The sequence below is a fragment of the Cucurbita pepo genome, chromosome 18, assembly GCF_057944985.1.
Source record: "Cucurbita pepo subsp. pepo isolate OVF chromosome 18, ASM5794498v1, whole genome shotgun sequence".
Taxonomy (NCBI): Eukaryota; Viridiplantae; Streptophyta; class Magnoliopsida; order Cucurbitales; family Cucurbitaceae; genus Cucurbita; species Cucurbita pepo.
In genome coordinates, this window is record NC_141815.1 from 2,025,639 (window position 1) to 2,097,727 (window position 72,089).

The 72,089-nt window shown below is 40.4% G+C and overlaps 2 protein-coding genes, 2 long non-coding RNA genes, 1 other non-coding gene and 1 pseudogene across 6 annotated transcripts in view; 3 read left to right on the plus strand and 3 right to left on the minus strand.

Moving 5' to 3' along the window:
• The window catches only part of LOC111804727 (putative serine/threonine-protein kinase At1g54610), a 5,630-nt gene extending 3,400 nt beyond the window's left edge, over nt 1-2,230 (minus strand). The window contains exons 1-4 of one of the 2 annotated variants that reach the window (XM_023689494.2): nt 1,912-2,230; nt 1,408-1,752; nt 1,054-1,338; nt 630-947 (exon numbers count right to left, since the gene is read on the minus strand). In XM_023689494.2, coding sequence (XP_023545262.2) covers nt 630-947; nt 1,054-1,338; nt 1,408-1,743 — 939 coding nt within the window. In that variant the 5' untranslated portion in view covers nt 1,744-1,752; nt 1,912-2,230. Of the gene's footprint in view, nt 1-629; nt 948-1,053; nt 1,339-1,407; nt 1,764-1,911 lie in introns of both variants that reach the window. The other variant, XM_023689495.2, reaches the window with a different exon arrangement.
• A 5,457-nt stretch (nt 2,231-7,687) lies between these two features.
• LOC111805584 (pentatricopeptide repeat-containing protein At5g39350-like) lies at nt 7,688-10,103 on the minus strand. Its single transcript, XM_087119565.1, has one exon. It carries the CDS (start codon nt 9,824-9,826, stop codon nt 7,781-7,783), a length of 2,046 nt encoding a protein of 681 aa, XP_086975691.1. The 5' UTR covers nt 9,827-10,103; the 3' UTR covers nt 7,688-7,780.
• A 14,059-nt stretch (nt 10,104-24,162) lies between these two features.
• LOC147786909 (uncharacterized) lies at nt 24,163-25,838 on the plus strand. The gene is made up of 3 exons (XR_015413831.1): nt 24,163-24,392; nt 24,502-24,557; nt 25,621-25,838. It is a non-coding gene; the product is annotated as an uncharacterized LOC147786909 (long non-coding RNA).
• Nucleotides 25,839-31,341: 5,503 nt separating this feature from the next.
• Nucleotides 31,342-32,941, plus strand: LOC147786910 (uncharacterized). Its single transcript, XR_015413832.1, has 3 exons — nt 31,342-31,490; nt 31,600-31,655; nt 32,719-32,941. It is a non-coding gene; the product is annotated as an uncharacterized LOC147786910 (long non-coding RNA).
• A 26,103-nt stretch (nt 32,942-59,044) lies between these two features.
• Nucleotides 59,045-59,180, minus strand: LOC111794173 (small nucleolar RNA Z247). Its single transcript, XR_002815064.1, has one exon. It is a non-coding gene; the product is annotated as a small nucleolar RNA Z247 (small nucleolar RNA).
• Nucleotides 59,181-62,691: 3,511 nt separating this feature from the next.
• LOC111805586 (nuclear transcription factor Y subunit B-4 pseudogene) lies at nt 62,692-63,220 on the plus strand (annotated as a pseudogene).
• The last annotated feature ends 8,869 nt before the right edge of the window (nt 63,221-72,089 follow it).

Genomic DNA, 72,089 nt, shown 5'->3' on the forward strand with positions numbered 1-72,089 from the left:
CTTAAGGTTTCTAACACACGTCGGCTAGGAAGAGGTTTCCACACCCTTATAAAGAATGTTTCGTTCCTCTCTCCAACTGACGTGGGATCTCACAATCCACCCCCCTTCAGGCCCAGCGTCCTCGCTGGCACTATTTCCTCTCTCCAATCGATGTAGGATCTCACAATCCACCCCACCCCCCTTTGAGCTCCAGTGTCCTTGCTGGCATTAGTTCCTCTCTCCAATCGATGTGGGATCTCACAATCCACCCTCCTTCAGGGCCCAACGTTCTCACTGGCACTCGTCCCCTCTCCAATTGATGTGGAATTTCACAATCTACCCCCCCTTCGGGACCCAACCATTTACTATAAACTTCCTATAAGTGAGAGCAATTAAATGCACTAGAGAGAGAAAATTTACTACTCATTTCACATGTTTAAAATGGAAGTCCGAACTATGAAGCTAAACCTGTAACAGCCAAACTCCACAGCTAGCAGATATTGTCCTCTTTAAGGTTTCCCCTTCGGGCTTTCCCTCAAGGTTTTTAAAACGTGTCTACTAGGGAGAGATTTCCACACCCTTATAAAGAATGTTTCGTTCTCCTCCCCAACCGATATGGGATCTCACAAAACTAGAAAGAAAGCAATTACCTCTGTACGACCAGGCATAATAGGCCTCCCAGCTAATAACTCAGCCAGTATACACCCAGCACTCCAGAGGTCTACACCAACTCCATAATCAGTTGCTCCAAGAAGAAGTTCAGGAGGTCGATACCATAACGTAACCACCCGACTAGTCATAGGGTGCTTGTGATTCGGATCAAAGATAGAAGCCAATCCAAAGTCAGCTATCTTAAGCACTCCCCCACTATCAATGAGAAGGTTAGATCCTTTAATGTCACGATGAAGCACCCGACGATTATGACAGTGTTCCAGTCCAGATAGCAGTTGTTGCACGAAACATTTAACCTATAAATAAGCATGTTTTCACAAAAAGAATTATTGATTTCCAGGAACAAACTGCACAATGTTCAGTTTAGATATGAAAACTGAAAGAAACAATACGCCAGCCAACCTGAGACTCCGTAAATTTGATCGATGGATTCGCAGCAAGACCAGCTAAATCATGCTCCATATACTCAAACACCAAGTATAAACTACAAGACATCCGTGATGTAACCAACCCCTCCAATTTCACAACATTGTTATGATTTAATCTCCTAAGAATGAGAATCTCTCTAGCCATAAATTGCACACTTTCGGGTTCGAGATTGTCGAATCGAACCTTCTTCAGTGCGACAATTTTACCTGTAATTATATCTTTAGCTTTATACACATTGCTATACGTTCCTTGTCCAATCTAACACCAAAACAATTATGTTAGAAGCATGTAAAGTCAGTGTAAGAAGTTACTTAGTTGATTGCCCACCTTATCAATCTTTTCAAATGTATCAGCCTTCCGAGGAATCCAACCATTGAGAGCCTCTCCACAAACTGCTGTGAGCCAAGAAGGCCATCCAGCAGCAACTTGCTCTCCCTGGGAATGGTTTGGCAAGTTCGTCGGCCTTGGAACCTTCCTCGACTTTCTCCGTTTAGCTCGTGGACGATCCGAACATCCATCAGCTTTCTGCTCCTCCTTGTTTACATTTACATGCTCCTCTACATTAGCACTCACATGTTCTACAGTAATTGGATTTCTCCTTTCCTTATCTACAGGGGATTCTGCATTTCCAGAAGACACCTCTCGGCTAACCAAACACCCCATTTCTTGATTCTAAGCGTCATCTCCCAACATAGATACCAACACAATAGACATAAATTGGCAAGTAAATCAGTAATTGAAAAACCCCCAAAACCCACAAATCTATAATGCGATTATCAAAACCCAATACTCAGAACAAGAAATCAGTATCAGAAAACAAATAGAAAATACCTTGAACTAAGAAGCATGAGAATCCCATCAAAGAAAGCGATCGGCGGAAAGAAGAACAGGGAAATCAGAGATCAAACAAAAGGGGAATTGGGGGAACAAATTGGGAAGGGAACTGATCTGGATTGGAGTGATGCATAAATGTGGATTGTTTGCGGTTGAGTGTCCTGATTGCTGTGGACTGTGTTGGGCTGTCTGCGAGTGAGGGGAAAGAGACAATTGGAAGAGCGGAGATCTGCTTCGGCGTTTCTAAAAGTCGGCCTCAAATCCAAATCTGAATTCTCTCTCCGCCGTCAGACCTCAATCCCGAAAACGTGGGTTTTTTTTTTTTTTTTTTTTTTTTTTTTTTTTTCAACTATATATTTAATTTTTTAAATAAAAATACGTTTTTTTTTCTTTCTTTCTTTCTTGCTCTCTCACAATTTATTATTATTTTTAGGATGTACAACCTGAACCAACTCAATCCGAACTATAAGGATTGGATTGGATTAGCCTTTTGAATTGGGTTGGCTTCATGTTCGGTTTCGGGTTCATGAAATAAAACTCTCAAAATGGTCGAACCAAATAAAAATATATAAAATATATTAAAAAGTTAACGGGTAGGTTGGTCAGAGTAGTTCTTCCGTCCTAATAATATCAAATACATTAATTTTTGTTAATTCCTTTTTTATTATTTTATTATATTATTTTATTATTTTTAGCAAAATATGAGAGAATTCTTAATTATTTTAGAAATTCTTTAACTCGAATAATAAACCCAAAATAGAAAAATTGGGATAAAAAATTAGTTTCAATTTTATAAAATTGAGACCAGTAATTCTAAACTATTTATTGCATAAAAAATATATATATATAATCTATTTATTATCTATTGCAAATATTATTATATCACAATATCTATATATGTATAAATGAATTATTTTTATTATTTTTTTTAATTTGACGATCTATCTTGTATTTTGTCCAACCTTACCTAATTCTCAACTAATGTAGTTATTTTAGTTATTTTTAGTTTTATGACAATGTTGAGCTATGTTAATACGTTAGTATTTTCGCTCTTGTTCTTGATTGATTTTTTTTTTTCCTCAATAATTATAGATTGTGTGAACTTTTAATTATCTCTTATTTACGATGGTATCTAAATAATTATAAATTGTGGATAAATAATTTTTTTTCTTTTTTTTTTAACAATCTGACAACCCAACCCGAAAATAGAGGGTTGGGATAAATTGGGGATAAATAATTTTTTTTTGTAACCATCAGACAACCTAACCCGAAAATAGAGGGTTGAGTTGGATTGGGTTGTGAAATTTTTGTTGGGGTTGGGTTGGGTTACCAATCCAACCATAATTTTATATTGGGTAAAAAAAGATCTCTCAACTCAACTAAGTCAGATCATATACACCCTCAATTATTTTAATTATATTATCTTAAAATTTAAATTTAAAATTTTAAAATATAACTTATATAATTAATTATTGAATTTAATTACCGTTCTAATTATTTATAATTATTATTTTTATATAATTATTAAAAAAAATATTTTATTTTTAAATAAATTTAAAAACCTAAAATCGAAGATATATTATTAACAAATGAAAATTAAATTAAATTAAATTAAATTAAATTAAATTAATTAAAATTATTTTAATAATTTAAGTTAATGAAAGTAAACTAACTAACAAGAATTAGTTAGATAACTAAAACACTAAAATCCTTTGGAATAAGAACCAAATGAAAAGTCTATTTATTTACATGAATTGTAACGACCCGAAATTTTCTACTTAATTTAAGGTCGCTACTGTATACATACCATAAACATTGAATGCGGAAGACTTCATTTAAATTCCATAAAACATAACCTTTAACTTAAAAACACAGCCATGGACTTATGTGTTTCGAAAACATCTTTAAAACGACACAACAAAAGACCCGAAATAAAATAAATAAGCGTTTAAGTTTAAAACATCCTATTCTATCAAGTCTAAGAAAATGAATACCACTATCCTATGCATGTGCCATGATCTCGAGTTGCGATGCCGTCGTCAGCCGTACAGGAATGCCTTGCCTTAACCTGAAAAATGTAGTAGCACATGGCTTGAGTATTTAAAGAAATACTCAGTAAGTGACCCCACTATTGGGGTTAAATGCAACAATCACATGCAATAAAATGATGGGACCTATCTTTCGTTTCGTTTCATTTCGTTCCGTTTCGTTTCGTTTCTTTTTCGTTTCGTTTCGTTTCGTTTCGTTTCATTTTCCCTACGGTGTAATCCTAACAGGTAATCATGGACGTGTACCATATACTCTACACGCAGCCCATACGTGCGAGTATGAGCTCACCAGCTAGTTCGCACACCGCTGGGCCACTGTCCCTAGCCGGTGGGCATGCTCTGGGGGCCCACCGGGACTTGTTAAAACTAAAACCGTCACGGCAGCGCTATGCAGGGCATAACGATCGTTGTCCTGCCATTTGGATGTACGCGTCCGTACCCTCGTGATGGGATAGGGGTATCCCCCAAATGCATGATCACACAATATGCATGAGGTCCCACTAGTCCTACAGTCATCATTTAATGAACATAACCCCGTGTCACGTTTTCATGCTTACATGTCATTCTCATTCTCATTTCGTTACATATCATACATATTCCTAGCGGGGTTATGTACCATGCAATTTACCGTATTTCATGTCATACAATTCATTCAATCACATTTCAATACTCATACAACAAGCCATAATCGTATAAGGGCCACACATCGTCACATGCATTCATATCACATCAACTAAGCAGCATAAATAACATACATTCACGTTCACATGATTTCGTACTTAAGCACAATAATCTAGCATACAATGTATCATATCATAACCGAGTCAATAACGCAAACACTTCATAGTCATATCATTTTCTAACTTACCACAGTCTTAACATTCTTATACCTATCACCGACATATCATTACGTGACGTACCTTAGTCATATCGTCACAAGAATGTACCCTAATGCTATCGTTCTATCAATCTATCACAAACCTATCCCTTTCTACCCATAAGCTAACCGTATTCCTTCATCAATCTCTCCTATCCATAGCACTCCGGTATGTAACCTAACTCTAACGTTTCATGAACGTATCTCACTCCTATCGTTACATTTCGTTTTGTGCATCCTTCTCGTACCTTATCTCAAACCTATCCTTGAGCACATCGTACCATAATTATTATCATACAAACCACATATTATAACATAACATAACATATAGGAAGCATATCAATCCACAGACAATTCACACATATCAATATATATGACACGTGCAGAACCACAGGGCACGTGTCAACATCAAATATAACCACGCCGATAGTAAGGTCACTTACCTGGCTAGCTTAAGTCGTTGTCACAAATATATCTTTAATGAACGTTCGATTCCGTCCTTTGAAATCCGAGTCAACCTATATGAGTTCAGGACATCAGTTTCAAGTTTGAACTCTATACAATTATTTCTCTAATTTACCTTGTTAAAATTCTGATATTTACTGTTACACAGAATTTAATTTCATGCTCTCTGATATCTCCGGTTATATTTTTAAATTCTGTTTAACAAATCTTCCCTCAATCTTCCCTCCTCCCTCGTGTAATTATTTTCATTCCCATTCTGTAAATAGATTCTCAGTTTTGTAAACATCTGTAAATAAGATATTACTCTAATATACAAATCTTCCCTCAATCTTCCCTCCTCCCTCGTGTAATTATTTTCATTCTCATTCTGTAAATAGATTCTCAGTTTTGTAAACATCTGTAAATAAGATATTACTCTAATTCTATATTTATTTTCATTCTCTAAACCGATATTATTGGCCAATTTTAATTTGGCTACTATCCTACAGATTTATGGATCTGCCAGCTAAAATTATATTGATTCTAACCTTATTTCCTATAACTTCGGATGCTAAAAAAAAAATCTAATTAATTGAACATGGGATCTGATTATTACCTACGGTAAGATAGGAAAGAAGATTTGATCCTAAATTAATTTCTTATAAGCATAACTATAAAGGAAAAGAGTTCTGAGATAGAATTTTACCGTAATAACTGACAAAAATCTCTAAATCTGCAATCTGTTCAAATACTTCTTCTCAAATCTGACATGGTTGTTTTCTGTTTCTTTCTCTTTTTTTTTTGTTAGGTTTAGATGGGCAGAGGAGAGATAATTGTGGGAAGGGATGAGAGGTTAGTGGAGAGAGACCGGGAAAGGTTTATTTTTTTATTTTATTTTATTTTTTAATTAATTAATTATTTTATTTTATTTTTTTATTATTATAATTTTAACTATTTTTTATAATTATTTTTATTCTTTATTTCTTTATTTAGGTTTGGGCTATTACATGAATAGATTCCTTAACACCAAATTACCTTATTCTCGAGTATTTTATAAATAACAATCTATGCTTAGAATTCAGATCATGATGCTGCTGTTAGGTTATAAGTCTGTTGGTTATTTATAGCTTAGTAAACGTGTAAAGCTGTATATGGTAAATGATGGAGTAAATTAAAGTAGTGTAAAGATATATACGGTAATCATGATGTTGTTAAGTTATAAGTCTGTTGGTTATTTATAGCTCAGTAAACGTGGAAAACTATATATGGTAAATGATGAGGAAGTAAATTAGAGTGAATGGTAAAAAGTTATATATACACCGTAGATAGTTATATATAATAGATAGTTAAGTAAATTAAAGTAAATGGTAAAAAGTTATATATTCAGTTATATATAAATTATATATAGTAAAGCTATATATAGTAAGCTAAACCATATATATACCCGTCATCAATACATTTTCTCTGGTTCATTGTGTGCATTTTCATTTTCTCTATTTCTCTATCCTCCGTCATCAATACATTTTCTCTGGTTCATTGTGTGCATTTTCATTTTCTCTATTTCTCTATCCTGTTCATTTTTCTCTATCCTGTTCATTGCGTTCATTTAGATCGAATGCTCTCTATCCTGTTCATTGCGTTCATTTAGATCGAATGCGTGCGTTGTTATGCGATCCTAACATATTCGACACATGATGGTCCTAACATTCCCTTGCATCCCCTGCAACAAGGTCAGATCGAATGCATGCGTTGTTGTGCGATCCTAACATATATGACACATGATGGTCCCGACATTCCCTTGCATCCCCGGCAACAAGGTCATCCAACACTGAATTGCTCTAAGCAAGATACGTGTAACTATAGAGTTCTTATAATTGAGTACATTTTGTTTCTAGGGATGCAAGGAAATGTGTGTGTCATCCGATGTCAAACCCGGATTTCAAATCGTGATCTGAATCGGCCTAGATCGTTACAAAACATATAATTAATCGTTCCCCATATGTACACGTTTGATTAGCAGTTTTCTCAAATAATTTATACTTATCCAACCATTTCAATCTAAAGGCGAAGACTTTGAAGTAGGCAAACACTCGATCCAGCGGGCGAACATGGTAGGTTTCGGCTCCACGCACCTGCTGACACCTTCTTAAGCACTTTCGATTGTATGTTTTAGTTTTTGAATCAGTCATTCAGCTTCATAAGTCTACACGTCTTTATCTCTTAAACTTATTTTGATGTGAATCAAAATTCTTTGCTCTTTTAGGGTTTGTGATGCGCACACTCGATCTTACTTGTGGAGTAATTTGAATCTCAAACAAGTAATTTTTTCTTGAGGTATTCGACTAACAAGGTAATTCGAATCTTACTTTCCCTTATAATGATTCCTTATCACGAAAACCTTCGAGACACATTTGAAAAAGAACATAGATTACCTCGAAACTGTTGTTTGTAAGTCTCCTTTGTTAGGTTCCAATCCTGTATCAAACATGGCTGCAAACTAAATATTTACTTCAATTGAGCTATAACCTGGAATCTTTTTAAGCTCCTGCTCGATCATGAGACCTCGGAGATAGCTTACCGTATCCCATCGACCTGCTTCGGCATATATATTCGACAAGCTAACGTAGACGCTCGGATTTCTAGACTCGAACGAGAGTAATCTGTCAGCAATTTTTACACCCAACTCAATGTCCTTATGCAAAAGGCACCCATTCAGCAGAGTTTCAAGTATGCCACTGGTTGGTCTGTAAGGCATTTGATTGATCACTTCCTCAGCTTGCCGAAGGCGACCTGCTCGACTTAAAAGATCGACAAAGCAGGCATAAAGTTTATCGGTCGGTGTTACGTTATGAGCTTTCTCCATATCTCTAAACAAAGATATCCCCTCCTCCACTAGGCCTGAATGGCTACAAGCAGATAGCAGAGAAACAAAGGTGCTCTCATTTGGCTGAAGTTCTTGATTCATTTGATGGTAGACAGACAGTGCTTTATGCCCGAGACCGTGCATTCCATAGCCCGAAATCATCGAGTTATATAATATCACATCCTTTGGCGTAAAACCATGGTTGAATACTTTCTCACCCGAGTCGATTTCGCTGCATTTTGCATACATATCAATGAGGGCTGTCTTAGCGACAACGTCCGATGCAAAACGAAATCGAATTAAGACAGCATGAACACTTCTCCCTTCACGCAACGAGCCGAGGAGCGTGCAACAATGAACTAAACTAACTAAGGTGAGAGCATTGAAAGTAACCCTCTCATTTTGCATTTGAGAAAATAGCTTTAAAGCATCTCTAGCTTGCCCATTCTGAGCCAGTCCCACAAGCATGGCAGTCCATGATACCACATTCTTAGTTTTCATTCTTTCAAAAACAGAATATGCATAGGCCAAACATGCACATTTAGCATATAGATCAACAATTGCAGTAGACAAAATCAAATTCAAATCGAGTTCTCTTCGATAGACACAACCATGAACAATCTTCCCGCCATCCAAATCAGCCGTGCGAGAACAAAGCTGGAGGAGGCTAACAACGGTATTCGAGTCGAAACCTCCTTCATTTGTAACCAACATACGGAAGAGATGTAAAGTTTCGACACGAAAACCATTTTGAACATATCCTGAAATCATAACATTCCAAGACACCAAATTCCTAGAGGGCATTGTATCGAAAATCCATCGAGCACTTACGACGTCACCCGTTTTACAATACATATCAATCAGTGAGGTAAGCACCCTTGTATCACTACTCATTCCAAATCCAAGAACATAGCTATGAGTACATTTTCCAAACTCTAAATTCCTCATCTCCCCACAGGATTGAATCAAGCTTGTCATGGTCACAGCACTAGGCTCAATTCTATTATAAAGCATATCAAGAAACAATTTATAGCCTTCACTAAACAAGCCTTCCTGCATGAACCCACCAATCATAACATTCCAACAAACAACATCTTTCTCAACCATTTCATGAAAAAAAATTTGTGCGTTCATAATATCCCCAGCTTTCACCAAAAAATTCAAAATCGAACTTCCCAAAAACCGACCACCAGCTAACCCCTTACACAGAGCTAATCTAATCACTTCCATGCCCATTTCATAATCCAATAAGAACATGCACGCCTTAAGAGCAAAATTACAAGTATAGCTATCAAATTCGAAATGACATCGACCCATCAATTTAAACAGCTCGATGGTCTCATTATAATGCTGATTTTGAAGATACCCATTAACCATGGCATTGCAGAGAACAGTTTTTGGTTGAGGAATTTTATCAAACACCTTACGTGCATTCTCCAAAGAACCCAAGCTTGAGTACGCCGCAACAAGCTTTGCCACCAAACGCTGGTCTCCGGATATGGCGTTTGTGATAATGATCTGAGCGTGTATGGATTTGACTGAGAGAAGATCACGGGGAAATTCTTGGAGAAATGAGAAAAATGGTTGAGTATTGAATAGGGCATTTTTTGTGGAGGATGTTGAGGTGTTTGAAATGAAGGTTTTGAGAGGCAAACAAGGGAAGCGAAGGAATGGCAGCATCAAAAGAAAGGCATAGCCAAAATCATAGCCAAAATCAGAGAAAGTTCAGATTGGAGGAAGAAAAAAAATACAGAACTCCGATTTCATTTTCTTCTCAACTCCAACACCCACACTACTGGCGGCGCACCACCGGTTGTCGCACGGCTCCGCCCAGCAGTGGCGAACCCCAACGCGTGCAGCAGAATCAACGGCTGCAAGCGACGGCTCCACAATCGATTGGCACGATGACTGCGAACTAACCTGTGAAACTTTCACAATGTTATACTTCATCTCAAATATTTTGAGAAATTAAAAAAAAAAATATATATATATATATATATATATATGAATTTAGGTTGAAAGTAAATAATATTATGGGGATGATAATTATTTCTATACCGCTTCTACGAATAGCTCTTAACGCTGCATCTCTTCCGAGACCAGGACCCTTTATCATGACTTCTGCTCGTTGCATACCTTGATCTTCTGTTGCTCGAATAGCATTTCCTGTTGCGGTTTGAGCGGCAAATGGTGTCCCTCTTCGTGGACGTTTGAATCCACAAGTATTAACGGAGGACCAAGAAATTACCCGACCCCGTACATCTGTAACCGTCACAATTGTATCAGTCGGTGAGATTCGAAAGTATAGTCGTAATCAAAATTATAACTAAAATTAATAAACTTTAAAACTTTAATTTTCGGTGTCTTCTTTTCATTTTAGACTAAATTAATAAAAATATTTATAAACCGAGTACTTTATTAAAAAAAAAAATATTTTAAAATTTTCAAAAATTTCAATAATACTCATAAAAATAAAGTTCAAAAATACACTTATGGTTAGTAGTATGTTTAAAATATATCTATGAAATTATAAAAGTAGTATTAACACCATTTTACCTTTATAAAAATAATTAAAACAAGTTCTTATCGTTATTATGGACGAAAACTGTAACGATAGATATTTTGAGGCGCCATTCGTGTATTCAAACTGCCTCACGTCCTTCTTAAATGCCATTCCCACACCCTCATTCACAAAAACGCATCCCCACTCCCATTCTGCATCTCACAGACACATCCAAGGGAGAGAAACGGTGAGATCTCACATCTGTTAGAGGGTAGAATGAAACATTCTTTATAAGGGTGTGGAAACCTCTCGTTAGCAAACCGTTTAAAAATCTTAAGGGGAAGTCCAGGAGGGAAAGCCCAAAGAGGACAATATTTGCTAGCGGTGGCTTGAGCTGTTATAAATGGTACCAGAGTTAGACACCAGACGATGTACTAGTGAGGAGACTGAGCCTTGAACGGGTGGACATTGTTAGATAAAAAGCTAGTTGATTTTTGGTTTTAGGCTATTTGAATTAACCGTATGATGGAAGAGCTTATTTTTAGTTGGTCATTTGGGCCATGCTCAAGATTTGTTGGCCACTTCGGCCAATTTTAGAATGTAAATTGTTTTAAATAGCCAAATTAAATGAGAAATGCACCGATTTTTTTTTCAGCAACAAATACCAAAGCTATACTCTTCCTCTTTCTGTTATTTTGTTAGCTTTTCTGTTTTTCTTCTCCCCAATTTCTTTGGGTTAGCAATTTTTATTCGTCAATAATTCCTCATACAAATTGTTTAGTCAAGGTTTATCTACCGGTGGTATATCAGTGTGGAGAAGCCAAGTTTATCAAAGCCGAGTTGATTAGCTCAATTGGTTTGAATGTTGACCTGAAAATGCACAAGTCTCTCAGGTTCAAGCAGAAGAAAATGCACCAAAACTTAAACTTGAAAATACACACATTGTGGGGTCCCAGGGTGAAAATGCACAAAACTTAAACTTGAAAATACACACATTGTGGGGTCCCAGGGGTGAAAATGCACAGGTCTCAGGTTCGAGGAGAAGAAAATGCACCAAAACTTAAACTTGAAAATACACAAATTGTGGGGTCCCAGGGGTCCCTCCTGGGGAGGCTTGCTTACTCTCCTCCAGTGTTTGTGGGGTCCCAGGGGTCCCTCCTGGGGAGGTTTGCTTACTCTCCTCCAGTGTCGGCATCTTCATCGGCATCTTCAGGGTTCAAGGAAGATCCCACCAAAGCAAACTCTACACAATGTCTCGACGCCATCCTTGCTATGTTTTCCTTTTTCGCCGTGATGGAGACGGATTTGTGGTGCCGGACACGCGTCGATCGTTGGCTAGAGCAACGCAGCCCAGTGAGACGACGAGTCGCCTACAAACCCGAACCGAATCGCAGATACTGTTTTTATGTGAATAGGGACCTAATTGAAGGAAATCAGTATAATTTTTATACTCATCCTTGCTATGTTTTCCTTTTTCAGGAGAGCGAGGCGTCGGTCAAGGGCGGGCGTGATGGAGACAGAATAGCAAGGATGAGTATAAAAATTTGTGGTGCCGGACATGCGTCGATCGTTGGCTAGAGCAACGCAGCCTAGTGAGACGACGAGTCGCCTACAAACCCGAACCGAATCGCGGATACTGTTTTTATGTGAATAGGGACCTAATTGAAGGAAATCAGTATTTTTGGACACCTCATGGGCATAGCAACGCTAGAGAAAGGGCACGCGAATACTGTTTTTATGTGAATAGGGACCTAATGGAAGGAAATCAGTATTTTTGGACACCTCATGGGCATAGCAACGCTAGAGAAAGGGCACGCGGATACTGTTTTTATGTGAATATGGACCTAATTGAAGGAAATCAGTATTTTTTGACACCTCATGGGCATAGCAACGCTGGAGAAAGGGCACGCGTCAACCAGGTATGTCACCACCACTTAGGATGCGAAGAGAGCCTATAAGTAGGTGGCTTACTGAGTATAATTTTTATACTCATCCTTGCTATGTTTTCCTTTTTCAGGAGCGCGAGGCGTCGGTCAAGGGCGGGCGTGATGGAGACGGGAATTGTCACAGAGGAATGGGTTGTCCTGGGGCGTCAATCCAGTCTTTATTTTGTATTTGCTTTCTTTCGTAATTTGTTTCTAAACTACTAAGAGTTTTGTTTCAAAATTTTATTCGAATAAAATGATTTTCTCTATTGCATATTTAAATTGTTTTGTGCATTCGTGTGTTGTCATTAGTCACGGCTCATAGTAAATATTGGGTCGTGACAAATTTGGTATCAGAGCAATCAGGTTATAGGTCTTGTAGACATTTAGGATAGAGAGTCGTATACTCTGTGACCACGCTCGTCAAACACATGCCGCTCACGACCAGATGTTCTCACGTGATGGAAACATAGAAACAACAGTCAAACTAGTATTTATAGAGTATACCATGACCTATTATGACATTATAATCGCGCATTACCTAGGGGATGTGCTACAAATGAATTGTGACCATAGTCATTTTTTTCTGTTGTGGTAGATAATGACACCAAAGAGACGCGCACCTTATGTTGGGCCCGGACCCAGAAGGGGAAGAAGAGAGGAAGTTCAGGACACCCCGATTCCAACACCTGAAGTAGAACAACCTGAATTTCAAGAAGAGGTTGGGGATATGCCACAAACTAGCGAGGGGACCATACCACAACCATCAAGAACAAAAAGACGCCGAAGGAAGGCCAAGGCCTGAAGGCTGCTCGATACACCCCCTATTGCTCTTTTCTTTGAGGTGGTCCCATCGGTTTCAACCACCGGTACAGGAGTCCCACTAAACCAGCCGTTAGTCATGCCCACAGTAGAGATGTTTTAGACGTTCATGATGACCTCGATGGAAAATCAAGTTCTGACGAACCAAATGATATAGACCATGATGGCTAATCAGTCAGCAAGGCAAGGGACTAAGATTCGAGGACTATGACTGTGGAGTCCCGCTACCTAAGAGATTTCTAGAGGCATAAATCGCCTTCCTTTGACGGAGGTAAGGTGGATCCCATTGCTGTAGAGAATTGTCTAGAGGCCATAGAAACGACCTTCCATTTTATGAACTGCCCGCTAAAGTATCAAGTCCATTGTGGGATGTATATGCTGAAAGGAGAGGCGCACTTCTAGTGGAAAGGTGCTCAAAAGAACATTATACCACAAGGAGAGTTTATTACCTGGTGCCAGTTTAAAGATCCTTATCTCCGCAAATATTACCCAATCACTGTCAGAGTGAAAATGCAAGCATCATTCCTCGAACTGAACAGGGAGATAGGTAGTGGAGGAATATGACTTAGAGTTCAATAAGCTGGCAAGGTTTTCTCCAGCCTATGTTAGTTCTGATGAGTTGAAGGTCGAACGATTTATTACTGGCCTAAGGGATGTCCTGAAGGGGAATGTGTCAGCCTAGTCATCCTTCGAATATGCGTAGGCCCTTCAGGTGGCGACCCTCCTTGATGCTCCCCACATCGACAAGCTACGGTTGGGAACAGCACAGTCATCCCACACTGCAGCCCAGGGAAAAGGGGACAGACCGTAGCCAACCCAGAACTGGTAAACCGCCCCGTGGCTGCCCTCAGAGGAACGATCAGCGTATCAACCGGCCTGTAGTACAGCATCAGAGGAGCCAGGGTGCTCAACATAAGCTGTAGGCCATGCAACGACAGCCAGACAAGCTGACCAGCCTGACGTAGTAGTCACAGGTACGCTACCCGTATTTGGCCATCTTGCTTTAGTATTGTTTGATTCGGGTTCAACGCATTCGTTCGTATCTGAGGAGTTTGTAGAGCTAGAACACCTAGTGAAAGAACATTTAGAGTTTACCCTATGTCACGACCCAATATTTTACTACGGATCGTGACTAGCGACAAGACACAAATACATGAAGTGTTTTAAATATGAAATAAAGAAAATCCTTAAATTCCAATAAAGTTTTTGGACGACAAACAAACAAAACAAAATAAATTTCGAAAGTATGTAAACACAAATAAAGACTAGACTGACGCCCTGGGACAACCCATTCCTCTGTGACAAACCTCGCCTCCATCACGCCCGCCCTTGACTGACGCCTCGCGCTCTTGAAATAAAGGAAAACATAGCAAGGATGAGTATAAAAATTATACTCAGTAAGCCACCTACTTGTAGGCTCTCTTCGCATCTTAATTTACAAATTCCCACGGTTTCCTAACTCGGTTCTAAGACATCTGGTTCTAGTCTTAGTCCCTTGGGGCTTGCCCCTTAGGTTTCAGCCCGTTCATCATCCTTTCTTTAAACGCCTAGAGGGTCCTTAAGCCAAGCTAATGTGGTCGGTATCTCTCTATAAGGTGCTACATCTACATGGCTATCTGGGACTACATGGTATCTAGCCTAAGGGTGTGCTGAATACCCCTACGCCCATATAGTCCCCCTATGGGGGGCGCGACCCAACCCGTTCCCATGTAGCTAATGGGCTTTACGACGTGGGGACACATTTCCCATGCGAAATGGCTAAGAGTAGTAAGGACTGATCAGGACCCTTGGTCCTCCCACGAAGCTATAGATACCGTTCTCACGCTAGCAATCTATGAACACTCCGAGGTACCTTCTTGCCGTGGTAAACCGCTAAGTTCCTAGGGGAAAATTAAATCTGGCTGGAGCGACATATCGCTCCTAACAATAATTCCCTAAGCTTATCATAGAAATGGGCCCTAGCAATTAACAGAGTGTGCATGCAATCGTCTTCTAACATCATACTATATAATTCATGCAAACTAGGCATACCGGCTCAACGGGGCGATGACCTCCATCAAGCACCCAGCGCACGAAGTTCGCGCTCAATGGGGCGAATTCATCCATCAAGCACCCGGAACACGGAATACACAATTCCAACATAAATTAAATGCATGCATACATACAGCGGAAGCATAAAGCATACAACAACACTCATGTAATTCACCCAATACAATCATATCAAATACTCTGACTAATAATTTACATGGAGAGCTAATCTGAAGTAAAAACTACTAGCATGCATGCAATCCAAGCGAATCCTACAAGTATTTCTTCCTAAATACTGGGTGGTGACTTACTTGGTTGGCGCGTGCCCTTTTTGCTAGCGTTTCTTTGCCGTGAGGTGTCCAAAATATTGATTTCTTTAAATTAGGTCCCTATTCACGTAGAAACAGTATTAGAACTGGAACTAGGACAAAATCGGGCAAACAGAGAGCAACCGGGCCAAATTGGTCGTTCCACGCGCGCTCACGCGCCAGCAGCGCGCTGGGAGAGCATGGTCACGCGCGCGGGAAGGCGCCAGTCGCAGGCTGCACACGAGCCCGCTTCTGCGTAGTCGAGGGTCGGCCGGTCCGGTCCAGTCCAGTCGGCTCGGCTCGCGTTTGCAGTTCGGCCTAGCTTGCAGGCGACACGTGTCGACGCCTCGCTGGAGCTGCGTTGCTCCAGCCGATGGTCGACGCGTGTCTGGCACCTGTCGCCGCCCTCCGCCGCTCGCCTGCCGCCCCTTTTTTTTTCTTTCTTTTTTCTTCTCTGCCCTCTGAAAATTGAAACACAGACCCCTTTTCCGATTTTCATATCTTTCGATTCCTTGATCGGATCGATATGATTCCTTCGGCAAAGTTCTAGATCGTGTTACGGGCTACGTCCTAGTATTTTTTTTTTGTAATTTTTTGCTTGACTACTGGACGAGTTAAGAACGTCGGAAGTTCTCTCACCGTTCTCGGACAACTCTCGGATCTCCGCCTTCGGGTTGAGGTCTTGGCCAAACTTCTTCACAGACCGTGCGTGAGTTGTTCCTAGGTGAATATTACAGCATTTTAGGATCGATTCACATAGGGAAAACTCAGATTTGAGAAATGTCATTCAGAACCTTACCACGCGAAGTGTTCTTGGGTCTTGACGGAGCGTCGGCCTCGCTAGCCACTCGATCCTTGTACGAGTCTCGTCTGAGGATGGATTTTGACGGTGGTCCGTTAATCTTCCCGGCTGACTTCTCTCCAGTTTCTCTATATCTCCTTCTTTCTTTTGCAGGGGATTTGACGGGGTTCTCCTTGGACCCCTATTAGGGCTGGAGAGGCAAAATGACATTTTTTTTTTTTTTTTTTTTCTTTTCTTCTCCTTGCGTTACACCCTATCAGTGTCCACCCCTCCTCACGAGCTGTTGTTAGCTACCCATAGGGTTAAGGGAGGTTGTGTAACAATATCAGGACGCGGCATCGAAGCTACACTGATAGTGTTAAGCATGCAAGACTTCGAGGTATGGATTGGCTAGGTGAGAATCGCACTTTAATAGATTGCGAAACTCGAATAGTGACTCTCAAGCTCCCATCAAGGGACAACTTTAGCTACAAAGAAGCCACTTCCAAAGGAACCCCATGCGTCGTAACAACATTGAGGGCTAAGAAGTTGATTCGTAGTAGAGCAAGTACATTTCTAGCCAACGTGACCTTAGGCAATAGTAACAAACAGATAGCCTCATCGGTACACATCATCAGGGAGTTCGTAGACGTATTTCTGGAGTATTTGCCAGGTTTGCCCCCAACTAGGAAAGTCGATTTTGGGATAGATTTAGAACCAAGAACTGCACCGATCTCCAAGGCACCTTACAGAATGGCACCTGCAAAACTCAAGGAATTAAAGGAACAGTTATAGAAGTTGTTGGATAAGGGTTTCATCCGACCTAGTGTATCACCCTAGGGAGCCCCTGTTCTGTTTGTCAAGAAGGATGGGTCCATGCGGTTGTGTATTGATTACAGGGAGCTCAACAAGGTCACCATAAAGAATAAGTACCCCTCCCGAGAATTGACGACCTATTTGATCAGCAACAGGGAGCAACATTTTCTCCAAAATTGACTTAAGGTCGGGGTATCATCACTTGAGGATCAGAGAAGTGGATGTACCCAAGACAACCTTCAGAAGTCGTTATGGACATTACGAGTTTCTCGTTATGTCCTTTGGCCTTACCAATGCACCAACGGTTTTCATGAAACTAATGAACAGGGTGTTTAAGGAATTCTTAGACACTTTTGTCATAGTGTTCGTTGACGACATTCTGGTATACTCTAAGTCAGAGGCAGATCACCAGGAACACCTAAGGAAAGTCTTGACAATACTGAGAGCTGAGCAGCTGTATGCCATGTTCTCCAAGTGCGAGTTTTGGTTGTATGAAGTAGCATTCTTGGGTTACGTGGTGTCAAGCAAGGGGATCACAGTGGACCCAGTAAAGATAGAAGCAGTGATGAGGTGGCCAAAGCCGACCACAGTCACGGAGGTGAGGAGTTTTCTGGGGCTAGTTGGATATTATAGAAGGTTTGTCCAGGATTTCTTCTAAATTTCCAACGTAACTCAGCTAACCAAGAAGGGCAAGACCTTTGCTTGGACCCCAACTTGCAAACAGAGTTTCTAGGAACTCAAGGAGAGGTTAGTGACCGCACCAGTTCTTACAGTTCCAGATGAGTCAGGTAATCTTGTGCGTGGTGTACAGTGATGCATCAGGGAAAGATTTAGGGTGTGTGCTCATGCAGAAGGGTAAGGTGATAGCATATGCTTCTAGACAACTGAAGGAATATGAACAAAACTACCCCACGCATGACCTCGAGTTAGCAACGGTAATGTTTGCTCTGAAACGTGGCGACATTACCTGTATGGGGAAAAAATACAAGTTTTCATTGATCATAAGAGCCTCAAGTACTTGTTAACACAAAAGGAGCTTAATATGAGACAAAGACGATGGTTGGAACTGGTAAAGGATTATGACATAGAGATCCTGTACCATCCAGGCAAAGCCAACGTTGTAGCTGATGCATTGAGCAGGAAGGCTGTGCATACTTCTGCGATGATCACCACGCAAGAAATACTACAGGATGAGATGAAGAGGGCTGGAATAGATGTGGTGGTTAAAGGTGGAACTATTCAGATGACATAGTTGACTATACAGCCCACCCTACGAAAGAAAATTACCGACGCTCAGAGGTCTGATGAACACCTTAGTAAATTATGGAGTCAGACTAAGACAGAGAGACCAGTAAGGTATTTTATCTCCTCAAACGGGGGTCTGCTGTGGCAAAATCACCTGTGCGTTCCCCAAGACGAGAGAATCTTAAAAGATATTATGACTAAAGCCCATGATACATCTTATACTGTAACGGCCCAGATATTGTCCTCTTTGGGCTTTCCTTTTCGGGCTTCCCCTCAAGGCTTTAAAACACGTCTGCTAGGGGAAGGTATCCACACCCTTTTAAATGGTGGTTTGTTCTCCTCCCCAGTCAATGTGGGACATCACAATCCACCCCCCTTCGGGGCCCAGCGTCCTCACTGGCGCTCTTTTTTTCCTCCAATCGATGTGGGACCGCCCCCAAATCCACCCTCTTTTGGGGCCCAACGTCATTACTGGCACACCGTCTCGTGTCTACCCCCTTCGGGGAACAGCGAGAAGGTTGACACATCGTCCGGTGTCTGGCTCTTATATCATTTGTAACTGCCCAGATCTACCGCTAGCAGATATTGTCCTCTTTGGGTTTTCCCTTTCGGGCTTTCCCTTAAGGCTTTAAAACGTGTCTACTAGGGGAAGGTTTCCACACCCTTATAAATGGTGGTTTGTTCTCCTCCCCTACCAATGGTGGAAGTACAAAGATATATCAGGATTTGAAAAGATACTATTGGTGGCTCGAAATAAAGAGGGACATAGCGGATTTCGTAAGCCATTGCTTGACCTGCCAACAGGTGAAGGTTCCGAGGCAGCGCCCAGCAGGATTGCTACAACCCCTAAACGTTCCTCAGTGGAAGTGGGAAGAAGTCTGTATATATTTCGTCTCGGGTTTGCTAAAGATAAAGCGGAGTTTCATTGTCATCTGGGTAGTTGTGGGTAGACTGACCAAGACGACCCACTTCATCCCAGGCAAGTCCACATATAGAGTGGATTGGTGGGCTCAATTATATATCAAAGAGATAGTACGCTTGCACGGGGTACCGTGTCCATAGTATCAGACCGGGACACTAGGTTCACCTCTCAATTTTGGAAAAGTCTCCAGAAAACACTAGGAACTCAGTTGAGGTTCAGTACAACGTTCCATCCTCAAACGGACGGACAGACTGAAAGACTAAATTATATCTTAGAGGATATGTTGCGAGCCTGTTCCTTAGATTTCTCTGGGTGCTGGGACGAACATCTGCCTTTGATGGAGTTTTTCTACAATAATAGTTACCAAGCGACCATCCAGATGGCCCTCTTTGAGGCACTATATGGGCGTAGGTGTCGAACACCAATGTTTTGGGAAGAGGTAGGCACACAACAACTATTGGAACCAGAGTTAGTTCAGGTCACTAATGCAGCGGTGCAAAAAATCAAGTAGAGCATACTCACCGCACAAAGCCGATAGTAAAACTATGCAGATTTGCGTAGAAGGGACCTCGAATTTGAGGTTGGTGACCACGTGTTCCTGAAGGTAGCCCCTATGAGGGGAGTGTTGAGGTTCGGAAAGAAGGAAAAATTAAGCCCAAGGTTCATAAGCCCCTTCGAGATTCTAGAAAGAGTTGGGGCTGTGGCTAACAGAATTGCCCTATCACCGAACCTTACCGCCGTACACAATGTGTTCCACGTATCCATGCTGCGAAAGTACACTCCAAACCCTACCCAGGTAATTGAGCACAAGACGCTTCCTCTTCGGGAAGATCTGTCTTACGAGGAGAAACCTAACAGAATTTTAGCTCGAGACACTAGGCGATAACGCAACAAAGTTATTCCCTTGGTAAAGGTCTCATATAGTAACCACCGTAAAGAAGAGGCAACCTGGGAACGAGAAGAGGACGTGGGGTGAGCTTATCCCAAGCAACCATGGTTGGGGCCTATCCTTTTAAAAATATCATAGCATGGCCTTGGGCTTTGCTCTCCAGTCTGGGCAAGGTTTGATGTGTGGTATTTTTCCACACACGACGCATGCACACACACATGCATTGACCAGACAGGATAGTATATGTACCCCTTGGACCTAGCTCATCGCACTAGCGCGCTCTCTTGGCACTGGACACCGCGGTGGTTAAAGGTTTGCATGATATCATGGCGAACATAAATATCGTAAGGTACATATTTGTACTAATCATAACGGAGAGGTATCCCGATGCACATGGGACACAAATGCATGGGTCTCCATAGCTTTAGATCATACCTCTTTGATTTATGACATAACATGCATATGAATTATGCATACATTATTATTATCACATCTTCCATAATTAGCTTACATGGCTTCGAGGGTTATATCATGTATCATCGATAACATAATATAATTCCATAATATGATATAATCATACCATAACATAACATAGGATGACATGACATACAATTATAAAATACGACACGTGCAGGGCCACAACACATGTTGTGCATACAACAATCAAGTTATCCAACACAACTAGTAGCAAGGTCACTTACTTGGTTGGTCTAGGCTGAAGTTACTAATATATCCTCGGTGCTAGTATGCTCCTTGTAATTCAACTCCATTGCATTAGTTTGGTTATCCCTTCAGTTACACTTTATTGCTCTTTGCTTTTTTCTAGTAATTATTTGTAGATGTTAGTGAAATAGAGATTGATTGAATGATTGATGAGAAGATTTAATTATGAAGAGCAAGAATGCTCTATATATACACAGAGAATACAAAAAGATACTTAGAAAATCTACCTAAAAATCTGCAGAAAATCTGGTAACAAACTAGTAAACAAATCTAATCAAATCAAATCAAAAGTAAATCTAACCCCTAGAGATTTAATTAGATACTAACTGACAGCAATCTAAACAAATATGTGATCTTTAACAGTAGCATCCATATCGCTAGAAATAGTTATCAGTAGCGCCAATAACAAAAAAAAAACTCTTCCTCATCCAAAAGTATTGCAAAGTTAATTTCAATGAAAGCTCTTACTATTTCCATCCATCTAAGGAATTCGGTTTCACCCTTATTCCTTATATTTATGCAAGAAAATGGCTAGCCCCTGCTTAAAGATATTCATAAAGCGAGTTTTGGGTGTAGTCATCTGATACCTTGAATCTTCCTCAAAAGAAGTGTTAGACACTTAATTCTACATGCATGCATTGTTGGAAATGGACTACGATCGAAATATGTCGAAATAAATAACTGAAGTGGAAGAACAACTTGAGGGGAGATTTCTTTATGGAACAAAGAAACCTTAAGCATTTATGCTTATTAATTCTCTTTGTTGTTGTGAAAGTAGCATACACCTCATGAGTATTTATAGTGAAGAAAGAATACCTAGTTTTCTAAACTTTCTCCCTAAAACTTTTCCTAAACCTATTCAAGCCAATAACCCTTTTTTCTTTTTTTACCAAGACAAGCTTATTGATTCAAATTCTCCTCCGTAAGCTTGACTTCGCTTGAAATTCTTCAATTCGATCAACTCCTACATGTCTGCAAAGCTTAACCCTTGCTAGGGCCTTGGTGAGAATATTTGCATTTGCTCTATAGTGTTGCTGGGTCCGTGATCAACTCCGTGTTCTTCACAAGAAATTTTAATTCCACAACATGCAATTACTTCCGTTTCTCTCTTCTGTGCAGGGGCTTCTTCATCTTGTAGGGTACTCCTTTGCCTTTCAACCTTCTTTTTAGACACGGCTCTAGCCTTCTTTGGTTGAGATGACAAGTATGATTTCCCATTTTTCTTAAGCCTGGTGGTCTTCCTCTAGACCTATGTGGTTGAGATGACAAGTATGATGTAACACGCCATCTTGTAGGTTGCTCTTCACTAATTGTAGTAGCCTCTTGTTTCTTCTTGATTATGTTCATCGGTTTCTTTTTTCTCCTGACCCATTGGTTTCTTCTTCACTCTCTTTTTTCAACACCAATGGATACTTTAGGAAGATGTTGATGGTCTTTCAATGGTATCTTATTTCGGCGGTTTCACATCCATTTTACCTTCATCAACAGGGCTCCATTTCTGTCGTATACCTTAAGGAACGAGCCGACTATCTTCACTCTACTACGTTCTTCTGTCATTTGACCAAGGCTAATAATATTGCTCTTCAAACTCAGGATATAATACATCTTGGTCATAGACGTTGATTGCTGTTCTTACACTAGAACAAGATAGATCATTTGACTTGAATCGGTACAATTCCACTTCCTAAAAATTAGTTCCACTCTTCCTGTCATGATATCCCCAACCTTTTTGTATGGAGAAATAAACAACAAAATAAAATAAATACTAACAGCTATTTTTAACCAAAAACTTAGGAAGCAAAAGAAATAAATAAAAACAAGTTTATAACCATCTTTTTCGTTCGTGCGAGCCACTCCTCATGTGTGAGTAAGAGGTATTTCTCCTCCTCTTTGTCTTCGTAGCCACGAAGTCTCTCCTCATGGACCTTAAGATGACTAGTCGCTCTGCGAGACGTCCAGTAGTCTCTGACTTTGACCAGTCGCTCCTCAACCGACATGTTCTTGAGGTCGCCGAACTACTCAATGGAGGTAACATTCTACATGAATCTTGGGGGAACAACTCGAAGGAACTTTTTGATGACGGAGATCTCCTCCACCACGTAGTCTAATGAATAGGTGCCGCTGACAATCATTGTCAACTTCATGAAAAATTCATCCATTGACTCACCGTTCTTCATGCGGATAGCCTTGAACTCGCTCTTCAAGATTTGCACCTTTGCTTCCTTGACACGTTCCACACCCACATGCATTGTTTGCAGGACTGTTTGGTAGATGATGTTGAGCTAAACCATATTAACCCTATTGGGCTAGTGATGATATTTTAACCGACGGCGGCAAGAGCCATCCTGTCCTACGCTCCTCAACCTCCTCACCATGCTCAATAACATCCCACATGCCTTGTGTCTGTAAGTTAACACACATCCTTATCGACCATGTTGTGTAGTTACTCTTCATGTGTAACGGGTACTGGAGCATTACACTCCCCTCCCTTCCACTCCTTATTGTTGTCACATCTCCTCCGACAACTTTTTATGGTGACGTCATTTGTTTCAGTATCCTAGCTCTGATACCAAATGTTGAAAATGATGCACGATTGACATATGTCAAAACAAATAACTGAAGAGGAAGAAAAACTTGAGGGGAGAGAGTTTTATGAAACAAAGAAACTTCACTTATGCTTATTAATTATCCTTGTTGTTGTGAAAGTAGCTGTAACGGTACACCTTCTGAGGAGAGAGGAGAGAGAAAAAAAAAAAAAAAAAAAAAAAAAGGGGGCCCCCGCCGAAAATCACGAGATTTCGGCGGGATCCACTCAGGCTCCCGTAAACCCTAGGAGTGGCCGCCTCCTTTAGGGAGAAGGGAGCGCTAGTGTGGTTTGAAGCAAGAGGAAGCCGACGTGCCACCGGAGAACGGACGAGCGACGACGCATCCACCGGCGACAATAGCCAAGCCCTGCGAGTTGGACCGTCGGGACTTTTGGACGAGGAAGACGCAGCGCAGGCGCGGGTCGACCCCCGGCATTCGGCGAGACCTCTCAGCCAGCGTGCAGCCCGCGTTCGGACACCACCCCAGGGCCTCGTCCCCTTGTGGCCCAAACCGGAGGCGTTCCAGAAACCCTGCGCCGGCGGTGTTCGTCGCAGCCATCGGTTTCTACTCCACCGGCGGCTTCGCGAACCTCCGGCTCGGCTAAGTGCGGCTTGGCGGCTCGACATCCGAATAGTATACCGATTCCTAGGTTTTCGACCCTTCCGAAGCCATTTCCGCCCTCGTTTCAACCATTTGAGGTCAGTATAACTCCATGTGTGACAAATAGCTTGCGATAGGGACGTACTTGGTAGCTAGACACGAGGGATAGTTGTAAAGGCGCTCTTAGTGTATCATGTTGTCTTATAGGAGGTAGTTAGGCGCTGGAGTTAGCGTTGTGGGCGACTTCGGTCAAGGCCAAGGAGGTAAGTAACCTTACTGTTGGCGTTAGTTATGTATGTATATTGGTGCGTGCCCTGTGGCCCTTGCATGCACCATATGTTGTTGCTGTATGCTAGGTTAGATGTTTCTTGCCATGAAATGCTTTGCATGCTTTGTTTATGTATGTGATTCTTGCAGTGAATTGCTATGTATGCCATGTTTATGAATATGATGTTGTGACGCGTTTTGTCGTGATGAGCTTGATTGACATGTCATGATTGTAATGAGAACCCCACATGCCATGAATAAGATGACTAGTATGCTAGGATATGCTTGCTCAATGTGGACCCGATTATGCTATGTTATGCTTGCCTAATGTGGACCCGGTTATGCTATGTTATGCTTGCCTAAGGTGGACCCGGTTATGCTATGTTATGCTTGCCTAATGTGAACCCGGTTATGCTATGTTATGCTTGCCTAATGTGAACCCAGTTATGCTATGTAATGCGGCGAGGGGATGGAGCGTCGTATGTGTAATGCCATGGAGGTAAACCTTAAGAACCTCATGCACGCTATGGTTATGTACTTGGGGCACTCCCCCGTTATGCTACGGATGGTATGGATGCGTATATTCGATATTGTGTTCGCCACGATATCATGCAGGCCCTCCTTTGTCCGTGGCGTCCGGTATTGTATGTCATACATACCCGACCAAGCCAGGCCCAGGGAGTTCGCTTGCGAGCTCGCCTGGTGGGCCCACAGTCACACACATGGGCCATGTGTGGGAAATTACCATGCATCCACCCCCGCCCGGACAAGGCAAGGGCCTAAGGCCATGGGAAGGAATGGAAGACAAACTTCTCTCTCAGTTCCGTTCTTCTAGCAGTGTGCGACATGTATGGTAACGATGTGCGACATGTATGGGTATTCTGTGTGACATGTATGTGTGTTGCGTGCGTCATGTATGTGTATCGTGTGCGACATGTAGATGTACTGTGTGCGACTGCTTGTATCCGAATGTATGAATATATGCTTAACCCCAACAGTGGGGCGACTTACTGGGTATTTTATATAATACTCAAGCCACGTGCTACCAATATTTTTCAGGAAAGGGCAAGGCTCCCATGTACGGGTGACGGTGGATGAGGCGAAGGGCCATGGAAATCTTGAGGAGGGTTTGTTGTGTCGTAGCGCCTGTTGGATTCTCTTGGGTTCTTAGTTTTGCGAATTGTTTTCTCTAGTCTCTGTTGATTACTTCTAGGCTAGGTTGTCGCAATTGTTTTCCTAGGTATGAACTGCTTAAATTGATGAATGCATTTTCGTTATCGAGACTGTTTCCGTGTGAACTCTTGTCATGTTGATTTGATGAGTATAAAGTAACGTCGCTAATTAGGGTGGAGAAAATTAGGAGCGTTACAGTTGGTATCAGAGCCCTAGGTCACAGATCTTGTAGACTGGTCTACGATGTAGGCCTAAGGCATTTCCATGGTCCTCCAGCAACCACACCGTCACCGTCAGGTATGTGTACAGGTTGTAAGAGAGAATTACGGATGTAATTGTTCTGATGTGATATGTTCCATGATGTGCCCGATTTATGCTTGTGTGTGTGTCCGGCTAATGCCATTGTGTGTGTACGCGACTTACGCCTTTGTGATTGTTCATGGAAGTGGGGAGAATAGTATGTAACCTCACCGCTCTTGCTAGGGGTAGATATGCCACCCAGGATGCGAGGAGGGAGTACCAGGAGGCGAACCCCAGTTGGGGGTAGGAGCGTGAGGAGGCGGGGTCCCGGCCGCGAGGACACCGGGGAGGGGCCCGACGTAACGGTGACGTGCCCGTGGCCGGCGACACCCCAGCCCGCCCGAGACTCAGCGGCGGAATTGGTCGATGTATTGCGGGCCGTAGTACGAAACCTGTCCGGAGGCCAGCCTGCGAATGACTCCGCCTCCACCAGGGAAGCCAGGTGCCTACGAGATTTTAAGCGAGGTGACCCACAGACCTTCAAGGGGACCTCTGACGACCCGACCGAGGCACAGTTGTGGCTGAGTTCGATAGAGACCGTATTCAGGCTGACAAACTGCCCCGAAGATCAAAAGGTGGAATGCGCAGCATTCATGCTGCGTGCCGATGCTCAGGTATGGTGGCGCTCCACCCGGGAGCTTATTAGACCCGGGGGGGCGAAATTTCATGGACAGAATTCAGGGAGGCCTTTGCGGAGGCGTACTACCCAGAGGACGTCCAGACCCGCAAGCATCAGGAATTCACTCACCTGAAACAGAGAGGGCGTTCAGTTACTGCCTATGCCAGAGAGTTCGCCAAGTTGAAATGCTTCGCCCCGGACTTGGTGGACACCGACTACAGGACGGCCCGCCGGTTTGTGCTGGGGCTGGACCGGAAGATACGTAACGTGGTTGAAGCGATAGCACCTACGACTTACGCTGACGCGATGAGAGTAGCACGGGCCATGGAGGGGACTGATGGACCAAGTGAATCCCGCTCATCGACCCAGAGACGAAGACGACGCAGTGACCGAGATGACCGCCGCGGGTCCCGCTCACCAACCGAGAGACGGAGGCGACGCCATGACTGGGGTGACCGCCGCGATTCATCCTCGTCGCCACCACCGCGGCGACCAGCCAGACGGCGCCGCGATTCATCCCCATCGCCGCCATCGAGACAACCAGACAGACGGCGCCGCGATCCCAGGCGGGGCCAACAGGGAAGAGAGGGCAGGGCCGACGATCGACCCAAGTGCAGCGAGTGTGGGAAGACCCATTGGGGGCGGTGCCTAGCTCGCTCCGGGGCCTGCTTCCGATGCGGGAAGGAGGGTCACTTAGCCAGAGACTGCCCGGGAGGTCGAGTCAATGACACCGGGGCCCAGCAAAGGCCACTACGCATAGCAGATGCCCCCACCCAGAACCGCCCCCCAGCGAGAGCCTATGCCTCCACTAGCAGGGACGTGGGAAACCCGGATGCGGCAGTGACAGGTACACTATCCATCCTTGGTCATTTCGCTTTGACGTTGTTTGACTCTGGATCTACGCACTCCTTTATTTCCACTAATTTTGTTAGTCAAGCGGGGATAGTGTTAGAACCCCTGTTACACGATTTTCTAGTGGGCACCCCGGCAGGGGTGGATATGGTCGCCGCCTATAGGGTAAAGGATGGTCATGTAGTAATATTAGGGGTTAGCTTGGGTGTAGACTTGATGGTGGTCGATATGACCGTGTACGATGTAATCCTAGGCATGGACTCGTTAACGGAACACCATGCTAGCATAGACTGCCACAAGAAGGAGGTCATTTTCACGCCACCGTCGAGGACCAGGTTCAGGTTCAAGGGCACTAGTCTGGGTACGATGCCCAAGGTGATATCGATGATGAAGGCGAAGAAGCTGGTCCGGCACGGGGCTTGGGCGATGCTAGCCAGCGTGGCAAGGATCAAGGAAGAAGGCGTTCCCCTAACCGAGTTGCCTATAGTGAGTGAGTTCCGAGATGTGTTCCCAGAGGACCTGCCGGGGACTACCCCATCTCGAGATGTCGACTTCGCTATAAAATTGGAACCGGGGACCGGCCCCATATCCAAGGCACCGTACCGCATGGCACCAGCAGAGCTTAAGGAACTTAAGGTGCAACTACAAGAACTGCTAGACAAGGGATTTATCAGACCAAGCGTGTCGCCTTGGGGCGCACCGGTTTTATTCGTCAAGAAAAAGGACGGTTCCATGCGCTTGTGCGTCGATTACAGGGAACTGAATAAGAGGACAGTGAAGAACAGGAAACCCCCTCCCACGCATCGAAGACTTATTTGATCAGCTCAGAGAGGCCACGGTGTTCTCAAAGATCGACCTTCGTTCAGGTTACCATCAGATCAAGATAAAAAACGAGGACGTGCCAAAAACAGCTTTCAGAACAAGGTACGGCCACTATGAGTTTGTAGTAATGTCGTTTGGACTCACCAATGCTCCTGCAGTGTTTATGGAACTGATGAATCGGGTGTTCAAGGAGTACTTGGATACCTTTGTCATTGTATTCATAGATGACATCCTGGTATACTCAAGGACGGATCAGGAGCACCAAACACACTTGAGGAAGGCCTTGACAGTCTTGAGGGGAAACAGGTTGTATGCCAAGTTCTCGAAATGTGAGTTTTGGTTACGCGAAGTCTCATTCTTGGGGCATGTGATATCGGCAGAAGGAGTGTCAGTGGACCCCGCCAAGGTGGAGGCGGTCACCGACTGGGCCCGCCCAACTACTGTGACTGAGGTACGGAGTTTCCTAGGTCTGGCAGGTTACTACCGCCGCTTCGTGCAAGACTTCTCCAAGATAGCGGCACCTCTCTCACAACTAACTCGAAAGGCTACGCCATTCGTATGGACCGAGGAGTGCGAGGCAAGCTTCCTGGACCTGAAGGAGAGACTGGCGACCGCGCCCGTGCTCACAATGCCCGATGGTACAGGGAACTACGTCATATTCAGTGATGCTTCCAAAAAGGGCCTAGGGTGCGTGTTGATGCAACGTGGGAGGGTTATTGCCTACGCATCCAGACAACTGAAGGACTATGAAAAGAACTACCCTGTGCATGACTTGGAACTGGCAGCAGTAGTCTTCGCGTTAAAAATATGGCGACACTACCTGTATGGGGAGAGGACTCAAATTTATACCGACCATAAGAGCCTGAAGTACTTCTTCACCCAGAAGGAATTAAATATGAGGCAACGACGGTGGTTAGAGCTAGTCAAGGATTATGATATAGACATCCAGTATCACCCCGGGAAGGCCAACGTGGTCGCAGATGCCCTGAGTAGGAAGGCAGCACATTCGTCGGCACTAATCACGAAAGAACCCCGAGTGCAGGTAGACTTCGAGCGAGCGGGGATAGTAGTAGCCCTGGAGGGTATTAAGGCGCAACTGGCTCGACTAACGGTGCAACCCACCCTTCGGCAGAGAGTCATTGAGGCGCAGGCAAGGGACTCCGGTTTAGCTAGGGCACTTAACAAAATTGAAACCGAACCAGCGGGTGGGTACTCCAAGGCAGCAGATGGTGGGTTACTGTACCACGGTCGCTTGTGTGTACCGGCGATAGAGGAATTGAGGGGTGAAATCCTGAGTGAAGCGCATAACTCCCCATTTGTCATGCACCCTGGCGGCACGAAGATGTATCAGGACCTCAGACCCCACTTCTGGTGGTGTGGTATGAAGAAGGATATCGCGGAATTCGTCAGCAGATGCTTGGTTTGCCAACAGGTTAAAGCACCCAGACAGAGACCAGCAGGATTACTACAGCCCCTCAACATACCGGAGTGGAAGTGGGAGAACATCGCCATGGATTTTATAGTGGGCCTACCCAAGACGCTAAAGGGTTACACGGTCATATGGGTGGTCGTGGACAGATTAACGAAGTCAGCACATTTCCTCCCCGGCAAGGCCACCTATACCGTGGACATGTGGGCACAACTGTACATGAAGGAAATCGTCAGGTTGCATGGGGTCCCTGTGTCGATCGTATCTGACCGAGACCCACGGTTTACTTCGACATTTTAGCGCGGACTCCAGAAGGTGTTGGGCACTCGACTGGACTTCAGCACAGCGTATCACCCACAGACTGATGGCCAAACGGAACGCTTGAACCAAGTTCTAGAGGACATGTTGCGGGCCTGTGTACTGGATTTCTCTGGGAGTTGGGACTCGAAATTTCACCTTATGGAATTCGCTTATAATAACAGCTACCAGGCGACAATCGGTATGGCTCCGTACGAGGCATTGTATGGGAGGCGGTGTAGGACACCATTATGCTGGGCGAGGTAGGGGAACGGGAATTGATGGGTCCGGAGCTGGTCCAAGTCACCAACGAGGCGATGCAGCAGATCAGGGGGAGGATGCGCACTGCTCAGAGTAGACAGAAGAGTTACGCGGACTCGAGACGAAGAAACCTGGAGTTCGAAGTGGGGGACATGGTATTCCTGAAGGTGGCCCCCATGAAGGGCGTTTTAAGGTTCGGACGAAAGGGCAAATTGAGTCCGCGCTTCATAGGACCCTTCGAGATTTTGGAGCGAATTGGACCCGTTGCGTATAGATTGGCCCTACCCCCGTCTCTCTCATTCATACACAACGTGTTCCATGTATCGACCCTTCGCAAGTACTTAGCGAACCCCACGCACGTGATAGATTATTCGACTCTGGACGTGACCGAAGGCTTAAGCTACGAGGAGAAACCAGTGGGGGTCCTAGCTCGCGAGGTAAGGACCTTGCGCACCAAGGAAATTGCATTTGTCAAGGTGTGGTGGGGGAACCAGTCAGCAGAGGAGGCCACCTGGGAACGAGAGGATGAGATGGGGGAGAAGTACCCAGAGTTGTTTGTGGATGCCAACCCTTTCGAGGACGAAAGTCCCTTGTAGGGGGGAGTGATGTAACGGTAGACCTTCTGAGGAGAGAGGAGAGAGAGAGAGAAAAAAAAAAAAAAGGGGGGCCCCCGCCGAAAATCACGAGATTTCGGCGGGATCCACTCAGGCTCCCGTAAACCCTAGGAGTGGCCGCCTCCTTTAGGGAGAAGGGAGCGCTAGTGTGGTTTGAAGCAGGAGGAAGCCGACGCGCCACCGGAGAACGAACGAGCGACGACGCATCCACCAGCGACAATAGCCAAGCCCTGCGAGTTGGACCGTCGGGACTTTTGGACGAGGAAGACGCAGCGCAGGCGCGGGTCGACCCCCGGCATTCGGCGAGACCTCTCAGCCAGCGTGCAGCCCGCGTTCGGACACCACCCCAGGGCCTCGTCCCCTTGTGGCCCAAACCGGAGGCATTCCCGAAACCCTACATCGGCGATGTTCGTCGCAGCCATCGGTTTCTGCTCCACCGGCGGCTTCGCGAACCTCCGGCTCGGCTAAGTGCGGCTTGGCGGCTCGACATCCGAATAGTATACCGATTCCTAGGTTTTCGACCCTTCCGAAGCCATTTCCGCCCTCGTTTCAACCATTTGAGGTTAGTATAACTCCATGTGTGACAAATAGCTTGCGATAGGGACGTACTTGGTAGCTAGACACGAGGGATAGTTGTGAAGGCGCTCTAAGTGTATCATGTTGTCTTATAGGAGGTAGTTAGGCGCTGGAGTTAGCGTTGTGGGCGATTTCGGTCAAGGCCAAGGAGGTAAGTAACCTTACTGTTGGCGTTAGTTATGTATGTATATTGGTGCGTGCCCTGTGGCCCTTGCATGCACCATATGTTGTTGCTGTATGCTAGGTTAGATGTTTCTTGCCATGAAATGCTATGCATGCTTTGTTTATGTATGTGATTCTTGCAGTGAATTGCTATGTATGCCATGTTTATGAATATGATGTTGTGACGCGTTTTGTCGTGATGAGCTTGATTGACATGTCATGATTGTAATGAGAACCCCACATGCCATGAATAAGATGACTAGTATGCTAGGATATGCTTGCTCAATGTGGACCCGGTTATGCTATGTTATGCTTGCCTAATGTGGACCCGATTATGCTATGTTATGCTTGCCTAAGGTGGACCCGGTTATGCTATGTTATGCTTGCCTAATGTGAACCCGGTTATGCTATGATATGCTTGCCTAATGTGAACCCAGTTATGCTATGTAATGCGGCGAGGGGATGGAGCGTCGTATGTGTAATGCCATGGAGGTAAACCTTAAGAACCTCATGCACGCTATGGTTATGTACTTGGGGCACTCCCCCGTTATGCTACGGATGGTATGGATGCGTATATTCGATATTGTGTTCGCCACGATATCATGCAGGCCCTCCTTTGTCCGTGGCGTCCGGTATTGTATGTCATACATACCCGACCAAGCCAGGCCCAGGGAGTTCGCTTGCGAGCTCGCCTGGTGGGCCCACAGTCACACACGTGGGCCATGTGTGGGAAATTACCATGCATCCACCCCCGCCCGGACAAGGCAAGGGCCTAAGGCCATGGGAAGGAATGGAAGACAAACTTCTCTCTCAGTTCCGTTCTTCTAGCAGTGTGCGACATGTATGGTAACGATGTGCGACATGTATGGGTATTCTGTGTGACATGTATGTGTGTTGCGTGCGTCATGTATGTGTATCGTGTGCGACATGTAGATGTACTGTGTGCGACTGCTTGTATCCGAATGTATGAATATATGCTTAACCCCAACAGTGGGGCGACTTACTGGGTATTTTATATAATACTCAAGCCACGTGCTACCAATATTTTTCAGGAAAGGGCAAGGCTCCCATGTACGGGTGACGGTGGATGAGGCGAAGGGCCATGGAAATCTTGAGGAGGGTTTGTTGTGTCGTAGCGCCCGTTGGATTCTCTTGGGTTCTTAGTTTTGCGAATTGTTTTCTCTAGTCTCTGTTGATTACTTCTAGGCTAGGTTGTCGCAATTGTTTTCCTAGGTATGAACTGCTTAAATTGATGAATGCATTTTCGTTATCGAGACTGTTTCCGTGTGAACTCTTGTCATGTTGATTTGATGAGTATAAAGTAACATCGCTAATTAGGGTGGAGAAAATTAGGGGCGTTACAGTAGCATACATCTCATCAGTATTTAGAGTGGAGAAAGCACAACTAGTTTCTTAAACTTTCTTCTCAGCTTAAGGCACCACTATCTTTTTAATTAGAGACTAAAAATTTTCCTAAACCTATTTAAACCAATAACTATTTTTTTTTTTTTTTACCAAGTCAAGCTTATTGGCTCACATGCAAGCTCATTAGAATCCTTCCCAGCCAAGAAACCAAACACATGTAACAAATGATGAAATTTGAATTGCATAAAGTACATGATCCTCTCCTCTATGACACCTCTTGACAAGAATTGTATTGCTGGAAGTGCGAGAGAGATTGTTGACGTCCTTGTCTCTAGCGGGTTGAGATTCAATAGCAGATTCAGGCTTCCATATCCCATAAAATGTTACAAACTCAATTTATCCAAAAATACGTTTTTCTTAGTAGAATTCTCTAATAACTTTAGATTCCTAAAAGTTCGATAAGAATAAAATCTTGAGCCAATGACTTGAGATTGAATTTCGGGTTGAAGGGATCTTATTATGAAAGGGTAGAATGTAGAATTTATCGATACTATTTTGGCTTTACCGATTTCCCCTTTTTATATAATTTAATTTAAATTTTTTAAGGCTATTACACCCGTCCTATCCTCTAAGCACATGAAAGAGACCTATTAACCTAGGCTTAACTTTCCCTTCTTACCGAATCTGAGCATCCTTATTATGGTGCTATTTTTAGAAACACATGATGTCCCACCTTAAACTCGGAATCCTTGCATCGTGTATCGACGTAACTTTTCTGTATGCTTTGCTTAGTCTGTATCCTTGACTTGGTCTTTTGGATTGCGCAACTTTTCTGTATGCTTTGCTTAGTCTGTATCCTTGACATGGTCTTTTGGATTGTGTCCTTTGTGACTTGTACAAGTTTCGACTTCCATAGATGTTTTTTGTCTACTTCTTCTCAAAAGATAGGTGACTAACACTTATATCCATAGAGTGCTTCATACGTGCTATTTGTATAGTTGTTTGATAGCTATTTTTATAGGCAAACTTTATAAGGTGCATGTATCCATTCCAATTAAATGTGAAATCCATGACACATGCCCTAACAAGTCTTCCAATACTTGGTTAAGCCTTTATGTTTGACCATCTGTTTGAGTGTGGAAAGATTTATTGAACTTTAGTTGCATACCTAGTGCTTTCTGCCGGCTCTTCAAATATGAGACGCGAATCTTGCGTTTCGATCCAACACTATCAATATTAGAACTCTATGTACTTGGACTATTTCTTTCATGTAAAGTTAGGCTCACTTATCTACTGAGTACGTTAACTTTTTTGAGATGAAATTGGTAGACTTGGTTAACCTGTCAATGATAACCTGTATGACAGTGAAGCCCTTCTTAGTCTTCGACAACCCGGAGATAACGTCCATCGTAACGTCCTCCCACTTCCATTGGGAAACACTTAAGGGTTGCAAGAGTCCTAATGGGCGTTGCCTTGGTGCCTTGATATGTTGATAGGTCAAACATCGACAATGTACTAGGCAATATCTCATTTTATCCCTTGCCACTAGTAACAAGACTTCAAGTCTTAGTACATCTTGGTACTTCCAGGGTGGAGAGCAAATGGTGAACCGTGGGCCTCCATGAGCAACTCCTTCAATAATTTCTTTTATTTTTGATTATGCATAACCACCTTTCCACAATAGACCTTTGTCTGTCGTCATGGAAAATCCTTTGGAACGATCGACTCTAGGTGTTGAAAAACCTTGATGAGGTATGGGTCTTTCCTTGAGCATCTATTATACGCTTTCTTGGTGTAGGTTGGACTGTTAGTTGTACCAACTTTGTCGTTATGCCTTTGATTATTATCTCAATGTCAGCCCTTTGCATCTCCTTTTGATGTTTTCTTTGTCGTATGATTAATGCTGAGGATTGAGTTGTCTTCCTATTTAAGGCGTGAATTTCCATGTTGGCTTTTCCTAGGTGGTATAAGATGTCTATGTCGTAGTCTTTAACAGTTCCAACCACCTTATTTTTCACATGTTGAACTCCTTTTGCGTAAATAGATACTTTAGGCTCTTGTTGTCAATATATACTTGTATCTTCGCTCCCTACAAATAATACCACCATATCTTGAGAGTGAACACTACCGTCGCTAGCTCCAAGTCATGGGTGGAATAATTGCGCTAATATTCCTTATGTTGATGGTAGGCATACGCTATGACTTTTCCATTATGCATCAGTACACATCCTAGGCTTCTTCTTGAAACATCATTGTAAATGACGAAGTTTCTTCAGTTGTCTGGTAGTGCGAGTATCGGAGAGGTTACCAACTTGTCCTTAAGCTCTGTGAAGCTTTTCTCACATGTTGTTGTCGAAGTGAAGGCTTGCCTTTCTTAGTAAGTTAGGTTAGGGTGTTGATATCTTGAAGAAGTCCTTTATGAACCTTCTGTAGTAGCCTTCTAACTCTAGAAGCTCTTGACTTCAGTGACTTATAATTGGCTCAACTCTGATCGGGTCCATAGAAATGCCTTCTTTCAACACGACGTGTCCACGGAAGGTCACCTCTTGAAGCTAAAACTCACACTTAGAGAATTTGACATATTGGTAGGTCCTTAGTCTTGTTAGTACCTTCATGAGGTGGTCTTCATGTTCCATCTCAGTGTTGGAGTAGATAAGGATGTTATTAATGAAGGAGTAGATAAGGATGTTATTAATGAAGTTCAAATGTGTCGAGGAAATTCTTGAATACCTAGTTCATTATGTGTATGGAGGCTGCGGAGGGATTGGTCAGGGCAAAGAACATAACTATGAACTCGGAATGTTCATATCTACTCCTAAAACCTGTCTTTGATATGTCCTCCTCCTTGATCCATAACTGATGATATCCTAACCTTAAGTCTATCTTGGAGAAGATTGATATCCCTTGCAATTGATTGAAGAGGCCGTTGATCTTTGGCAGTGGGTAGTTGTTCTTTATTGTGACTTTGTTAAGCTCATAGTCTATGCATAGTTGCGTAGACCCATCATTCTTCTTGACAAATAGCACTGGGGCTCCCGACGGTGAGATGCTTGGTCTTATAAACCCTTTGCCCAATAGCTCCTATAGTTGTTCCTTGAGTTCCTTAAGCTCAACAGGTGTCATTCTAAAAGGGGATTTGGAAATCGACTAGGTCTCATGTTCTAGCTCGATCACAAAAGGGATAAACTTGGTAGTTCCTTTAAAAAGAAATCCTATAAGTCGCTTACTACTGGTATGGAGGAACATTCGATGTTTGCTTTGTTGGTTTTGGTGACACTGGCTAGGAACTGCAACACAACATGTCTGATCAACCACTTAGCTTTCAGGACTGAGATTATCTTTGGGTTGTCTCTTGAATATTCTTCCTTACTTTCTCCAAATGAGGGTTTGAACATCACCTCCCTTGTTTGAAAGTCTATGTAAACATGGTTGTCGTATAGTTAGTCCATATTGTGGATAAAATTGAAGTTAATCATGTCTAAAACTATTAACGTCACCTCTAAGTTTCTTCCTATGATCACAATCTTGCTGGACTTGACCAAATAGAGAGCTGAGAACATAATATCATGAGATAGAGAACAACTCATCTACAATAGGGAGGTGGGAAGGGAGTGAATTCCAAGTGTTGATTTCGAGACTTAATAATGAGGCCTCACCCTCTCACTCGTTTAAGATTGGATCATAAATAAATTGTTCATTTGCGAACCAGTGATATTTAAATGAAAGATGTAATTATTGGGATAAAACGACATTTTAACCCAGTTATAATAATGAACAACTTGTGAAGGATCGACTTGTTTGCTTGTAATGATTAAAACTTGTATAGAATCTTATAATTGGTAGGTTCATAGAAACCCTTCCTAATTCATACTAGCTATAAAAGTTTTAATTTAGTTAAAATGTTCAAATTAATTTTAATTTATTAGATATATAAAATATAAAAGATAAAATATATTTCACTTAAAGGGTCAAATCAACCTTTAATATATTAGAATATATAAAATAAGATAAGCGAAAATATATTTGATTTGTAACGTCCAAATTAATATTTAATATATTTGATATATTAAATACACAGAGAGAAAAATATATTTAGTTTGAAGAGTTCAAATTAATACGTAATATATAAAATATAATAAATTAAAAAGAGAATTTTCTTAAAACTCTACTACAATTCCTTCCGGATTTTCTTTCAAAAGGCACAAGTCTTAGCATTGTGTTCGAGTCATATTAAAGAAGATATTGTGGAATGTCTTCTGTGTTCTTGGAATACACGAAGTAGACTTGCAGCTGCGATTTCTACAAATGTAGAGTTCTTACACTCATACTGATTGCTTTATTTTAATTCTTAATAAAATCAAAACGGTTTCCAATGTGCAACGACTCTTCTGTTATGATAAAGTATATACCTTATGCATGACATGAACTTCGTGTGTGAAAATATTCATTTAAAACAATTCATAAATAATGCTATGGACTTAAACGTTTAAGGTAAATCTTTTAAAACAACACAAAAACATTTAATATGAAAATGAGAAATGAAATAAGTAAAATAAAATAATGTTCTATTATAATCCAAGATTACAAAACGATAAAATGAATCTACCATAACACAGGTTCCATGGTTGAATGTGTCGTAACCGTCATCCGTACTGATGTGAACACACACAAATTAACTCAAAATGAAACTAAGAAAACAATTACATTGAAAAATAAATCAATTTGGTTGACTTTTATAGGTCTTATAAACTAATAAGTTTAGCATAACTTCAAAAATAAAAATTAACAACCGACTTCATGGTTAAGTGGTTGTAGCATCTACATCCCTAAAGAATCCAATACATGATTTAGTGGTTCTAGCATCTACATCCATGATGAAATGGTCTAAATGACTAAACTAACCATTTTTGTTAGACGAACACGACTCTCCACAATAGTATGATATTGTCCACTTTGAGCATAAGCTCTCATGGCTTTGTTTTGGGCTTCCCCAAAAGACCTCAAACCCATGATCATTCTCTAAATTAGGCGATGTGGGACTTCCATCATCCAACACCTCCCCTCGAACAAAGTGCGTCTCCCCTTAATCGAGGCTCGACTCTTTTGGAGTCTTAGTCATTTTTTACTGCCTTCGAGGAGGCTTGGCTCCTTTTCTTTTGGAGTTCTTTGTTCGATATTTGAGAATTTACCAATCTATTGGCACGACTAAGTTTAGGGCATGGCTCTGATACTATGTTAGACGAACACGACTCTTCACAATGGTATGATATTGTCCACTTTGAGCATAAGCTCTCATGGCTTTGCTTTGGGCTTCCCCAAAAGGGTTCAAACCAATGGAGATAGTATTCCTCACTTGTAAACCCATGATCATTCCCTACATTAGCCGATGTGGGACTTCCATCATCCAACAATTTCAACCCTAAAGAAATGGTCTAATACGATCATCTTTAATAATTTCTCCCCTAAACTAATTGCAGGGATGCTTTCAATTTACTCGTGGTTTTATACATATACCCATTGATTCATGTAGTTTTATGAACGCATCCAACATCACTGGTTTTATCATAATATCTGCAACTTGTTTTGCGTCAGCTCAATAATTCCATCTCTAGTCAAATCACGCAAATGAAACCTCACATCAATGTGTTTGCTACGTCCATGCATGATTGGATTCTTGGATAACTTAATGGTGGAACTGTTATCACATAACATAGTGATACACTTGTCTTAAAAATGACCAAGTTTTTTCAAAACTCTCCTCATCCACACCCATTGACAAGCACAAGAGGAGACTGCCACAGATTCTGCTTTAGTAGTGGACAAAGTAACTAAAGGTTGTGTTTTTGGAGGACCAAGACACAACTCCTTCACTGAGTAAAAACACATAACTAGAGTGCTTTTCCTATCATCTATATCTCCTGTATAATCACTGTCAGTATATGCTATCATTTCTCCATTACCCTTTTGATGAAGAACTCCCAAATCTACAATACCTTTTAAGCATCTCAACACCTTTTTTGTAACTTGCAAATGCAACTCAGTTGGACTTGTAATAAATTTGCTAATGAGAGACACTACATACATTAAATCCGACCTTGTTGCATTTAGATACATAAGACTTCCAATCAATTGTTTATAGATGGTATCATTGACCTCGGCTCCTTCTTTATCATTTGTCAGTCTAACCCCATAAACAATAGGTTTTTTCACACTATTCTTTTTTCTATCCTAAATTTCTATGAAACTTCTTTTGCATACTTTCTCTAACTAATATAAATGCCTTCAGGATTTTGTAAAATCTTTACACAAAGAAAATATTTCATTTTTTTCAAATAAGTCATTTCAAATTCAAGTTTCATAAAATTCTTAAACTTAACAAACATGCTCTCATAATTACGAGTACAAATTAGATAACATATAAACTAACAATCAAAATTTTACCTCTATCTCCCAGTATGAATAAAGTATGGTCAGAGTTGCACCTTTCAAATCCTTCTTTGAAAAAATGTGCTTCAATTTGACTGTACTGTACACGCGGGGATTGTTTAGGGTCATATAATGCCTTCTTCAGTTTGTATACCTTGTATTCTTAACCTTTTTCTCATAAACTTGTGGTTGCTCAAGAAACACGACTTTTTTTAACTCTCCATATAAGAAAGCACTTTTCACGTCTAGCTGATACATGTTCCAACTATTTCGACCTGCTAAAGCAAATATCATTCAAATAGTATCCTCCTACCTAGCCACAGGTACAAATACTGTAACGACCCTAAATTTCCACATACTCAGAGTCGCTACTAACGTCTCATGCTCATCTATAATGCGGAAATATAACTCTTACATGAACATAGTTGATAACGTAAACTTTCAAAAAAAAGTTTAAAACAACTTCTTCTCTGGAAAACACAGCCATGGTCTTACGTGTTTAAATATGAAATACTGAAATTTAGAGAAAACAAAAACAAATACAAAATAATTTAAAACAATGAAATGCAAAACAACCTATTCTAACTTAAGACTAGAAATTTAAATATGAACCTATCCTATGCACGTGCCACAGTCTCTGCTCGCGATGCCGCCGTCCTCCGTACAAGTGCGCCTTGCCTTTATCTGAAAAATGATGTGGCACATGGCCTGAGTATTTCAAAGAATACTCAGTAAGTTGCCCCGCTATAGGGGCCATGCAAATGCAAACACATGCAATCATGATTTAGGGACCTATCTCTAATCATCTTAGGGGTGGCCTCTAGTCTCGGACAAATTGGATGTGTAGTACTTCCCTACACACGACTCACACGTGCGAGTGTGAGTCCCCAGGGCGCTCGCACACCCCCTGGACCCTCTGGTCAAGCTAATCTGTAGCGACGTCCGGAGGTCAGCGGAACCCCATAGTGTCATGCGCCTCATGAACACCCTCATCTGTGTGCTTTCGCACCTGTGCGCATTCGCGCTCATAAGGTGCGCGTCCGCACTCATCGTCTCTAGGGGAAGTAGCCCTATGCTTATGAACATACAAAATGCATGAGGTTCCTCTAAATCCATCGTAATGTCTCTTCTGACACAACCCTCTAGTCTCATCTCTTTGTTACTCTAGGTAACGCATACTCGTGGATATTTATATTAATATCATTTTCATGCTCTTAGGGTTGTGTCCTACGTCGATCTAACGACATGATGCAATATGGCACTCATCATAATCTAGCATGCTCAATACGGAAAACATCATCATATTAAGGTAAAAATCATGCAATCATCATGCTCATCATAATGCCACAACGTGCGTCAAACATATCAAGCGTCACTCAACAAAATATGTATATACCACACATATCATCAAGCATCATAATCCACACATCATCATAACTCATACAATTATTTAGCCTATCCTATAGTAAGGCCACTTACTTGGTTGGCCTTGGCCGAAGTACTCCCTAAATAGCTAAACGTAAGCTCCCGTTCCGTGAGAGCTGCTTCCTACGTCGCTGGGGTTTGTTTCCTATCACACCGTTCACCACTTTCCGTTAGTATTTCACAATTAATTTACCTATAATTTAATAAATGTGAAATACGGCTCTAAAATGGCCTTGGATACCTTAATCGGGGCCGAAAACAGATCCGGAAGGGTCGAAACAGTGGAAACCGGGCTGAAAATAGGTGAGCTGAGCCGAACAGCCGCTGGAGCCGCCGGAGGAGCCACCGGAGCGTCACCGGAGGGAGCCCGAGCCGTTTGCACCGAGCCGAGCTGAGGGACTGCCTGCGCCGCTGTGTGACACGTGGCAGCAGTAGAGAAAGCCACGTCAGGCGGTAGTGTCGGGTCGAAGCGCGGGTCGCAGTCTGGTTCGGGTCGTGGTTCGGGTCGCGGGCTGTGGAAGGCTACTGGGCCAAGACTAATTGTTGGGCCTCGGCTTACTGGGCTGGGCCGCAAGTGTTTGGTTTGCAGGCCGGCTCAATTGGACCGTGGATCTAGTCTGGGTTGGTTCAACTGAACCGTAGCTTCTGGGTTGGTTTGAGGTTTGGGCCGCTGTAGTTGGGCTGGGCCGAAGGCAGAGGCCAAGGGAGGAACGGGCTGGCTCTCCCGGGTTCTGGGTTCGGGTTGACCCGAATTCGTGGATCTCGTCTTCCTTACCCGACTTCGGCCGATTTTCCGGCGAGCTTTCTCTCTCCTTCCCGCGGCGTTTCCGTTGCCGATTTCGATCCTCTTCCTTCCCTTTTCCTCTTTGTTCGTCGACCTTCTTTCCTTTCTGGGAGTTTTGCGGCCTAAAAGCTCCTAAAAGGCACAGATCTAAGAATCGATTAAGAAACCTAATTTTCCGACCTCGGTTACCGACGACGATGCTTACGAAATAACACAAAACGCACCCTGAGTTATTGTGCTTTCGTTAGGGATCCCTTTTATGGTGGTAACAGGTCGTTTGGTGTCGGTTTGAGGGTGGTTTGAGGGCTCGTCGGAGAAACTGGACACTCGCCGACGTTTGTCCAAAATCTCTCTCTCTCTCGAAATTTTCTCAATTTTCTCCCTTTGCAAGTGTTCTGAAGATGCTGGGTGTCGTGGGCTGAGGGTGGGCGTGCTGTGGCCGTCGTTTCGCGTGGGTTTCGCAAAACTCGGCGGTCGCCGGAAAACTCGCGGGTTTTCTGGCGACTGAGTTTTTTTTTTTTTTTTTTTTTTTTCGTTTTCTCGTTTTCCTTTATTTATTTATATATATATATATATATATTTTTTTTTTTTTTTCTTTCTTTCCCGGGTCGTTACAAATACCATGGTATAGTCGATAACATGTTGTTATGCATACCCTTTTGCTACCAACCTAGGCTTATACTTGTCAACTTCACAATTTTAGTTGAGTTTGGTTTTGAAAACCCACTTTACTCCAATCTTCTTCATTCCTTCAGGAAAATCTGTCAACTTCCAAGTCTCATTCCATTGCAACTGTCCATTTTGAACTTTGAACAACTTCTTCAAAAGTAGTCGGATCTGTAGTTGAGGTTAGTAGAGCTAAATTTTTGTGTTCAGCTTCTTCAGAAAATTCTCCACTGCTCACATAATCTTCCACCCATAATGGTGCTCTTCTGTTCCTCACTTCTGGTGTACTTTCTTTAGATGTTGAAGAATTTGATTTAGATGGCTCACTGGAAGATATACTAACTTCCACTTCTTCTTCTACTACCACCACCTCTTTAGACTATTCCTCACTTTGGTCATGTTCGCTTCCTTCTATGTTACTATCTTCCCATCCGAGGGTATCAAGTCTAGATGGATCATTACTCCCCCCATTCTAGCACTTATTTTCTTCAAAGATCACATCTTTTTCCCATCCGAGGGTATCAAGTCTAGATGGATCATTACTCCCCCCATTCTAGCACTTATTTTCTTCAAAGATCACATCTTTGCTTACAACTATCTTGTTGGACACTAGATTATCGAGTCAATATGTTTTAGACTCTTCACTCATTCCTAGCAGTACACACTAAAAACTTTATCATCTAACTTCTTTCTCTTACCGTTTGATACATGAACATGGCCAATACATCCAAAAACTCGAAAATAATCAACATAAGGTTTTACGCCACTCCAAGCCTCCTCAGGAGTCATATCATTCACTACCATTGTAGTATTTCTATTGAACTCGTGCACTATCCCGTTTACTGCTTCTGGCCAGAAATTCTTTGAAGCTTGCTTCTCTGATAATATACAACCATGTTCATGATTTTTTTGTTCTTGCGCTCAGCTACACCATTTTGTTGGGAAGTGTAGACTGCATTAAGTTGTCTACTGATACCATTAGTTTTTGCAAAAAATATTGAACTCGTGAGAGGTGAACTCTCCACCCCTATCTTTGCGCAGACAACAAATAAAATCTCTAGTCTCTTTCTCAACAAAATTTGTGTAATTCTTGTAGATAGTAAAGGCTTCATATTTTTTAGCAATAAAATATATCCATACCTTGCCGCTGAAATCATCAATAAAGCTTATGAAATATCTCTTCTTACTGTTGGAAAGAAGTTTGATGGGGTCCACGGATGTCTGCATGTACCAATTGTAGCCTTTGTGTTACTCTCCGTAAACTTCTATTTGGAAATGCATCCCTATGTTGCTTTCCCACCATGCAATCAACGATGCTTTCAATTGGGGCAACCCTCTCACCATTTGCTTATGTTGCAATGTTCTGAAATCCTTGAAACCTAGATGCCCATATCGGCAGTGCCAAAGATGAGTGTTGTCTTCTATAATTGTTTGGAAACAAGTGGCGGTTTGTGGCATGATTCTTGCAAGTAATATGAACATCCTATTTGCAGACATTGTTGTTTGCATAATAAACCCCTTCCTGGGATGATAAATTTTGCATTCTCCATGTTGTATCAAAGTAGATACATCTCTTTCTTGCAATTGTTCAAGACTAAGGTTGTTTTACAACTAGTGACTCCGGCAACTTGCAACCTAATGTTACCTTTTCCCAACACCGTCATCATGAAATTATTTCCAAGCTTCACAGATTGTGAGAACCATTCATATTCCTTATTTGCACACATATGATTAGTGACTCCGACAACTTGCAACTTAATGTTACCTTTTCTGAACACCGTCATTATGAAATTATTTCCAAGCTTCATAGATTGTGAGAACCATTCATATTCCTTATTTGCACACATATGATTGCTACACCAAGGTCATCTTGAAATTATTTCCAAGCTTCACATATTGTGAGAACCATTCCTATTCCTTATTTGCACACATATGATTGCTACACCCTGAATCAAGGAACCAAACATCTTCCCTCCTTGATTGATTGAGCTCCACCAAACATCTTCCCTCCTTGATTGATTGAGCTCCACATGTAACGGCCGAAATCTACCGCACCCTGAATCAAGGAACCAAACATCCAAACATCTTCCCTCCTTGATTGAGCTCCCCCGTACAGATATTGTCCTCTTTGGGCTTTCCCTTCCGGGCTTCCCCTCAAGACTTTAAAATGCGTCTGCTAGGGGAAGGTTTCCACACCCTTATAAATGGTAGTTTGTTCTCCTCCCGAACCAATGTGGGACATCACAATAATGTAACAAAGATACAAAATATATATATATATAATAATAATAATAATAATTAAATAATTAAAATAATAATTTTTCCTAAACTACTAACTACTCTCCACTCACCTCTTGTCCCTCTCCCAATTATCTCTCCTCAACCAACTCATCAGTCAAAATCCCAAATCGAGAATAATATAGGATGCATTTGTGGTTCGTACAAAGAAAAGAGAGAAAAAAAAAAAAAAATACAGGTAGCAGGCCAAATACGAAGAAGAAAAAATAAGTAAATAAAGAGAAAGAAAAGAGGAAATACAGAGGAGGCGAATATACAAAATCAAAAGAAAAGAAAAAAAAAAAAAAAGAGAAATACATAGAAAGAGAAAAATTAAAAGAAAGAGTTGGTAGTAAGAATTGATTATAATCCACCAATAGTATGATTAAGCAAAAATGGATTAAAAATAAATTGGCCAAGAATATCTCTGAACAAAAAAAATTAAGAGATAAAGTAGGGAAAGAATATAAGAAGACAAGAATAGTCACTCAAAATAAAAAAATAGAAAATGAAATCTTTAAAATATATATATATATATATATATATATATATATATATATAGATGTATATTATAACGTTCCAAGACTTTATTCATGCAAAGTCTTTAATGCTCGCATGAAGTTTAGCACATGCACCATTGTAAGAGTTACAGAATTGAACGTGAAATTGATGTCAGGGATTCATATAGGTTGACTTGGATACAAAGGACAAAATCGAACTTTCATTAAGGATAAATTGGTGACACCAGTATAAGCTAATCAGGTAAGTGCCTTACTATCGGCTCAGTCGAAAGACTTGTCTTATGTATGACGACACGTGTCCAGTGGCCCTTGCACGCGTCATTTATGCTTTATGTTATGTGATGATGTGATGACGTTAGAAAATGATATGATGTATGAGTTGTACCATATGAGTATATGATGATGTATGAGTTATGATGCTTGATGATGTGCGTAGTATATGTATTTCGATGAATGACGTACTTGATATACTTGATGCACTTTATAGCAATATGATGAGTATGATGATTGCATGACATTTACCTTAATATGCTGATGTTTTCCATATTGAGCATGCTATATGATGATGAGTGTCATATTGCATCATCGACATAGGCCACAACCCTAAGAGTATGAAAATGATATTAATATAAATATCTACGAGTATGTGTTACCTAGAGTAACAAAGAGATGAGACTAGAGGGTTGTGTCAGAAGAGACATTATGATGGATTTAGAGGGACCTCATGCATATTGTATGTTCATAAGCATAAGGCTACTTCCCCTAGAGATGATGAGTGTGGAAGTGCACAGTACGATGATGAGTGCGAATGTGCACGAGCACGAATGCGCACAGATGAGGGTGTTCATGAGGTGCATGACACGATGAGGTTCCGCTGACCTGCGGACGTCGCTACAGATTAGCTTGACCAGAGGGTCCAGGGGGTGTGCGAGCGTCCTGGAGATTCACACTCGCACGTGTGAGTCGTATATAGGGAAGTACTACACATCCAATTTTTCCGAGACTAGAGGGCACCGTTAAGATGATTAGAGATAGGTCCCTAAACCATGATTGCCTGTGTTTGCATTTGCATGGCCCCCCTATGGTGGGGCCACTTACTGAGTATTTTAGGCTATGTGCCACATCATTTTTCAGGTAAAGGCAAGGCACTGTGCACGTGCATAGGGTAGTCTCATATTTAAATTCCTAGTCTTAAGTTACAATAGGTTATTTTGCATTTCATTGTTTTAAACTATTTTGTATTTGTTTTTATTTTCTCTAAATTTTAGTATTTCGTATTTAAACACGTAAGACCATGCCTGTGTTTTCCAGAGAAGTTGTTTTAAGCATGTTTCAAAGTTTACGTTATAAATGATGTTCATGTAAGAGTTATATTTCTGCATTATAGATGAGCATGAGACGTTAGTAATGACTCTAAGTATGTGGAAATTTAGGGTCGTTACACCACATATGATATCAACATCATTTCTTCTTCCTCCTCAAGCTCAGCATAATTTGCTTCCTTCTCCCATCGAGGACACTCATATCTAAGGTGTCCTAACTGATAACACTTATAACACTCAACTGTAGTTTTGTTGAATGAATGTCTACCTCTTCCTCTTCCTCTACCTCTTTCTCGAAAAGATTCACAAGCTCGATCACCTCCTCATCCACCAATTCTATTATTGTATGTCACCTTTAGTGCTTGTTCATCACCTACACGTCCTATCTTTGCTCATATACCAGCAAGCTGCTCACCCCTCTTCCACCAATTCTATTATTGTATGTCACCTTTAGTGCTTGTTCATCACCGGTCCATTCAGTCTTTGCTCATGTACCAGCAAGCTACTTTGTAATTCACGATAGTTAAAGTGTCAAAGTTATTAGACTTTTCAATCGAACATATAACTTAGTCAAATCTTGAGGTCATTGATCTCAAGATTTTTTCCATAATCACCAATATAACTTAATCATGAATTTTCATCTTATTTGTAAGGGTGAGAGCTCGAGTAAACTATGAATTAACACTCTCACCCTCTTTCATCGGTAGGACTTCAAAATCTTTCCTAAAGCTTCGAGTTGTGCTCTTTTGACTCTCGTGGAACCCAAGTACTTCTGCTTCATAGAGTCCCAAATTTGTTTGGCAGTATCTCAATTAAGGATTGTTTCCATAATAGTTTGATCAATGCTTGGAACAAATAATTCTTGACCTTCAAGTTTTTCAACTTCTGGTATGTAATTGTTTTTAGTTGTGCTTCGGTAATCTGCACTTCTTCTATTTGCGGCAGGGATTCCAATCTCCACCAAAAACCAATATTTCTTTGAGCAAAGAAAATTTTCCATAACCACAGACCAAGGATCACAATGACCATCAAACTTAGAAATTGTCCGTGGAATGAAATTGGTTTCAGTTGCCATATTTTGAATCTCTTTAAGCTCACTCTTCTTTCCCTTAGGAAAAAACTGCAGTTTCTTTTCTCACAATAAGGTTTTGTGATGTGACTCTGATACCATATGCTGTGAAAACACGTAAACTAACTCAAAATGAAACTCTAAAATCATTTGCATTGAAAAACAAATAAACTTGGTTGGTTGATAGGCCATATAAACTAATGAAGTTAGCAAAGATAAAAATAGCAAACCCCACTAATAAAAACTAACAACCCAGATGCCTCCCTGAATAAATGGTATAAGTTAAGCATTTTAACCCTAAAAAATGGTCTAATATGACCATCTTTAACACGTACATGTGTCTCTAGCCTTTATGAGATGTAATCTAGAGTAAATTTTTGGGTACTTAACATAGAGGAATTATACTGTAAACAAAAATTCACTTTTTTTTTTAAATCTGATCAACTATAAGGTGAGAGGAGGGACGGCTGAGTGAGAAATTTGGGGAGGTAGTTTTCTTAGATAGATCTCCTAAAAAGTTTTTTTTACTCTCGATCTTGATATCAAGGTAATTGGTTCCAAATTTTTCTTGGGTTGGATTCCATATCAAACTTACCCCTAATCATTTAAAATAACGAAACCTAATTTTGCATAAAATAATTCAAACTAGACTCCAAAAATTTAAAATTTAAACTAGTTAAAAGGTAGTCATAATAACCCTAAACACTTACTAAGAGTTGAAACTAGTAGAAATGGGTTCGAGCATATCAGACCCTAGTCGGATCATTTAGTAGTTGAAACTAGTAGGAATGGGTTTGAGCATATCAGACCCTAATCGGATCAACCAAAATATGATCCTTTCAACGGGCTTCGAACCTTGTAAGTTTGATGAACGTTTCAAGTATGATGATAAAATGAAGTAAGGGACCTCCCTTTTATAATGGGGCCAACTCGGTGCTTGTGGAACAACTTCCTTTTCCTTTTTTCTTTTTGTTTTTTTTTCTCTAATTTTTGGGTTATTTCATCATACACATATAAAAGAAACTTTTGTCCTCGAAAGTGTCTTAATCTTGAAATTACTCAAGATATTTCTCCCTCATCTCTTCTTTTTGTTTTCACATAGTTTCTTCCGCTTGATGGTTTTGTAAATACCATTTTCCTAGTACATAAGACGTCCACTTCCCGGGCTAAAGCCCTTATTGAGTCTTTTTCATAACTTGGGCAATCGTCTACCTGTAAGGACTTGTAATCTACGACGCGAGTTAGTTCATCCAAATTAAGGATGAGACAAATAATCTTATGTTCCTTTCGTAAATATGAGGTACCCTTATTGAGTCTTTTTCGTAACTTGGGCAATCATATACCTGTAAGGACTTGTAGTCTACGATGCAAATTAGTTCATCTAAATTAAGGATGAGACAAAATGTCTCAATCTTATGTTCCTTTCGTAAATATGAGGTAGTTGTCTCTTCGTAACATCATTAAAATTTACTAACCTTCATATATCATCTAGCACATTTTTATACTATGGCTGAGGTAAGCAAATTCCTTAACTTCTAAAAGCTGTTCTCACAGGCTCATTATAAGTGCGTTGTGCTCGCATAAATGGAAAGAGGCCAACTGGAAATATTTGAACAAACCTTCAACATTGTTAGAGTGAGAGAACTTACAATTTTATGTCTCTAAACAAGTCTAGACCGATTACAAATTGTTCTTCGTTTAAAATGGTTCACTAGACCACATTCTATAACATTTAGTGTCCAAGGGGACATTTTTGTTTAACTAAGACTCATAATCTGAGAGATTAGTTTAACGCTTACTTTATAGGGATATCAAGTTGACTTAAGGATTCATCTTGTTGTCCTTTTTGTCTCTGATTAGCCTCCTATAATCGATATGAGCACTATTATAAAACAAGTCTAGAAACTTCCTTGAATATCTGACTCAGGGAAATTACTTAAGATATGAGGGATTAGTGAGTCCAACGACATCACTCTAACTCACACAACTATGTTGAACTCAGAGAAAACCTTTTAACCTTGCCTTTCTTAGTTCGTATATTTGAGGGAACCCTTGTTTCTACATGAGGGCATGCCTTCTTCATTTTAATCACTATCTGGATCAGCTATTGATGTTCACTATATCGAGGCGTGGGCCAATTCTTTCCTCTTAATGACCAGAGCTACTATGCTCTCTAAAACAAATGCTAAGGTATGTGAAGTTTTGGTTTAGTAGCTCATGTGCCTATGGCTTGGTCTACCTTAACTCTACTAAATTGTTCTATCCATACTCTTAAGAACGGCAAGCAGATTCAAGGCTAAGAATTTTTATTGAAATCAACATTTTAGGTTGATATTAATGTTGGAATAACATAGATATTACATTCCACCTTAATTCAAACCTTCCTACTTTCTTTAAAGTTTCTTCCTTTTAACTAGATCATGACTTGATTAGTTTTTATGTATCACTTTATATTTCAAGCTATACACTCCATACCTTGCTAAAGCATCCAAAAATTGATTACTTTGCCTATGAATATTACCTTCTATAATCGTAGTGCATGAACATCCCCAATAGGAGGGTTATTTCCTCCCGTTTCTTTGTAATATTACGAAGGGACTGAAAAAATTCTCCTCTAAAATTGATATTGAAAAAATTATGATAGATATTCTTGTATATAGTAAAACTTAAGATAATTACAAATCAATTTCCTATACATATCTTGTCACTTGATATTCATAATAAACCTTCGTTTCTTATAAAGGGTCTTTAGAGGTAATTTTGACCTTTTTCTTAGAGTTCATACCTCAAACATGTTTTAATCCCCTCGTGAGATCTCACATACTTACCCATAAGGTCATAAATGAATACCAAAAAAAGTTTCTCAACACTTGGGGTTCTTTAGAATCTTGAAAACATTTTACAATTCTTATAGTGGTATGTTAGTCATTTATCACCCCAAATCTTGGTTTAAATCCTCACCATATTCCAATGACCTTTTAACTTTGCATAATCCCTTTAAACTATAAAATACGACTTCTCATCAAATTTATGTCATTTAGAAGTCATTTTAGTCATAAGCAAGTGGTACATAATTATAGGGGCATTTTAGTCATTTTACACCTACATTTGGTTTAGCCTCTTATCATAATCTAATAATCTAATAATCACCCAATTTCATACCTAATCTAATTCTGTCATATTGAGCCTTCCCCTCAAATTTCATGAGTAACCGAATCCATTTAGTTGATTCATGGCTCAACGCTTTATTGAAATCAACATTTATGTGGACACCATTTTAAGATGAATTGCTTCCTTCGACTAGATCAATAGTTTAATCAGTTACTTGCATTACATTATCCTCCTAAAAAAAATTTAAGCCTCACTAAAGGTCCAATAATTCATAATTCACCTCTTTTCCCATACATCTCGATGGTCTTGTTTTTTTATTTATTTATTATTATTATTATTATTTTTACAGTGACTCCTCCCCAAATCAATTTTAAATCCTTCATTTTTAAACTACCTTGTAACTTTCATTTGCGATTGTAGCTTTAAAACTGTTTATTTAGTGTTAAGGCAAGGAGGTTTTCTGCCTCTCCCTACTTCGAAGCTTAGCTCTCGTTAAAGACACTTGTGTCATTCATAAATCAGTTTAAGTATACAATGTTTCAACTTTTACTTGTCATCCGTATACGTTGGTACATTCTTTTCCATCTCTATGGGCATACTATTGTGTATTTAAACTATGTTTGAAACGTCTAACAGAAACATCTGACCTTCCTTAGCAAAATCATTTTCAGGCATACTCTAACATTTAGTAGCTTACTGAAAGTATAGCTCCTCATTCATAGTACAAACCTTACTAAATCTAATCATCATTAATACATCAATTAACATTCACATTCCATGCAAGGTAAATCATAATATAACAAAACAACATCATTTATTATCTTTCGTAAGGCATACTGTACGGTGACAAGGCATCAACGATGGGACCATGGAACATGCCAAGGCTACCTTGTAGGCTAGTCTACAGAGTTGATAACCTAGAGCTTTGATACCAACTATAACGACCATACATTTCTACTAACCTAAAGTTGCTACTGTGTACATGACGTAACATCTTATTTGGAAATAGTCATTTAAAATTTCTTCATAAAACAATTCCATAGACTTACATGTTCAAGAAAAGGTCTTTATTAAAACAGTATAGAAGTATTAAATAAACCAAAGTAAATATTAAAATAACAATGCCTCATACTTACATAAGGTCTAAGAAATTAAATGCAACTATCCTATACATGTGTCATGGTCTTGAGTTGCGGTGTCGTTGTCAACCATACATGTAGAAATAGCACACGACTGGAGTATTTTAAGAAATGCTCAGTAAGTGACACCACTATTGGGGTCAGAGAATGCAAAAACATGTAATCTTGATTAGGGACCTATCATTTAAAACCATCATAGAGGTGGCCTTCAGTCCATACAAATTGGATGTGTACCCTTCCTACAGATGACCCACACGTCCAAGCGCGGTGGCTCACACACCCCTTGGGCTAATTATAGTCGGGCTAGTGGGCTGTAGCTGGACGTCTGGAGGTACAACAAATCATTGAATATCATGCAAGGCATGATGATGATCATCATTGTGTACGCATTTGTACTCATCATCATAAAATAGGAAGTAACCCAGTGTAAATGAGCATACAATATGCACGAAGTCCCTGTATTTTGCATCTTAAATAATTCTTGCGATGCAACCCCATACATTCTTCACATATTACTCTAGGTAACATGTATGCATAAGCCTTCATAAATTTATCATTTATAACATAATTTAGAGGTTATGTATTAGAAAAACTCTTTATCATAATGTAACATGGCATCTCATACATGCACATCATTGTAATGTGAGGTATCATCATATTATGACATATCATCATCATATATCTTATGTCATCATGTCATAATGCATCATCATCCTAGCGTTTCATATCATCATAGTACATCGTATCATCACACATAATAACATCATCATAATACATCCTAATGTAATATCAACTCACATCATCATAACATCATATCATCATCATAACACATCATAATATCGTATCGAAGTACATTATCATAACACATCATAATATCATATTGAAGTACATTATCATAACATCATAGCATCATAATATCATATAAACATACATGACACATGCAAGGGCCACTAGGAATATGTCATCGTACAAAAGACAAGTCTTCTAACCGAGCCAATAGTAAGACCACTTACTTGGTTAGCCTAGGCCGAAAATACTACAACCCCTTGATGTCAGCTTAATGCTGCTCTATGAAATTTACTTCTACCCAACGAGTTTCACAATTAGCGTTAGAACCAAATCTCTTGACAAATCTCTACTTCAGACCCAAACTATAGATCAAATTTAAGCTTTAGAACAATACCTTGACAAACATAATCAAATGACACATCGAGATAGGAAATTAGTTACTTCAACTTAGGCCTATAGGTAAATGAGCTTACTATTAAAATGTGTTTAAGCTGGGTTAGACAATTGTATGATGTATAATTAACACATACTACGTGGTTTCTTTACGTGTTATTACTTGCGTTATAGTATGCTTATGAATATTTTGTGATTCATGTACTTTTGGTATATTGATCTATGAATGCTATGGAGCTAACTTAAGATTAGTATGAACGAAATGTCATCCACATATATGTATGCCTCATAGGAAGGTTATGTCATTAAAAGTATGGAAGTATGATGTACATCATAACCATACACGATGATTTAAAACGGGGAACCTCATGTACATTGTATGTCACAACCACAAGTTACTTCTCCATTATGTTTATATGTATGTGCACACAATAATTTGATATATATTCCTTTCTTTCGGTTGGGTTTTGGCAGGGTGAGCGTGCGCTAGCCCATTGTTAGACCCAAGGGTATGTATACAATCCTATCTAATGTGTTCATGCATGCGTGTGCGTCTGAACCTTGGGTATAGAAATACTTTCCCTCCAACCCTATCCTTATAAGAAAGTAGAACCCAAAAAATAGTAACCAAAAGTAGGACCGACCATGGACCATGTTGTATGTAAGTGTATTTTTCTACTCGAGCAATAAGAGTCCTTTCTCGGTAATTTTAAATCCTGCCATTTATAACTGTAACCACCTAAGCTCATCGCTAACAAATATTGTCCTCTTTGAGCTTTTCTTTTCAAGCTTTCCCTCAAAATGATAGGAAGAGGTTTTCACATCATATTTCGCTCTCCTCCCCAATTGATGTGGGATCTCACAATAACATTTTTAGAGGTAAAGACAGGAGCCACATGTACGGACAATGACGTTTTCTGAGGAGGCCATAGATCTCATATCAAAAGCTAGCTTTTCCGTATTTATGTTGTAGACTCTAGTTATGGTAGGACTTCAGTATTTTATTTTGAAAATTTGATATTGCATACGTAGGTCCATGACAATAAATAAAGTGAATTGTTTTTAACAATTTCTTACCCATGGAAGCCATGACATGCATGTAGTAGTGTATTTTTTAAGTAAAATATAGAGTTGCGAAGAGTTTGCGTTGGATTCACCTATTTCTTCTCCGATAAGGATCCAATGTTGTTGCTTCTTACTTTTCTTGAAAACCCACTTGAAACCTAACTCAAATTCCGAAAACCAAATCGAGTCTATTTTTTCTAATTTTCTAAGGCTACGGTTCGATTTCTAAAAAAATCTTTAAATTAATCAAACTTTAGTAAGCTATTAGTGATAACTTTTAGTACGTGGATTCACCAAATAATGTGTAAATGGATTCCAATTGTATGGTATTAAAAAAATATAAGGGAAAAAAAGGGTATCCAATTTCAAGAACTTTAGCCTTCTCCTTTATAATCATTTATTAATTCAAAATCGTGCATCTTCCTAAACAATGATTGGGCCCCAAAAGTGATGAAAGAAACAAAATCTCATTTAAGCACCAAATTCAATGCCATTCAACCAGTGGATATTGTGTGTTATGCACACTCCTCTTTCACCCTTTCGCGTGCTCTTAATTAATATCATTTTGACAAAAAAGTTTATTTGATTTAAACACCATTAAATTTTTTATTCTATTGTTTCTAGGTCTTTCGAGGCATCTCGAGCACCTTTTTCTTCTAGGCACTTTAAGATTCACACTCTAAGTCTCTCAGAGCATCTCGAGCACCTTTTTCTTCTACGCCACTTTAAAATTCATCCTCTAAGTCTCTCAGGGCATCTCGAGCACCTTCTTCTTCTATACCACTTTAAGATTCACACTCTAAGTCTCTTAGGGCATCTCGAGCACCTTTTTCTTCTACACTACTTTAAGATTCACCCTCTAAGTCTCTGAATAAAATTCTAAAAGCTCGTGAAATAAATGGCAATTAAAAGAAAAATTGCGTACCTCGGTTACAAAAAATTATATTAACTAGTCACAGGCATCCTCGCCGGAATTCTCGGGCAACCTTACCTCTCCCAAGAACATGTTGGTTCCCCCTCTCACTAAGTCCAACTACCACGTTTGCCCACAAAAAAACCAAAAAAAAAAAAAAAAAAAAAAAACACACAGAAACATCGAAAACGAGAGGGAAGGAAAGAGAGAGGGAGACGAATGGTCGCGAAACCTCGTGACACCACCGTATAGTGTAGATAACCCCACGGAAGAGGACTAACGAGCCAAGGAACACCTTGATGCACACGAATGATTACTACTAAATGGTGTCGTAACTTTGCCGGCCGAAAGGGAAGGAAAGAGAGAGGTATCAAGTTTATGCAAAACTGTGCCTCACACTATTGAGGACATATTCTATTTATATTGGCAAAAGATTAACTAATAGATCCGATTTCATAGGAAACTAACGAAGTAAGCCTATTCTTATGGCATGACTAACTTCAAGCTATTCTAATGGATTGACCAATTCTAACAGTCCCCTTCAATCCCAACAAGTCTTGTACATGTTGAGATTGTTACAATGTGTAGTAAAAGGAGTTTTAGACAGTGGTTTTGTCAGGATATCAGCTACTTGATCACTTGATGAAATGAACCGAACTTCCATTGCTTTACGTGCTACTTGTTCTCGAACAAAATGAAAATCAACTTCAATATGTTTCGTTCTAGCATGAAATACTGGATTTGAAGTTAAATATGTAGCTCCGAGGTTGTCACACCAGAGGCGAGGAGCCTTTGATTGATACACGCCCAGTTCCTTCAGTAATGACTTGATCCAAATCATTTCTGCAGTAAGATTCGCAATGGCCTTGTATTCTGCTTCGGTGCTTGATCTTGACACTGTAGCCTGTTTTCTGGAACTCCATGAGATTAGATTTGCTCCAAGAAATACAGCAAAGCCGCTAGTTGAACGTCGATCATCGGGACAACCAGCCCAATCAGCATCAGAAAACCCCGACAACATCATGGTTGATTTCTGAATTTTCACTCCTAATGCTAGTGTGCCTTTAACATAACGAAGAATTCTCTTCACAGCACCCCAATGAGCATCAGTAGGTGTATGAAGATATTGACACACTTTATTGACAGCAAATGCCAAATCAGGCCTAGTCATTGTCAAATATTGTAGTGCTCCCACTGTACTTCTGTATTTGAATTGTTCTTCAGCTGATAAGGGTATTCCTTGTTCTCTGAATAATTTTTCAGCAGAACCCATTGGTGTAGACATAGGTTTGCATTTTTCCATGTTTACTCTTTTCAACAAATCTAAGGCATATCGTCTCTGTGACAGTATGATACCATCTCGTGTTTTCTTGACTTCAATACCCAGAAAATACTCAAGACCACCCAAATCTTTTACTGCAAAATCTATTTTCAATTTCTGAATCAACCTTTCGGTTGCTTGATCAGAGGAGCTCACAATAATTATATCATCAACATAGATGAGCATATAGATAGTTATCTCTCTGTTTTTGAGAATAAAAAGAGATGAATCAGCTACTGAAGCCTTGAAGCCTAACTCAATAAGTTTTCCAGTCAACCTTGAATGCCAAGCTTTTGGGGCTTGTTTCAGGCCATAAAGGGCTTTCTTGAGCTTGCATATGTAATTCTTTGGTTTGGCTGAGTCTTGAAATCCTGGTGGTTGTCGCATGTACACTTCCTCTTTCAGAATTCCATGCAAAAATGCATTTTGGATATCAACTTGTCTCATATTCCAGCCCTTGGTTACTGCTAGCGAAAGAATGACCCTGATTGTTGACGGTTTGATCACAGGGCTAAAAGTATCAGTGTAATCAACACCAAATCTTTGCTTGAATCCTTTGGCAACTAATCTTGCTTTTAATCTTTCAACTGACCCATCTGCTTTTCTTTTCACTTTATACACCCATTTACTATCAATGAGATTTATTCCAGGTTTGGGTGGAACTAGATCCCAAGTGGCATTTCGTTTTAGCGCTGAGAGCTCATCATTCATTGCTCCTCTCCATCTTGGATGTTGCATGGCTTCCTGCAGGTTTCGAGGTTCAGTAGCAGTCTCTATGATCGGAGTTGTGATAGTTACAGCGCTTGCGAATTTTCTTGAGGTTTCTGAATATCTGATAGTTCCATCAGTGAATTGTTTAGCTTGTACAATGTTATTTCTCAACCTTGTTCGCATTGGATGTTGACTAGCTGCTTCAGTTGGTTGATCAGACACATGTTCATGAGTTTGGTTTTGAGCATTGATCGAACTGCTCTCAGCTTCATATTCTGCAATTTCCTCTGAACTTCTTGTATTATCTGCAGAAGATAAGCTGACACCAGACAAGTTGTCACTAGCAATATTATCAGTTTGACCATCATTCATATGGGAATTACTAACAACTGGTTCAATATCTGTAAGAGCATTTTCAGTGTAAAAACTAGCAAGTTTGGCTAAGGCTGGAAGTAGAACAGGATGATGTGGATTTGTGGTTTTGTTTGGTGGCTTAGATTCTTCAAAAGGAAAAATATTTTCATCGAAAACCACGTCTCTAGAGATGTAAATACGTCCTGTACTTCTATTTAAGCATTTATATCCCTTATGAGAAGAACTATAACCCAAGAATATACATCTAGTAGTTCTGAAACTCAGTTTCTTGTTGTTGTAAGGCCTTAAATTAGGCCAGCAAGCACAGCCAAACACCCTAAGCATGGAGTAGTCTGGACTTTTACCAAACAATTTATGAAGTGGTGTGTCTTGTTGTATGGTTCGGCTGGGCATTCTATTTATAAGAAAGCAAGCTGTGTTGAAAGCTTCATCCCAGTAGGATAGAGGCATGTTGGCTTGAGCGAGTAAAGCAAGGCCAGTTTCTACAATGTGTCTGTGTTTTCTTTCGACTAACCCATTCTGCTGGTGTGTGTGAGGACAGGAGATATGATGTTCAATGCCTGTGGATTTGAAATAATTGTGTAACCGATGGTATTCACCCCCCCAATCTGATTGGACGGAGCGAATTTTGGTATTTAGCATAGTTTCAACATGTTTTTGAAATTGAAGGAACACAGACTCAACATCAGATTTGCATCTCAGAAAGTAAATCCAAACATAACGACTAAAATCATCAACAAAGGAAACATAATATTTGGAATTATTTACTGACGCAATGGATGGACCCCATACATCAGTGTGAATTAATTGAAGGGGTGCTGTAGATACATGCTGAGAAGAACCAAATGGCAATTGATGTGCTTTCCCTAATTGACAAGCATTACAAATTGAGGAAGAGGGAATATTAGTATCTATAGCTAAATTATTATCTTGTAGAATTCTAATGGTAATTGGAGATGCAGGGTGCCCTAGCCTTCTGTGCCATTGTTCTTTCGAAAGTTTGGCTGTCAGCAAGGCTTGACTGAAATTATGCGGTAGAACGTATAGGCCATTCTTACATCTACCGTGGAGCAGGAGTTTCTTCGTGACTCGGTTCTTAACCAAAAAATAGTTTGGGTGAAATTCTACAACAGCATTATTATCAGATGCTAGTCTTTGTACTGAAATTAGGTGCTTATTGATTTTAGGAACATATAGGATATGTTTCAGAACAAGAGATGAACCAGAAATTAATGAATTCCCAATATGAGAGATAGACAAACCTGCGCCATTTGCAACCTGAATTTGGTCGGTGCCAGTGTAGCGTTCTCTGGTGGTAAGCCTCTCTAGGTCATTGGTGATATGATCTGTGGCTCCAGTGTCAACATACCAGTTTGTGTCACTAGTGTATCCACTGGTTGCCAAAGCTGCTTGTTTGAGATTATTTTCGGCTTGATATGCCTGATCAAATCTGTGCCAGCATTGCAAAGCATCGTGATTGGGCTTACCACAAATCTGACAGACAATGCCTGAGCTGCTTTGTGTCTTTGATGGTTGACGTCCAGGATTGTTCACAGTACGCCTTGATTGTCCATGACCACTATTTAACTGACGACTACGACCGCGACTACCTCGACCTCCATTGGCACCTCCACGAATGGATATCCTATTGACATTGTTAGCAGATGAAAGTTGCTCAAATGTACCCTTACGCAAGTGCCGCATCTCATAGCTCAGCATGTGAGCATACACGTCGCTGACAGTGTATACATCTGTTCTGGTTGTAATGCTTGTGACTAGAGGATCATAATCTGGACCAAGTCCTTGCAGCATGTAGGCGATGAGTTCTTCATCCTCTATTCGCTTGCCAATGGCAGCAAGTGTATCACCAAGATGTTTTACTTTACGAAAGTAGTCAGCAATTGTCATGTCCTTTTTCTGGATAGTAGAGAGTTCCATACGGATCTGCATTGCTCTTGCTCGAGATGTGGAAGCAAATTGTCGCTCCAGCGTAATCCAGGCTTCTCGTGCAGTGGTGATTCCAACCATCGTGCTGAGAACCTCCTCAGTGACTGATGAGTTGATGAGGCTGAGTACCAGCTGGTCCTGGGGGTACCAGACTGTGAACTCAGGGTTGATGATAATTTTGCGATTCCCTGTTTCTTCACTTGGTTCAACGGCGATCGTCTGGCTTGGTGCAGGCATGGATCCATCCACAAAACCAACAAGGTTTTGGCTACGCAAGTAGGGAAGGATTTGGGTGGACCACAGTAGATAATTTTCTTGTGTAAGCTTAACACTAATCACCTGACTGATCGACGGAGAAGACATTGTGTTGTTTGGGATTGACATGTCTAACAGCAGAGGCTATGGATCTCGTGGATCTTATTTCGGCTCTGATACCATATCAAGTTTATGCAAAACTGTGCCTCACACTATTGAGGACATATTCTATTTATATTGGCAAAAGATTAACTAATAGATCCGATTTCATAGGAAACTAACGAAGTAAGCCTATTCTTATGGCATGACTAACTTCAAGCTATTCTAATGGATTGACCAATTCTAACAAGAGGGAGAACTAACGAGCCAAGGAACACCTTGATGCGCACAAGTGATTACTACTAAGCAGTGTCGTAACTTTGCCGGCCAAGGTCAGCTTACTAAACTTGACTTTTAAAAGAATAAACTAATTTGATCCACCTTCTAAAAAAGGTAGGATTGTAACCCTATTTTCAGGATAGTCCATTGACCCGACCAAAATAGTGTCAACCCACAAACTAAATTGAATTTTTCCATTTTTCAAACCTATAATCCAACTCAAATCGAAAAAAAATCTAACCCAACCCAACCGAACTTTCATGGTTTGAATTCGATAGTCTAGATTGGTCAAGTTATCGACTCGTATGAACCATCCTAACCTAAACAAATTTGGTAGTACATTTAAAGAACTTTTAACAAAGAATGTAGCCAACCATATATATTTATAAAGTCTCATAGAAATATTTTAATTTAACATTTGAAATTTTAAATTCTCACACTCTCCTAGAATTTAAAAATAAATAAATAAGAAAGGTCGACTTCACGCCTTTGCTTCAATATTTTTAGGTATGAATATTAATATTCTTTTGTGTGATATTACAAAGTACACATATGGTACCTAATTATTTATATATCCGTTTGAAATTAAAAGTATATTTTAACTTTAGTTTAACAATTAAATAATGCATATGCGACAATAATCTTGTGGGTTGGTGTGTACATATTTCATTTGATTAAAAATATAAAATATAACGTTTAAAGATAAAACGTACTAAATTGATATTGATAGACTCGAGGTGGGAAGCGTTTGAGAGATATGTAGTTACAGAAGGGATAGTCTCGGAGCGTCAATTCGTTTGTGTATTTTGGGTCTATTGTATTTTTATTGAAATTGTATCTCGAACTCATTCCTTTTTCGGGAGCTGTAAGGTGACAAAAGGGGTCGTTCTAGGACATTAATACGTCGATTCTATTTGTAAGAACAACACTGATGTAATGAATTGGGTTCGTATAGGCATTTTTTTGATGCCCTATTGAAATAGCTTTTCTGGCTATATTTTCACTTATTTCATAACAGCTACCCAATATTTGGGGATCCTTTCTTATACGTGTTTCTATGGGTTTTAGTGTAACGGGTTTGTCTGAAAATATACGTACCCATATTTTTCTGCTCCGTCGTGCATTTCGTGTCATTGCCCTTCGTCCCGTTTCGATTTGTCTAGATGTGATCCAAGTGGGTTCAAGTGCTTGAATAGCCTATCTACCGAAGCAAATACGATTGCTAATTAGATTTAATTGGGCTATTGTGTGTTTTAAACTACGTCAAATTTACCCTTTTTTTTTTCAACGGTCCAAAATTTGAAAACTCGAAAATCGGGTCGTGACAGATACAGTCGACCAATGAATGTCATACAATGTCGAACTACCTACAAAAAGAAATGGCCTAAATCCAAATTTATTAATTAATCATGTTTCAAGGTTTTTATGAAGAAAAATATTATATTTGTATGTTTATATAGGCGGATTGCACTTTGTTCTAATATAATTTTTAATCAATTTATTGAAGAATCTTTTTTGGTGTTTTTATTATTTTTATTTTGGATCTAAAGTTGTTATACCTTTATTTTGATTCACATTCTAACCCTTTTCATGCATGCTAATTTTTCTTGGATTTTTTACTTACATTTCATATCAGTTTTCGGTTATTAAGAAATTTTAAATTCTATTTTTCGGTTAGGTATATTAAACTTGGTGTGATATCGCACGTTGGGTGGGGAGGAGAACAAAACATCATTTATAAGAGTGTGGAAATCTTTCCCTAGCAGACGTGTTTTAAAGCCTTGAGGGGAAGCCCGAAATGGAAAGCTCAAAGAGGACAATATCTGCTAGCGGTAATTGTTACACTTGGTTACTGATTTTACTCACCAATGCACGTGTTTAACCTAATACGAATTGAATTGACATTCATCTTAATAAGTTAGCTAGTATTCATATTCAAATCAATGCCATTTCTGATACGAGATATTCAAATTCTTTATAAGGGTGTCCTAGCAGACACGTTTTAAAAATCTTGAGAGAAAGCCCAAAGAGGATAATATCGGTTAGAAGTGAGTTTGAGTTGTTACATATGGTATCAGAGCTAGTCACTGGATAGTGTACCAGCTAGGATATTGGGCCCCAAAGGGGGTGAATTGTGAGATCCTACATCGATTAGAGAGAGGATCGAATGTCAGCGAGGACGCTGGGCTCGAAGGGGATGTATTATAAGATCCCACATCAGTTAGAGAGGGAACGAAGCTTCCAACGAGGATACTGGGCCCTGAAGAGGGGTTGATAGTGAGATCCCACATCGATTGGAGAGAGGAACGAGTGTCAGCGACGACGCTGGGCACGAAAAGGGGATCCCACATCGATTGGAGAGGGGAATGAAGCTGCCAGCGAGAACACTAGATCGAGTGAGATGAATTGCGAGATCCAACATCGGTTCAAGACGGGAACAAAACATTCTTCATAAGGGTGTGAAAGTGAGTAACGACAAAATATGTTGGAAGGATTTGTGTTGGTCTGTTCGAAGTCTTCACTCTCAGAAGCAAGGAGTATGACCCCGTCGTAAAGGAATTTCAGGACTATCAGGTGCGAAATCCAAATTTCGAATCTTGGGCATAGATCGTTAAAGTTCAATGCACGGGAGTGAAAAGCTATCGATTTTTAAAATGGTATTCATGTCTTTATGTTTGGATTGGCTTATAAAATATATTTTTTCAAAACATGTATACATATATATACGAGGTAACCCAACACCATATTTGATCAAAATACATTGAGTTTGAAAATGGGAGAGAACAATGGTGATGAGCTTCAACTACCAATTGCCAACGTTGGGAGATTAATGAAGAAGATTCTTCCCCAAAAGGCCAAGATTTCCAAAGAAGCCAAAGCGACAATGCAAGAATGTGCAACAGAGTTCATCAGCTTCGTAACAAGTGAAGCAGCTGAAAAATGTCACAAAGACAATCGAAGAACTCTCAATGGCGATGATATTTGTTGGGCTTTTGGTTCTTTTGGCTTAGACAACTATGCTGAGGCTTCCGCCAAGTACTTGCTCAAATATAGGGACGTCGAGAGAATCAACGCTCAATTCAAAACCAATATCGCTCCAGAACAACAACGACACGATCAAGATCAAGAACAAGAACAAGAACAAGAACTCGAGTTTTATCATGGTGAAACGTCGGAACCATGAAATCTTTTTTAAAATGTTTCTTAATCTGCAAGAAATAAAATTAATTGTTCTTCGGATAGACAATTATTACTTTGTGATTTCTTGACTTATGGATAGCGTTTACATTAATTGAGTTGTTGAGTCGTTTCATCATCGTATTTTGTTATTAGTATAAAGTTAATCTTTCTTATCTTTAAATAACATTGAACGTTAAATTTATGGTACTTTCGTAAATTAGAACATCAATCGCCCACGAGCGTTTTTGTACAAATTATCGACATGCTTCTAAACAACTATCTAATATCGTCTATCAATAAAACTCAATTGTTTTAAGATAATCGTTGAAAAGGATTTAATTGAGAATTTGGGTTGAGTCGAGTCGGGTTGAAATATTTTTAAACTAAATTCAATTGTTCGGATTCTAAATTTTTTCAATTTTAATAAAATATCAAATTTTTAATTTTAATATATATTTTAAAAAATTATATTCCAAACCGTTAAAAATTATTTTAAAGAGCTCTTGGAGGATAAATAATAAAAAATTATTATAAAATAAAATAAATATATGTATATATATAATTTAATTATAATAAAAAATGTATTTTTTAAAACTACAATAAATTCAGGTTAGTTTCAAGGGTGTACATCTAACCCGACAGCACAACAACCCGGACCAACCCAACCCGAATTATATGGGTTGGGTTGGGTTGTTTTTTCTGAACCTTAAGTGACTCGGTTCGGTTTTCGATTCATAGGATAAAAAACTCGAGTTGACCCAAAACCGAATAAAACTTATAAATAACATTGAGAACTCTGTCGTGTGGAAAGCTCGGTTAGAGTGTCAACCCAAGTTTACTTACAGCCTCTATCTAATTTTATAGAAATCAATGAACCAACTTAATTCATAAATTTTTTATTTATTTGAACCTAACCCAAATCATTTCATAACCCAAATTTCAAACTAAATTTGGGTTCGATTTAATGGATCGAAAATTTTTGGATCATCAAAGTTTAGCGAAAAATTATAAATTTGAACGTTTTTTTTTTTTTTTTTTTGGTATGCAAATAGAGTTCCCCACCTCCCCCAGGTGAAGTTTCCACTAAATGAAAGTTTTGTATGTGATATTTTAATATGAATCTACTCCTCAAATGCATTCATGTGTCTCATGATTTTAATGTTATTTAAAGTTGATATGGATCTCAAATATTTTAATCACTTTTATAAATGCTTGTCTGGTACTTTAATCTTCAACCTAAGGAAGACGTAGAAAGAGATTCTTTGAGGTTGTTGTTTTTGACCATTTTGACCATTTTGTCATTATAGTTAATACTCGACTTGTAGAGCTTGTTCTTCCTCGTAAACATGGTCATGCATTTTGCTCGTCCACTAAGAGACTACTTTGTAACTTATCAATGGATAAGGAATTTAAATCATTAGACTCCTCAATCGAGCAAATGACATAGTCGAACTGTGAGAGTAGCACATTAGTTGGAGAGGAAAATGAAACACGTTTATAAGGGTGTGGAAACCTTCCCCTAGCAGACGCGTTTTAAAGCGGAACCCCCAAAGGGAAAGTCCAAAGAATAAAATATCTGTTAGCGGTGGACTTGAGCTGTTACATGAACTTACAAGTCAGCGAAGAGCTTGCAATTGTACAAGTTTGACTTGAGTTGTTCCCTGGTATTTTTGTTTCAAGGAGTCCCAAATATCTTTGGATGTGTCGTAACGAACTTACAAGTCAGCGAAGAGCTTGCAATTGTACAAGTTTGACTCGAGTTGTTCCCTAGTACTTCTATTTCAAGGAGTCTCAAATATCTTTGGACGTGTCGTGACAAACTTACAAGTCAGCGAAGAGCTTGCAATTGTACAAGTTTGACTTGAGTTGTTGCCTGGTACTTCTCTTTCATGAAGTCTCAAATATCTCTGGACATGTCGTAACGAACTTACAAGTTAGCGAAGGGCTTGCAATTGTACACGTTTGAATCGAGCTGTTCCCTGGTACTTCTGTTCCAAGGAGTCCCAAATATCTTTGGACGTGTCGTAACGAACTTACAAATCAGCGTAAAGCTTGCAATTGTACAAGTTTGACTCGAGTTGCTCCCTGGTACTTCTGTTTCACGGTGTCCCAAAAATCTTTGGACGTGTCATAACGAACTTACAAGTCAGCGTAGAGCTTGCAATTGTACAAGTTTGACTCGAGTTGTTCCCTAGTACTTCTGTTTCAAGGAGTCTCAAAATCTTTGGATGTGTCTTTCATCAGAAGGTTCTTAGAGTTGGACGATCTATAGCTCGGAAGAGATAGTTTTTGGCTTTTAAATCTTTCAACTTAAGATCTTCAATTGCTTTCTTTTGTCCTTCTGAAAACTTCTTCTTATGCCGGTGTAGAAATTCCTTGCTCCACAACACTCCAATATTTTTTGATCTGAGAAGGTTTTCCATCATCATTGATCAGTGACCATAAAGTCCATCCAACGTTGGAATCGATGGTTACTCTCCGTCGCTCTATCGCCATATCACTCCTCTTTTCGAAGTAAGCATGCTCTTATATCCAACGTTGGACATTAAGGGTTTTGTGATATAAGAATCATGGGGATGTAGCTCAGATGGTAGAGTGCTCGCTTTGCATGAAAGAGGTACGGGGATTGATACCTTTATCTCCAATCTTATGTATATAAAAAAAAAAAATTTCCGAAGTATCTATATTTTTAAATTTCACTAGTATTGATGACGGGACATTGAGTGTTTTGTGATATAAGAATCATGGGGATGTAACTTAAATGGTAGAGCGCTTGCTTAGCATGTGAAAGGTACGGGGATTAATACCTTGCATCTCCAATCTTATATTCAAAAAGTAACAATATTTTTTTATTTTCACTATTATTGATGACGGGACATTAAGGGTTTTGTGAAGTAAGAATCATGGGGATGTAGCTCGTTTTGCATGCAAGAGGTACAGGGATCGATACCTTGCATCTCCAATCTTATATATATATATATATATATATAAATTCTCGAAGCATCTATATTTTTTAATTTTCAAAGGTATCGATGACGGGACATTTAGTGTTTTGCGATATAAGAATCGTTGGGATGTAGCTTAGCTGGTAGAGTGCTTGCTTAGCATGCGAAATGTACGGGGATTGATACCTTACATCTCCAATCTTATATATATATAAAAAAAAAAAAAAAAATTCTCGAAGCATTTATATTTTTAAATTTTCACTAGTATTGATGATGAAATATTTAGTGTTTTGTGATATAAGAATCGTGGGAATGTAGCTCAAATGGTAGACCACTTACTTTTCATGTGAGAGGTATAGGGATTGATACCCCGAATCTCCAATCTTATATATATTTAAAAAATAAAAAAAACTATCAATAATTATTTATGTTTAATTTTCCCTATTTAGCAACGATATTTTTTTAATTTCTCTATTATTGATGACGGGACATTAAGGGTTTTGAGATGTAAAAATTGAGGGGATGTAGTTCAGATGGTAGAGCCCTCACTTTGCATGCAAGAGGTACGGAGATCGGTACCGTGCATCTCTAATCTTATATATATTAAAAAATATTACCCTATTTGTGTGATGATGGTCCATTAAGTAAAAATCGTGGGGATATGTAGCTTAGCATGGCGAGTACGGGGATCGGAGCAACTATGTTTTTTTTAATTTTCATTAGTATAGATGACGGTACATTTAGTGTTTTGTGATGTAAGAATTGTGGGGATGTAGCTCAAATGTAGAGCACTCGCTTAGCATGCCAGAGGCATTGCGATTGATACTCCGTATCTCCTATCTTATATATATTAAAAAGAAAAATTCCTATTTGTGTGATGATGGTCCATTAAAGGATTTGTGATGTAAGAATCCGGGGATCAAAGTAACTATGTTTTTTAATTTTCACTAGTATAGATGATTGGTCATTTAGTGTTTTGTGATGTAAGAATCTAGGAGATGTAGCTCAGATGGTAGAGCGTCGCTTAGCATGCGAGAGGTACTGCATCTCCAATATTTTATATATATATATATATATATATATATATAGATATAGATATATAAAACTATAAAAAATTATATATGTTTAATTTTTCCCTATTTATGTTTTTACTATTATTGATGACGGGAAATTTAGTGTTTTATGATGTAAGAATTGTGGAGATATAACTCAGATGGTAGGGTGCTTGCTTAGCATGTGAGAGGTGTGGGGATTTACCTATTTATGACATATATTGAGCAATGATATTTTTTAATTTTCTCTAGCATTCATGATGAGACATTTAGTGTTTTGTTATGTAAAAATTAAGGGGATGTAGCTCAGATGGAGAGTGCTCGCTTAGCATGCGAGAGGTATGGGGATCGATACCCTGCATCTCTAAATTTATATAAAAAGAAAACAATCAATAATTTTTTATTTTGATTTATTTTAAATTTGTACCTATTTATGACGTATATTGAGCAATGATATTTTTTTAACTTTCAATAGTATTCATGACGGGACATTTAGTGTTTTGTTATGAAATAAAAATGGGGATGTAACTCAGATGGTAAGCTCTCGCTTAGTGTCACAGTCAGGCTTGTCCAAGGTGTGTTGGTGCATGTCCATGCCAAGTCAAACCCTTTATGTCTTTCTATGTTGCAACGATATTTTTTAACTTTCATTAGTATTCATGACGGACATTTAGTGTTTTGTTATGTAATAATTGTGGGGATGTAGCTCAGTGGTAAGCTCTCGCTTAGTGTCACGGTCATGCTCGTCCAAGGCGTGTTGTTGCATGTCCATGCCAAGTCAAACCCTTTATGTCTTTTTATGTTGTAATGCTTTTCTTTTGTATTTCTAGTAAGTATGACGTTTTAGAAAAATTATGTCTAGGGCTGCCAGACATGAAATGCCTCAAAATGTACTATAGGGGATATGACTAGTTGTCAACTTCTCCCTACTCGAAAGTTATATGTTGTAAGCCGTTGTTGTTGCCTGTTTGCTTGCATCACATATAACACCAATTTCAATCTTTTAAATCTTGCTTTCAAAAATCTCTTTCGAAATCTCTCTACCCCCGTTTTCTAAAACTTTCTTCTTAAACCGGGATTAGAGGCTTGAGCATATGTCGCTTTGTCGTAGGCGACGCAAGAATGAATTGGCTTAGCTCACTTGTGCTGGGAAGTGAGCGCCGCACAATCGCAAGTCCGCTACCATCAAAAGTGCGATTGTGACAAGTGGTATTAGAGGTTTGTTAGCTCTGTGACATATTAAAGACCGAAACCATGTTGACGAAAAAGTTGACACCCAAATCACAAGCCGACCGGCTTACTTTGATAGAGGAGGAAATGTTGTTCCTCAAAGAAGTCCTTGACACCGTTCGCTTCCTGGAAGCACGAGTGACGGAATTGAATGAAAAAGTCAAAAAAATCGACGCAAGGTCAACTGCCTAGATGGGTTGCCAATCAAAGAACTAATGTTCCGAGTGGACTCGCTCGAAGAGAGAGTTACTTCTACGAGCAGCTCAAGACCTGCTGGTAGTCCTGATAGCTCTGTTGCGCACAAGGAGGGACGTGGCGAAGAGTTCAACGAGCTACAAAATACCATGATGAAGTTGTTTAATGGATTAGCTGACAAATTCAGAACAACGATCGATGTCATCCAAGAAAAGATAGCCGAGATGAACACCCGAATTGGGGTGACCATGAAAGCTGTGGAGAACGTCACGACAGGGAAAACTCATACAGGACCCAACAAACTGAAGTTTCCAAATCCCAAACCCTTCAAAGGTAATCGGGACCCCAAAGAGTTAATGAACTTCATCTTTGATGTCAAACAATACTTCAAAACCACAACAGCCTGTATCGACAACATAAAATTTACAGTAGCCACAATGCATCTCATAGACGATGCAAAGCTTCGGTGGCGCTCGAAGGTGCAAGACATTAAAAAAGGATTATGCACCATCGACTCGTGGGAAGACCTCAAGAGAGAGTTGAAGGACCAATTATTCCCCGAAAACGTAGAAACATAGCAAGGGAAAAACTATTAGCACTAAAACAAACTTAAAACATAAGGGAATATGTCGGGTAGTTCTCGACCTTGACGCTAGATCAGGGGCATGTTAGAGAAAGACAGGTATTCCTCTTCATAAATGGGTTGCAACCGTGGGCCAAGATAAAAATATATGAGAAAAAGGTTCAAGACCTAGTCACGGCAATCGCCACGCTGAAAGACACCTAGACTTTGGAAGCGAAGCTAGTTTCCAAAGAAAAATAACACAAACCCCAAACACTGGGGGCAAAGCATATAAGTCGCAGGGTCATCGAAACGAAGGCCCAAATAGGCCAAACGGAAGTAACGACATACCAAATGGAGGGGCAGATAGACCTCCTAAGAATAACCAAGTGGGGACATCTCGAGGACCTTACCCTCAAAGGAACTACCTGACGATGCCTTTACAGTGCCTGTTGTGTAAAGGCCCCCACAAACTATCCTACTGTCCTCACCGAGCCTCTCTTAGTGCACTCCAAGTGTCCATTCAAGAGAGCAATGACACAAGAGTCGATACTACACAAGACAAGAAGGAAGATCAAGACAACTCCCGAATGGGTGCGCTTAAATTCCTGTCAGTCCTCTAACGGAAAGTCGACCCGAAAGAGATAATAGAGAAAGGGCTTATGTTCATAGACCAACAATAAACTTCCGATCGAGCAAGAGCACCTTGATAAACTCAGGTGCGACCCGCAATTTCATTGCCGACCAAGAAGCCCGAAGATTGGGACTCACCATAGAAAAGGACCCTGGAAAAATGAAAGCTATCAACTCCGAGGCTTTGCCTATCGTGGGAGTTTCCAAAAGAGTTCCCTTTGAAATTAGGGGCCTGGTTAGGAGAAATGGACCTTGTCGTGGTTTGTATGGACGACTTTGACGTTGTACTTGAGATGGACTTCCTGCTAGAACACAAAGTTATCCCAGTACGACTGGCAAAATGCTTGGTGATTACCGATCACAACCTCACAGTAATACTTGCAAACATCAAACAACCAGGAAACCTTAGAATGATCGCTGTCATACAATTGAAAAGAGGACTCGCACGAGAGGAACCCACATTTATGGCTATACCCCTAATTGAAGACGTGACCACTGAGGAGACCATTCCGAGCGAAATCAAGGATGTACTAGACAGCTATGCTGGCATAATGCCAGAGAGCTTACACAAACATTACCACCTCGTCGAGGCATCGATCACGAAATTGAACTTCTCCTCGGAGTTAAAACCCCCAGCGTAGAACACATATCTGATGGCTCCCCCTGAGCTAGCCGAATTGAGAAAGCAACTAGATGAGTTGTTGGCGGCATGATTCATCCACCCCGCAAAGGCACCCTACGGAGCCTCAGTACTGTTTTAGAAGAAGAAGGATGGGACATTGCATCTATGCATATTCTATAAAGCCTTAAACAAGGTGACAGTATGTAACAAATACCCACTACCGATAATATCTAACTTGTTTGACCAGGTTCACGGGGCCAAATATTTCACGAAACTGAACTTATGATCAGGGTACTACCAAGTATGTATCGCAGAAGGGGATGAACCCAAGACCACGTGTGTAACAAGATACGGGGCTTTCAAGTTCCTGGTAATGCCCTTTGGCCTGACAAACGCCCCAACTACGTTTTGCACGTTAATGAACCAGGTTTTCCATGAATACTTGGATCAATTTGTCGTAGTATACCTCGATGACATAGTCGTATATAGCACAACCCTAGAAGAGCACAAGATGCACCTAAAGCTAGTGTTCGACAAGCTACGACAGAATCAGTTATACATCAAGAAAGAAAAATGTGCTTTCACACAAGCATGCATCAACTTCCTTGGACATGTCATCAGTTGTGGGCAGATCAGTATGGACAGCGACAAGATAAAAGCTATCCAAGAGTGGAAAACCCCTACTTCCGTATCCGATGTACGATCCTTCCTAGGATTGGCAAACTATTATAGGCGGTTCGTTGAAGGATTTTCACGACGAGCCGCCCCATTAACAGAATTTCTGAAGAAAGACCACCCTTGGTCGTGGTCAAACGAATGTCAAATGACTTTTGAAGATCTGAAGACAACCATGACGAGAGGTCCTATCCTCGGATTGGTGGATGTTTCTAAGCCATTTGAAGTAGAGAAAGATGCTTCCAACTTTTCCCTAGGCGGTGTCCTTATCCAAGAAGGCCACCCCATCGCTTATGAAAGTCGAAAGCTCAATGATGCAGAAAGGAGGTACACTGTCTCCGAAAATGAGATGCTAGTTGTTGTACATTGCCTACGAGTCTAGAGACAGTACCTCTTGGGATCACACTTCGTAGTGAAGGCGGACAACCGTGCCATTTGGCACTTCTTTGATCAACCGAAGTTGACGGCAAAACAAGCTCGATGGCAAGAGTCGTTAGTCGATTTCGACTTCAAATCTGAACCTAAAACAGGAAAGAGAAACCAAATAGTCTATGCACTGAGTCGGAAGGGCAAACATGCAGCCCTGTGCATGTTAGCCCATATTCATTCAAGTAAGGTTGATGGATCGATGCGCAACATCATAAAAGAACATTTACTTCAAGACCCGTCGACCAAAGTCGTCGTTGAACTAGCCAAAGAGGGTAAGACATGACAGTTTTGGGTCGAGGGAGACCTTCTAATGAAAAAAGGAAACATATTATATGTCCAAGAACAGGAGAACTAAGAAAGAAGCTCATCCAAGAATGTCATGATACTTTTTGAGCTGGATACCCTAGGTGGCAACGAACTTATGCCTTAATCAAAAAGGGGTATTTCTTGCCAAATATGTGTGACGACATAATTCCGTACACCAAGACGTGCCTCATCTACCAATAGAACAAAGTCGAGAAAGCCAAAGTCTTGGAACTCTTGGAACCTCTACCCGTGCTAATAAGGCCTTGGGAAAGTGTGTATCTGGACTTCATAACACACTTCCCAAAAGTCGGTGAGTATGAAGCCATCTTGGTTATCATAGAC

Bases quoted from the DNA above. Each gene is read 5' to 3' on its own strand.
- LOC111805584 (XM_087119565.1), bottom strand. From the start codon at position 9,826: ATGCTGCCATTCCTTCGCTTCCCTTGTTTGCCTCTCAAAACCTTCATT.